Here is a 60948-nt window from a genome sequence, read left to right as displayed (position 1 = left end):
CCTGGGACCTTCCTCTCAACACTGTTGCATTGGGGATTAAGTTTCCAGCACATGAACCTTGGGGAACGCATTCGCACCGTAGTACAACGTTGGTCAGAGGTCAGCAGCAAATATATAAAATGGTGACCCTTGACTCTGGTGCTGGCCCTATCTGCTCAACTCTAGAAGCTGGAGGGCCAAGTGGTTTAAAGAATGGCCCCAGCAGGGTTTGTGGTCTGGGCAGCTTTTCCTTAAAGTGAATGTGAGTGAGGCAGAAACTACCATCACTAGGACCATGTGACTGGAGCTCAGGATTCCAGATTTCCTGTCCAGAACATTTCCCATGAAATTATTGTTTCTTTATTTATTCAGCAGACATGTTGTAATGCTGGTTAAATGTCATTTATCTTCTTCCTCCTCTTCTTCTTCCTTCTTGCTCCCAGAAACTTATGATATAATGAAGATAAAGGCAGAAAAATAATTAGAATACATGAGCACTTCAGAAGTATAAACAATAACCACTTAATGTAAGTGGTAGCTATTGTTATTGTTTATGCATCTTCTAAAGTGCTTATGTATTCTAATTATTTTCCTGTCTTTATTATATCATGTTTCTGATTGGTATATGTATCAGTCACTACTGTTCACTTCACATACATTTTCTCATTTAATCTTTACAATTCCCCTGTGATGCCAGCACCACATTTCAGGCATGTGGAAGGAAACAGGCTCAGAGAGTGATTCACAGATAATAAACAGCACAGCAGGGCTCTGATGCTAAAGCCTGCTCTGTTAACCACCGTGCAGTCTTCACCATTCTGTTAGCGCACAGGGCGCCATCTTGGCCTAGGGAGAAGGGCAGAGATGACTGGAGAAAGCAGTAGACTTCCAGGAGGAGGCGACATTTTTGCTCAGCAGGAGCAAACTTTCCTCAGTCAAGTGTTGGCAAAGCTCACCGTAAACAGAGGAAGCCATATGTGGGAATAGCAAGATGCCAGCAGAGTACAGGGGAAAGCTGGAGTTGGGGTGTGAGTGGGAAGAGGGCCAGGAGCACATTGCATGACCCATAAGTGACTGTCTCCCTACTTCTGTGTCCTCGGTGCCTTTTCTCTGACCCTATTCCCAGCCCTGGCAGAGAACATGAAGATGAGGCCAGAGGGAACATTGAGAAGAAGGATCTCAGAGAAGAAGGAAAATTCAACAGAACCTAGGAAATGCAACTGCTATTGCCTGGGCCTTTGTGCCTGGAATGGACCCTGAGGGTGCAATGGTAAAGTCTAAAGTAAAAAATTCAAGAAGAAGGAGCTTTCTTTTACATGACTTTCAGGTTTTTTTTTTTTTGTTTTTTTTTTTTTGAGACGGAGTCTTGCTCTGTCACCAGGTGCAGTGGCGTGATCTTGGCTTACTGCAACCTCCACCTCCCAGATTCAAGCGATTCTTCTGCCTCAGCCTCCCGAGTAGCCGGGACTACAGGTGTGCGCCACCACACCCAGCTAATTTTTGTATTTTTAGTAGAGATGGGGTTTCACCATGTTGGCCAGGATGGTCTCGATCTCTTGACCTGTGATCCGCCTGCCTCAGCCTCCCAAAGTGCTAGGATTACAGGTGTGAGCCACCGCACCCGACCTGAGGTTTTATCTTAGTTCTTAGTTGTTACATCCTTTAAGAAACATTCCTTGGTCTACCACGCCTGAGACCCTGAGATGGTTTTTTTGTTTTGTTTTGTTTTGGTTGAGACAAAGTCTCACTCTGTCGCCAGGCTGGAGTGCAGTGGTGTGATTTTGGCTCACTGCAACCTCTGCCTCCCAGTTTCAAGTGGTTCTCCTGCCTCATCCCCCTGAGTAGCTGGGATTACAGGCACCTCTCACCACACCTGGCTAATTTTTGTATTTTTAATAGAGACAGAATTTCACCATGTTGGTCAGGTTGGTCATGAACTTCTGACCTCAAGCAATCCATCTGTCTTGTCCTCCCGAAGTGCTGGGATTACAGACATAATCACCGCCTGTAATCTACCATGCCTGGGCTTTTCTTTTTTTTCAGAGATGGGGCCTTACCCCATCACCTAGGCTGGAGTGCAGTGACACAATCAGATCACTGCAGCCTTGAACTCCTGGACTCAAGCAATCCTCTGTCTCAGCCTCCTGAGTAGCTGAAATTACAGATGTGTGCCACTACACTGGTTTGGGGGATAGGTCTTGTTTACCCTACCACCCCTAATACAGCATGTGGCTCAGAGTAGCTGCTCAGTAAAAGACAGATGAATGAATAACAAATTGCCTCCAAGGAACTTCTGCCAAGTCTTTCAGAACACATAGATTTCTCTCTCTGTCTCTGGAGTCCTACTGACCTCAACACTTGGAATCCTATGCATGTTTGAACCAGAAGGAACCTTAAAAATCATCTAGCTGTCTCCTATCCCTACCATTTCACAGATGGGATGATTGAGGTGATCACTTATTTGCCAGCTGTATTAGTCCATTCTTGCATTGCTATAAGGAAATACCTGAGACTGGATAATTTATAAAGAAAAGGTAGGCCAGGCTTGGTGGCTCATGCCTGTAATCCCATCACTTTGGGAAGATGAGGTGGGCAGATCACTGGAGATCAAGAGTTCAAGACCAGCCTGGGCAACATAATGAAACCCTGTCTCTATCAAAAATACAAAATTAGCCAGGTATAGTGGTGCATGTCTGTAGTCCCAGCTCCTTGGGAGGCTGGGACAGGAGAATAGCTTGAATCCGGGAGGTGGAAGTGGCAGTGAGCCAAGATCCCACCACTGCACTCCAGCCTAGGTGACAGAATGAGACTCCATCTCAAAAAAAAAAGAAAAGAAAAAGAAAAGAAAAGGGGTTTAATTTGCTCACAGTTCCACAGGCTGTACAGGAAGCATGATACTGGCATCTGCTCGTCTCTTGGGAGGCCTCAGGAAGCTTCCGATCATGGCTGAAGGCAAAGGGGGAGCCAGCACTTCTTACATGGTAGGAGCAGGAGCAAGACAGAGTGGCGGGGGCGTGCCACACACTTTTAAACAACCGGATCTCATGAGAACTCACTCACTATAACAAGAACAGCAACAAGGGGATGGTGCTAAACCATTCGTGAGAAACCACCCCTAGTATAATCACCTCCCACCAGGCCCTACCTCCAATACTGGGATTACAGTTTGACATTTGACGTGAGATTTTGGTGGGAATACAGATCCAAACCATTTCACCAACAATCTTAGTTTTGTATCTCCAGCCACAATTTCTCCTCTGAACTCCACAATGAATCAGCTGCCTATGCAGCCCTCATCTGGGGGGTCACAATATCTGCATCTAAACACATCCAGAATCAGCATCTCCCCCCAGGCCTGGGCATCCTCCAGGCTTCCCTGCCTTGGTGAAGAACATCTTCACCAACCTGTTGTAGGGACCACCTGCCTTCTACAGCCTCCCACAGCACAGTAGTGTCTACTACCTAAACCACAAAGTCTCTCCAATTTCTCTCTGCCTCCCTACCCCAAATGCCCATAGCTCTCAGTGGACCCCAAAAAAGTCTCCTCATTAGTTTCCCCAAATCTGCTCTTTCTTTTTACTAATCCATGCTCCTCATTGCAGCTGGAGTGACATTTTTAAAATGCTACTTTCTCATTTAACTCCTTTGCTGAAAGATTTCCAATATCTCTCCATTTTAAAAAAATATATTAAGTTATTGGCCAGACACAGTGGCTCACTCCTGTAATCCCAGCACTTTGGGAGGCTGAGGCAGGTGGATCAGGATTCAGGACTAGCCTGACCAACATGGTGAAACCCCATCTCTACAAAAAATACAAAAATTAGCCAGGTGTAGAGACACATGCCTGTAATCCCAGTTACCCAGGAGGCTGAGGTGGAAGAATGACTTGATCCCGGGAGGCAGAGGTTTCAGTGAGCTGAGATCATGCCACTGCCTCCAGCCTGGGTGACAGTGAGATTCCATCTCAAAAACAGAAAAAAAAAAACATTGTTATTATTCTAGCTAACACTTTTGGAAAACTTATGTCCTAAGTCCTGTTCTAAGAACTTTACACATATTAACTCATTTAATCTTCACAACTCTAAATATTCCCATTACACAGACAGGGAAACAGAAACTCAGAGAAGCAACTTCAGGGCCTTTGCGTAAGCTCTAACACATCCTTGGCTTGTTGACCTGGCTGACTGCTATTCAAACTTCAGATGGGATGCCTTGGGGAGCATTCGAAGATCTCCCTTGCTAGGTCAGGCCCTCCCATAGCATCTAGCCCAGTTTTCATTACACAATTATTTAGGGGGCCATTTGGTTCATGTCTGTCACCCCCATAGGCTTTAAATTCATGTTTGGCTCATAATTATATCTTGAATACTCAACATATAATAAGATTTGGGTGGCGATGTTCTTCACCAAGACAGGGAAGCCTGGAGGGGAGATGCTTATTCTGGATGTGTTTAGATGCAGATGCTGTGGGACATGCCAGATGAGGGCTGCATATCAATATAATAAATACTTGACATTTATTGAATGAATCAATGAAAAGCATTTTCAGTAGGAGAGGGGATTTGGTCACATTTGTTTTAGAAGGATTTCTCTTGTGTAAAAGTTTGAAAGTGGTGACACCAAGTCACTGACAGCAGCTGAATTCAGGAGTGACAGAAAGTCAGGCTGGACTAGAGGAGAGGCAAGAGGGATGGAGAGAAGTGGGTGAACCCAGGAAGTATTGGGGAAGCAGATTGGACGACCCTGACAATTAAGTGGATCGAAGTGAGGAAGAGGAGGGAGTCAAGAGGGACTCCAAGCTTCTGAGAGCACCTTGAACTGGGGCGGGGAGGCGTCTGCAAAAGAGGCAGGTTGGGTTGTCAGAGCATGCTGGCTGTCCCTAGACCCAACCAAGTGAAACATGGTAAACTTCTCAAAAAATCTTTGCACCTAAACTCCGTAGCTTTGTCCTGGTGTACTTTATTCAGCTCCATCTGTGGCCTACCCCCAAACTCAGAGTGCATAGATCACTGCTCTTCCCCCAAGCCCCACCGGATCCCTCCCCACTGCCTCCACCCCTTCTCGGGGTGAATGAGTCCTCTGTAGCTATCAGGATTTGCTGTATCAGGAGTGTTTCTCTGCTGTCACCTCTGATGACTATCTTCCTCAATTCGGAATCCCCAGCACCTGCAAAAGACCTGGATCAAGGTAAACCTCAAAAAAGTTTGTTTTATTGAATTTTCCCAAAGTATGGCTTTGTACATTAAGGAGTTGAGGCCAGGAATGGGGCATTAAATCCTGGTGCCACCACTTAGACAAGTCACTTTTTTTCAAGCCTCAGTTTGCTCCCATCAAACGGAGATGAGAATACTGTGGACCTACCTCGAAGAGTTGTTTTGAGGGGAAAATGAAACATGCTAGCTTAGGTGTTTAGCACAATGCCTGGGACATGGTTAGTTACCTCAAAAAATTAGTTGTTATTTATTTATTTATTTTTAAATTCTCGCCTTTATACTCAGAAGGGGCATGAGCAGGAACAGAGGGTTGAAGTACCCAGGATGGCCACGCGAGGGAAGTGGTGAGCAGCCTCCAGACGGACTTTGGCTCCGCTGTGCCAAGGCACCTGCTGAGGACCCAGATGGCCCGCCTGGGGTTTCCGGGGCTTCCCGGCCCCTGAACATGTGGGCACTGGCCAGAGCGCCACGGGAGAAGCCTCTGCCAGGTGCTCGGTCTCGACTCTCACAGCCCCAGCCGTCCCTCCTGCTCATCCCCATCTAAGCTTGGAGGGGCTGGCAGGCAGGAGGGGGAAGAGTGGAGGACAACCAAGATTGATCCCCTCCGTTTTGTCATTTATCTTTCAGATTGGCTTATGGCCGTTTTTTCTGTATAGAAGTCTTGTAGTCAAACATTTCCATGTTTTCTCTTATGGCTTCTAGGTTTCATTATGCTTAGAAAGTCTTTTCTATCTCCAAGATTATTAAAACATTCACTCATGTTTTTTTTTCTGATACATTATGGTGTTAAATATGTGCTTCACCTGAAATTTATTTCTGTGTAGCATAAGGGCACAGCTTTTTGTAATTTTCCCAAAAGGCTTGCTGGTTATTCCACCCATTTGTTGAAAGGCTTATCTCCCCTCCCCACTCCCTGTCAGACTCCCTCCCCATTTGCCTTAAGTGCTGTCTTTTATTCATTCATTCATTCATTTAGAGACAAGAGTCTTGCTCTGCTGCTCAGGCTGGAGTGCAGTGGCATGATCACAGTTCACTGAAGCCTTGACCTCCCAGGCTTAGGTAATCCTTCCACTTCAGTCTCCCTGGTAGCTGGGACTACAGGTATGTGCAACCATGCCCAGCTAAATTTTTGTGTTATTTTTTGAGACAAGGTTTTGCCATGTTGCCCAGGCTAGTCTCAAGTGATCCACCCACCTTGACCTCCTAAAGTGTTTGGATTACTGGCATGAGCCACTGTGCTGGGCTATAAAGTGCTATCTTTATCATAGATTGAATTCCTTTGTGGGGCTGGATCCATTTCTGTACTCCATTTTGTTCCACAGATCAGTCTAGTCCTGCTTCAATACCATACTGTTTTAAATACATTGACTTTATAGTATGTTTTAGTATCGGCTAAAACAAATCCCTTTTCATTACTTTTCTTCCTGAATTTTTTTTTTTTTGACATGGAGTCTTGCTCTGTTGCCCAGGTTGGAGTGCAAGTGGCATGATCTCGGCTCATTACAACCTCTGCCTCCTGGGTTCAAGTGATTCTCCTGCCTCAGCCTCCAGAGTAGCTGAGATTACAGGTGTGAGCCACCACACCTGACTAATTTTTTGTATTTTTAATAGAGATGGGGTTTCACCATGTTGGCCAGGCTGGTCTTGAACTCCTGATCTGCCCACCTTGGCCTCCCAAAGTGCTGGTATTACAGATGTGAGCCACGGCACCCGGCCTCTTCCTGGACTTTTTATTCATGTATGTTTATTCTATATACACTTAAGAATCACCCCCTCCCCCCCACCTCCCATCTAATCCTTCTGGTGGCCAGTATAGAACTTTGGAGTTACTGAAATTATAAGCAAACTGTACGTTGCACATTTCTCCAGAGAGAGTGCAAAGTTTTCATCAGATGTACAAAGGGAGCCCCTGGTTTATGTGTCTCTGTGAAAGGTGCCAGTGAGGAGCACAGGGGAAGCCTGATTCCTCTTTGCACTCCCACCCTTCACCTCCACCCTTGCTCCAGGTCCTGCCCTGGCCTCTATCCTGCCTCCCCTAATCTAGTCCCCCTTGCTGCTCCAGAGCAATCATTCCACCACCCAGGCCCTAGTTCCAGGCCTAGGCCTGAAGTAGAATAGAGGATGACAAAGCTTTAATTAATACATAAATAAAATCAGAAGTCCCAGCTCCACCTCTGACCAGCTATGAGACCCACTTTGAGGCTTTTCACATTGTAGGGCCTCAGTTTATGCTTCTCACAGACCAGGTGAGAAGGGAAGGCATAGGATGACTATGCCTCCTAGCTATCCTCAGAAGGAGGCCTTAATTCCAATAATTTTCCGTTTTCTCCCCACCTTCCAACTCCCCATTTACTTTTTTTTTTTTTTTTTTTTTGAGACAGAGTCACTCTGTTACTCAGGCTGTAGTGCAGTGGTGAGACCTCAGCTCACTGCAACCTCTGCCTCCTGGGTTCAAGTTATTCTTGTACCTCAGCCTCCTGAGTGGCCGAGACTACAGGTGCCAGACACCACGCCTGACTAATTTTTGTATTTTTAGTAGAGACATGGTTTCACCATGTTGGCCAGGCTGGTCTCGAACTCCTGGCCTCAAGTGATCCACCCACCTTGGCCTCCCAAAGCATTGGTATTACAAGCCTCAGTCACTGCGCCAGACCCCCATTTACATTTTCATTCATGCCCTCAGCAGGGAGACTACTGGTTTTACATGCCTTCAGCAAATATTAATTATTCTGTCCTCTCTGTCAATGAGTGGAATTCAAAACCACGGAGCCCAAGAGTGGAACTGACCAGTCCTAAGCAAGGTGAAACAGACAAGTTGGGGCAGGCATGACCCTAGGAAAGACTTTATACAGTATCCTCCCGGACTGCAGAAGAACTCAGGCCTCCAGGAGTCCATTTGGAGGTTTATTTAGGCAGATTCCAAGCCCTAGAACAGAGTTTCTCAGCCTCAGAAACCTGCTGACATTTTGGGCCTGACAATTCTCTGGCGCGGGGGCTATCCTGTGCATGGCAGGCGTGTAGCAGCATTCCTGGTCTCTTCTCATGAAATGCCAGTAGCAACCTCCTCGTTGTGAAAGCCAAAAACGTCTCCAGACATGGTCGAATGTTCCCTGGGGGGCAAAATCGCCCTAAGTTGAAAACCATTGCTCTAGAGGAAGTAGAGAGTGCAGGGCAAGGAGGTTAACCTGGGCTTCCGGGCCGGCTTCTCTACAGATCCTTCTGTCTGAAAGGGACAGTATAGTCTTTCTCTTCATACCAGGCACTTGGGCAAGTCTTCTCTCCTCTCTGAGCTTCAGTTTTTCCATCTGTAAGATGGACTTGACGTTTGTAAGTCGTTTCTTCTCACCATCTGACGTTCCTGGAACTGGTCCAGGATAGGGCAGGGGGCACCGCGGTGCCTGTGAGGTCCTGGGAGGTGCCCCAAAGATAAGGAAGGATGAGAAAGAACAGATGGGGGTGGTGGTGGAGAGAGGAGGCCGGGCAGGTGGCAGGAGCGTCTTAGGGACTTGTAGAGGCCTGAGGCGTTCCCAAACACTGCTTCTTCGATGCCTCATTAATGTAGGTCTCCCCCAATCCGGCAAGCCAAACTCCCCGGATTCCCCTAGGCCCCGCCCACCACCGAGGCCCGGCCCGTTGACCCCGCCCATCCCTGCTGCCCCGCCCCCAGCATGCCCCGCCTCCCTTCTCCTCCCGCCAGCCGGAGCTTGGGCTTTGCACCCGGCGGCGACTGAGAACGGTGGCTGCTGCGGAGCCGGTAGCGCAGGCGGGCGGAGCGGAGCTGCCCCCCTGGTGGCGGGCGATGCCCCCGTGAGCCTCCCTCGCCGCCCCTCCCCGCCCCGCGTGCCTACCCACTCGGAGTCCGCGCCCGCCTGGGGCCGGGCCGCGCCTACTGCCGGGTCCGCGGGGCGGGGTCCCGGGGCAGCACCTGCCCCGCCTTGCGGAGCCGCCTAGGCCTGCGGAGCCCCCCTCCCTATCTGGACCCCGGCCCCACCTCCGGGTAAGTCAGCAGGCCTTGCTCGCCTGGGAGTGGACGTGGGGAGGGGGCTGCAGAGGTCTGGAGGACCATGGGGGGAGGGGTCTCTGGTCCTGAAGCGCAACGTAGGGATGTGTGTGTGCAGGGGCGGGGGTGGGGGGATGAGCACAGGGTGTGAGAGAGCTCTGGGGCGGGGGCTAAGGGATGAGAGAGGGACGTGGGGTGTTTGGGGACGCCTGGAAAATGGGGAAGGGGTCCCAGAGTCTTGAGTTCTTAGCCGCTGCTCAGAGCTCCTGGGACCCTCAACAGCGTTGCCTGGCATGACATTTTTGGAAAGTGCTTAAAATCCCTCCTGGAAAGGGAGCTGGAAGGCAGCCTGCCTTTCTCCCTCCTGCCTGTGCCCTGGTTGAGAAGCAGCCACTTTTTCCTCCCAACGTGACATCGTCGTGGTGGCCAGAGGACCGCCCCCCCCACTCCAGCCCCATAAAAGAAAAGGAGTGCTGCTCACTCCAGCCCTAGGGTGGGAAGAGGGGGCTTTGGGAAGCTGGAAAAGCAGTTGGTCAGCAAAATGGTGCAGAGCCCAGGGTCCAGGGAGGCTTGGCAAGACCCTTGATGGGCAACTTGGGCACGCTGTCATTCATGGGGGGGATTTCTTCCCTGACTGGCCGCCTGGGTACCTGGACCCCATCACCTCTGGACAACTCAGCCCTGAGGATTGGGTTTCTTCAGTGTCCTGGTCCTGAAAGCTCAGGAAGGATCCTGGAATGGGGTGGGCAACTGGCATACCAAGGCTAGAGAACAGGGGGCACTGACTGGCACTGCCACCTGGGGCCTGTTTGAATGTGGCCCTTCAGGGCTTGGACACCTGGGTGAATATCAGTGTCCAACCCTAGCCCCAGGGATGTTATCAGGATGTAGGGAAGCAAGCTGCTGCCCCTTTGGTCCTGTCCTCTATCCATAATGACTTCTTCAGTCTGGGTTCCTTGGGTTTTGGGGCCTGAAGTCATGGGAGGAGGATTGGGCCTGGTCACCAAGGGGTTAATGAGCCATCTCCCCGCCCCCCCCCACCCACCCCATAGTTGCTGCTAGCCATCAATTAGTCTGTAATCAGGCAGCTGCCAACTGTCCCCAGGGGCATGTGGTTAGCTTAATGGGTCATTCTTGGTTGAGGAGGAGGGGTGGGTGGGTTGGTCAGGAACGTGCTGAGGAGGTGGCCCATGCAACTTGTGCTTAAACCAGGCGCCATGCCCTTTAGTGTTTGTTTAGTGCTCATAGACCCCTTTCCTGCCTTCTGTGCCTGACTGCCTTGCTTAGGGACTTCAGCCCTGGGGTTCTACACTTACCCGACCCTTACAGGGTATGAAGCCCAGGGTTGGTTAAACTTGGCTTCAAACCCAAGCTCTGCCACTTTCTGGCTGTGTGATGTTGAGGAAATCACTTCCCTTCTCTGAGACTCTTTCGGTAAAACAAACCCAGCTGCTATGTGGGTAACAGGAAGGAGCGAGTGAAATGGTGGATTTGAGCTGCGCAGCACAGTGCCTGGCACTCAGGAGGGCTCAGCAGATCACTGCTGAACTCATAAGCAACCTCTGTGCCAAGTACTTGCTGGGGCCAGCGTGCAGGAGCCAGGTGCTGAGGACCCAGCAGGGACCACAGTCCTTCTCTCAGGGCAAGTGGCCTGTGTACACTGTCTTAACTAGTCTCTCTCCCTCCCTCCTTCCTCAGTGATGCTTCTGGTCTCTGGACTTTAATTGGATTTTACTGCGAGGAGCCCAGGCCTAAAGCTGCTACTCTCTGGGCTTCCCAACTTCCTGCCCAGATGCTGAGCTCTGTGGGGTCTGTCAGGGGTCTGGGTGATGTCTGCAGCTGCAATAGCAGCTGGCCCTTTAAGGAGGGAAGAAAACAATTATCTGGCCTGGGCATTGCATCAGCTGGAGCCTATAGGGTCCCTGGGGAGGGGGGAGCAGGCTGGTGGTTGATTTCATTAGTGCCATGTGAGAACTCTCACCTGACTCTGCCCCACTCCCCAGCCACAACCTTTCCCAGGCAACAGCTGCCTCTGTGCCTCCTCTCACTCCAGGGGCACCACCTTGGAGAGCTCTCTGTGTGTACCCCCCAGTCCATGTCATGGGCTCCAGCAGAGGAGGGAAGTGTCTCTCACACTGGCCCTTTGCTGACTGTGGCACTGTCTCTCCTGCTAGCAATCTGCTGACTTGGGGTGCGGGATGCGTCTCCTGTACTGGCATTTTGCTGATGATGGGGGTGTTTCTCCCACACTGGCATTTTGTTGACCCAAGGGAGGAGTGATTTCTACACTGGCCTCTCACTGACAGTGGGGCTGTCTCCTACACTGGTATATCGCTGACCTGATGGAAGAGCTTTATCAGCTGGGGTGTGTATGAATTGAAGGCGGGGGTTAGAAACAAGAGCTCTGGTTGGAGGTGAGCTTGCTGGGAATGGTGAGTCACAGGGGTTGTGTGGTTTGGGGCAGAGAAGAGACCAGGCACTTGGGCATCAGACAGACAGGATTAAAATCTAATGCCTTCCGCTTCCAAACTGTTATCACTTCAGGCAGGTGGCCTCAACTCCTAAGTCTCAGTCTCCTCTGGAAAAGAAGAATAATTTCTACCCATACTGCCCCACCCCATCTGGAATGTGGGTAGGGAATTAAATGTAGTAACCAGATGTACTGTACCTAGTCCAGGGTTGGCAGGGGGAGGGTACATCCTGTATGATGGTTCTCTTCCCTTTGCAAGTTTGAGCTCTTCATAGCTTGAGCTCAAGAAGCCTAGACAAGAAAAGGAGGGTCTGGAAGGAATGAAGAAAAAACGAGAAAGAATGCCCAGCCCTCTTGCCTCTGTGGCAGGAGGATGCATTCAGTCCACCAGGTATCTCTGATATATCAGGCTCTATGTGCCAGGTGACCCCTGCCCTCACGGAGCTGACATTCTAGCCGGGGCAAGACCCAGATCAAGTAATTACATGTGTGACATGTGTAGAAAGGAGGTACTCAGGGGAGCTCTGGAACCTGTCTCTGAAATTGCTCTCCTGCCCTCTGTAGTCTGGGAAAGATTCCTGGAGGTGGACGTCTCAGCTGAGTCATGAAGGGTGCCAAGGAGTTGTAGAGGCAAAGAAGAAGGGATGAGGGAGGGGAACAGTGTGTCTGAGGTCCTGGTGATGGTGAGAACAGGCTTGGAGTGGTGGAGGGAGGGCAGTGTAGGCAGGCCCAGGACAGCCCAGCCGGATTTCCTAGTCTAGCAGGATACTAAAGCCTCGGGAATTTATCCTGGGGCCAATGTCAATCCCTAAAGGGTTTGAAGCAGAAAAGGCAAGATTTGCTTTCCCCAGAATGTTAGGGTCTGTGGCCCTCAGGCAGAGCCTTCTTGAAAGTGACTTTTTGCCCTCTCCTACCCCTTTCCCAGTGCCTCAGCCTCAGTCCCAGGGAACCCGTTGTTTATGTGGCTGGCCCCAGGAGGAAGGGGGGCCAGTCCCAGTCCCTCCAGCTCCCTCTCTCCAGTCTAAGTTGCATCACAGCCTTGTTGACGAGGCTCAGCCCTTGGGGCCAGGTTCTTCCAACCTCCCTGGGGAGCCAGAGGGCAAGACGCAGGGCTTTGGCACCAGGCTGATCTGCGCTCACATCCCAGCTCTGCAGTTCCTGAGCTGGGTGATCTCTGGGAAGGCATACCCATCTCTGAACTTCAGTGTCCTCAACTATAAAATGGAGTTAATGTTATATCTAGGAAAAGGATAAAGTACAGTTCCACGTGGAAATCATAAAAGCCCTGTTTCAATGTCAGTTGGCATTTTTACTCTGTTGTGTGGGGGCTGACATCAACTCTGGGCCAGGCCCAGGGCTGGCTGGGGGTGGGAGCAGGGCTGGTTTCAAGAGTCTATGGTCACGCGGGGCCCTGTGCCTAGAAGGACCCCACACTTAGTTTAATGTTCTGCGGACATCATCTTAAAATTCTTAGTAACTTTGCACAAGGGGTCCTGCGTTTTCATTTAGCACTGGGCTCTGCGTATTATATAGCCCTACAAATCGGGTAGGGCAGGAAGAGGCAAGGTAAGACACAGACTTGCAAAGAGTTCCCAAGTATGAGGTAGAGGGCATGACTAACCATCCCAGGGTAGGTGGGATGTTAATAAGACTAACACTTAGTGAATACTGTGTGCTAGTTCTCTGCCCGTCACTTTACACACTCATCTTCAAATAGCCCTATGAGGTAGGTACTATCATCATCTCCGTGGTATAGATGAGGAAACTGAGGTTATCTGTCCAAAGTCACACAGCTATCAAGTGGTAGAGCTGAGATTCAAAACCAGGTTGTCCAACTGCAGAGCAATGCATACACCAGGGAAGTCTCCACCTAGGAGGAGCAGCCACCTGCACTGGGTTTAAAGGATAACTTAGAGTTTGCCCAAAGGGAAGAAGTGCAGTGGGGAAGGGAGGGCTGTGGCAGCCGGGAAGAATCCAGGCTAAGGGCATGATGCTTGGCCAGGAGAAGGGGAGCCAGAGCCTGGTGCCTTCTGGGGTTGAGAGAAGGTAACCTCTGCATTTCATGGTCCTGATTTGCCAAGCTCAGAGCCCCTTGTCACTGTGCCCCAGGTCCTGCTACTACCATGGCTCCTCAAGTTGCCCCAATCCCTCTTCCCACTGTTTTGCCCCCTCCCTTCCTACCTTCCAGGTAATCTCATTTAATCTCTTGACTTTAATGATCTCTTCTGGGTTCAAGATCTGCAGGTCTGGCTGGATGCGGTGGCTCACACCTCCTCAAAGTTCTGGGAGGCTGAGGCAGGTGGATCACTTGAGCCCAGGAGTTCAAGACCAGCTTGGGCAATGTGGCAAAACCCTATCTCTACAAAAAAAATACAAAAATTAGCTGGGCATGGTAGCACGTGCCTGTAGTCCCAGCTACTTAGGGGGCTGAAGTGGGAGGATCGCTTGAGCCTGGGAGGTTGAAGCTGTAGTGAGCTGTGTTTGTGCCACTGCACTCCAGCTTGTGTGACAAAGTGAGACCCTGTCTCAAAAAAAAGCCCCAACAATCTGCAGGTGCAACTGCTTCCTGGACTACACTTAGATGTCTCACAATCAGCTTCAGGTCAGGTCCAGACCCGGCTCTGGACTCTCCTACCTGCACCTGCTCTGTCTTTAGGCTCCCCGGTTCATCTCTGGCACCCCATCTACCCACCTGGTCAAGCTGGAAAGCTGGAAGTTCCCCTGGATACTTCCCTCTCCCCGTCCCACGCCCCCATAGCCAGTCCTCAGCAAGTCCTGTTAGTCCTCCTGAATTTCTGCCTTGAGTCCATGGACCCTCTCGCTGCCCCCCACCCCCTCCGGGCCACCGTTGGCTCTCACCTGGGCCACTGTGACAGCCTCCTACCTGGTCTCCTGACATTTGTTCTTGCCCCGCTTTCTTTCATGATCTTCTTAGGATAAACGTTGGATTGTGTCATTTCCCTGCTTAGGACCCTTCCAAGCCTTCTTGGAATGAAAGCCAGATGCACTGACGCAGTCTCCGAGGCCCTGTGGGATCTGGTTCTTGCCTACCTTTTTGTGTCTTCTTCCGCCACTCTCCCGCTCCCTCAGCTGCAGGACTTCCACACGTGTTGTCCCCAATCCTGGAATGCACGCCCCCTCTCGGGGCCCTGCTAACTCCTACTTATCCTTCAGATAGATACCAGCTCGAACGTCATTTCCGCAGGGAAGCCTAAAAACTAGACAGTAAACAGCACCCCGCTCCAGAGGACCTTGTACTTCTTCATAACGTTCAGCACACTCGAATCACTTTTCCGTCGTGTCTCTTTCATGCTAGACTGTGGACTCTGTGGGCTCAGGAATCCTGTTTTGCCTCACCCCAGCACATAGTAGGTACACAGGGAGCTGTTGGGTGAATGAAGGGACTGGATGAGGAGTGCTGCAGCCTCCTAACTGGTCCCTGCCTCCAGGCCTGCCTTTTCCAGCCCTTTCTCCAGGCAGCCCCAGACCAATCTTTCTAAAACACAGAACTGACCCTGTCACCCCCTGCTACTTAAAATACTTCAATAGCTCCCCATCACTGACAGGAAAAGGCCTCGGCTTCTTATCATGGTATTCAAAGCCCTTTGTGATGTGCGCCCAACTGCCTGTCTCCCCTGCTTCCCCGCCACACTTTGAACTCCTGGCGGTCCCTCTAACGCACCAAGCTGTTTTGAGTCTCTGTGCATCTGCACTTGCTGTTCCCTTTGCTTGTAATGCCTCCCCACCCCTACTTTGTCTCCATGGAGAACGTCCTTAATTCTTCAAAATCAGCTCAGTTGCTACCTTTGCTGTGAAACCTGCGGAGCCCTTCCGCCCCTCCCCGGGCAGAGTTAGCCCGCCCCCCTCTGCCACATCTGTGCGAAGTCTACATCTCTTACTCGCTGTCTCCCACTGAACTGGGCTCCTCCGACGCAGGCACAGTGATTATTTTTTCAGGATTGTTCATCTGCGTACCTCCGGCTCCCAGCTTCTCTCTTGTCTTAATTAGGTCTTTGCTTATATACAGAAACCCACTCAAACCAGCTTCAGTAATAAAGAAGGGTTTATTATGAGGATACAAGGGATTCCCGGGAACTAAGGGGAAGGAAAAGCATTAGCTTCAGGAAGGCGGGACCTGGAGGCCAAGAGAACTTGAAGCATCCATTCTCTGCACCCTGTTGGCCGTCTTTGCCTTTCTGTCTCCACAAACTGAACATCTCTGCCTTTTCAGGCACCAAGCCACCTATAGTTCCAGTATTGTGTCTCTCGGTTTCAGCCACATGGAGAGAGACAACATGGGGCTTGGCAGATCCAATCCCAAACTCCCAGGAGAGGATCTGATTGGCTCAGAATGGGGCAGGTGCCCATCCTGGTCCAATCATCTGTAGCTACTGGGAAGGATCAAAGAGACATGCAAACATGGCTCTCAGTGCCCCCTTCAGCGAAGGGGTGTCTTTGTTAGCTGGGCAAGGACTTCCAAAGACATCTGGAATTCTTAGAGTGCCAACGTGGGTGCAGGCAGTTGGGCCTGAGTCCCAGCCTTCCATCTGGACAGCAGCTGGAGAAAAAAGGCCTGGAATTGTGACTTAAAGGGGAGACTTTTCTTGGGCAGGAGTGCCCATAACAGGATCTGAAAAACCTGTCAAATGTCATTTAGAGGCCTGAGGAGAGGGAGGGAGAGGAAAGCCTGAATTTTCTCACCTTTCTTTGGAGTGAGGAGAGAGGGAAGAGGAAGACAGGAGCAGTCAGAAGACTCTTTCCCCACCAAAATCTTCATTCTCCAAGACATACTCATTCTTTTCCTCAGTGAAAAATCAAACTATGTCTACCCCACCTTCCCCCTAGTGACTCATTCTTGACTTGTACTGATTCTGTTCTTTGTACTTCCCTGGTAATAAACATTTTTTTAGCCCTTACTCTATGCCAGATATTGTGTTCACACATTTCATTTAATCTTCACTCCCTATAAGATGGGTACCATTATTGTTCCCATTTTATTTTGTTTTTTTTTTTAGAGACAGGGTCTCATTTTGTTGCCCAGGCTGGAGCGTAGTGGCTCGAACATGGCTCACTGCAGTCTCAACTTCTTAGGCTCAAATGATCCTCCCAATAGCTGGGACTACAGGTGCACACCACCATGCCTGGCTAATTTTTTTTTGAGACAGGGTCACATTTTGTCACTCACACTTTAAACTCCTAGGCTCAAGTAATCCTCCCACCTCAACCTCCTTGGTAACTAGATATGGAGTCATGCCACCATAGCCAGCTCATTTTTATATTTTTTTGTAGAGACAGGGTTTCACCATGCTGCCCAGATTGGTCTCCAATTCCTGGGTTCAAGCAATCCTCCCATCTTGGCCTCTGGAAGTGCTGGGATTACAGGTGTGAGCCACCACACCCAGCCTGTCAACTCCTTTTACAGATAAGGAAACTGCAGTTCAGGCATTTACAGGCTAGATTTTAAAGCTCTTCACCTCTCTTAATCGCTGCGATTTGCTGACTTGCCTCCTTGCTGTTTGGGATTGTGAGGGTCTCATGGGCAGATAGCACATTACCATCCTTTCTCTTTCCCCACTGCCCAGCAAGGGCTGCCAACTGTAGGATAGATGGATGCAGGTAGAGTAGAAAAGGCGTCTGGGTGGGTGTCAAGTCTCTGACTTGTGGATCTGCCCTGTGGAGCTGGCTCTGTGACTATGGACACGTCTCTTATCCTTTCTGAGCCTCACTTTTCTCATTCAGAAATGGGGATGATAATTCCTCTTCTGAGACTCATATTAGATGGTGGCCATTATGACAATTTGTGAATAGAAAAGGACCAAGCAATCTCTAAAGGGTTGTTATTACCAGAATGGGCTGCAGCAACAGGGCACTAGCTGGCCACTGTGCTCTAACTCCTGCAAGAGGTGGACAAGCCTAGAGCTTCCCAGTGTGTGGAGTGGGACCCGGGATGACTTTCAGTGCCATTGCATAACCCTGGCTCACATAGTGAGAAAGTTGGTTCCCTTTCAACACTACCAAATCCAAGATTGTCCAAGGGAGAAAGTGTCAGTGAAATTTCTAGTGTGTCTTTAACAACTTTCCAACACTGGCTGCCCTCCCTTTTTAACAGAGAGCTCTGAGGCTAGGCTCAGAACATTGGCTGGCAACTCCATGTAGCTAAAACATAATAACATAATTTTGTTTTTACTGTATTTGTTTTATCATCATTTTCTATTTATTAAAAGTGATATTGGCTTTCCATTTATAGTAATAACATGGTTTCTGTTGAAAATAGTTGCATTTAAGTTAAAAGTGTCAATTTATTTATTTTTATCTGTTTATTTTTTTATCGAGACTGGATCTCACTCTGTCGCCCAGGCTGGAGTGTAGAGGCCTGAGCTTGGCTCACCTCAGCCTTGACCTCCTGGACTCAAGTGATCCTCCTACCTCAGCCTCTCGAATAGCTGGGACTACAGATGTGAGCCACCATTGTCCCTGGCCAAAGTGTCAATTTAAAGAAAATAAGTGCCGGGCGTGGTGGCTCATACCTGTAATCCCACCACTTTGGAAGGCCGAGGCAGGAGGATCACAAGGTCAGGAGTTCAAGACCAGCCTGACCAATATGGTGAAACCCCGTCTCTACTAAAAATACGAAAATTAGCCAGGCATGGTGGTGTGTGCCTGTAGTGTCAGTTACTCAGGAGGCTGAGGCAGGAAAATCGCTTGAACCTGGGAGGCGGAGGTTGCAGTGAGCCAAGATCTTGCCACTGCACTCCAGCCTGGGTGACAGAGTGAGACTCCATCTCCAAAAAGAAAAAGAAAATAAATAACAAACAATACAGGAGTCTGTAGGTTTTTTGTTTTTTTTTTGTTTTTTTTTGAGACAAAGTCTCACTCTGTCATCAGGCTGGAATGCAGTGGCATGATCTTGGCTCTCTGCAACCTCTGACTTCCGGGTTCAAGCGATTCTCCTGCCTCAGCCTCCCCAGTAGCTGGGATTACAGGTGCATACCACCATGCCTGGCTGATTTTTGTATTTTTAGTAGAGACGAGATTTCACCATGTTGGCCAGGATGGTCTCGATCTCCTGACCTTGTGATCCACCCACTTCTGACTCCCAAAGTGCTGGGATTACAGGCGTGAGCCACTGCACCCAGACTAGGAGCCTGTAGATTTGGCAAAAATAATGAGGTGGCACACAGTGTTATGCACTTAATGCAAAATTGGGAAATGGTATGGGGATGTCCGACATATTCACAGTTGGCCTAGATAATTTTGAAGATCCCTTCCACCTGCCGGACAAATCTAGAGGTCTCCCCCTGCTGTACTGGCCTGCTCTCCTCTGCTCACTTTGAACCCTGGCTTGGGTTTCTTTTGGAGGATCCTGCCATGATTTCCATGTAGACAGGGTCCCCAGGGTGGGCAGGAGAATTTGTGCCATCATTTTCACAACCTGCTTGGGATGGGGGCTCACGGAGATGGGGTGTCTGAATGTGGTAGGATGCTACCTCATCTCTGAGGCCAGGATTTGAGACCTCCTTGGGGGAGTAGAGACTGCATACCCCACAGTTCTCCTGCTTCCCATGTGTGACACAGGCCTCAGGGAGGCCTAGGGAGCAGTGAGGCTTTGGGAGCCACAGGTAAGGGCAAAGCTGCCCCTGGGGCTTCATGTCCCAGAGCTTGGGGCTCAGGGACAGTGAAGCAGGAGGCTTCGGAGTCTCATAGGTCCCTCGTCTCCTACTCCCCACTTTGCCCACCGCTTTGTGCCAACTGCCTGTCCCTGGGAACTCACAGCAGATCCCAGGGGGCCTCAGAGGACACAGTGGATTCATCCTCAGGGCTTACGAGCAGGGCCAAAGTAGAGAAGGCAGATGGGAAGGAGGGAGGGAAGTCCTGTCTGCCCCTTCCCTAGTCCCATGTTCACAGTGAGAAGGGTGGCCTGGGCACCAGGAGGATGGAGCGCCTGGGTAAAATGTGGGATGTGTGCTTGTGTATCCATGGTGAATGTTTGAGGGTCTCTGTGAAGGCATAATGTGTTTGTGTACATATGAGAGAGTTTGTGTGTGTGTGTGTGTGTGTGTGTGTGTGTGTATCCCTGGCGAATGTAACTCTGTAGCTCACAGATATGTCTGAGGGTCTCTGAGGGCATACTGTATGTGCACTGTGTGTGTGTCTGTGGTGAATGTATCTTCATGCGATATGTCTGCGGTTCTCTGTGAGGGAGTTTTTGTGCAGCGTGTGAGTTTGTGTGTGTGGTAAGGTGTGTCATGGGTCTGTGTGATGTGTGTGAGTCTGTGTAGCTGCATCTCCATGCCATGTGAGTCTGATGCACAAGGTGTGTTTTTATGTGCATGTGTGTGCTCGGTGTCTGAGTGTCTGTCTAGGTGGATTGCCTGCTGGGTGTGGTGTGTGCCTGTTGTTTTGTGTACGTCATCGTCTTTGTACAGCGTGCATCTTGCTCTGTGGTGCGTCTGAGCGGCCGACCGAAGGTGTATGGCGTGTGCGCGGGTCTTTGTGCCATGAAACGGTCCGGGGGATGGAGGGATTGCAGGGAATGCGTGCACATCTTTGGGCGGTATCTGTCTGGGCTGGGGCCGAGGCTGTGCTAGGTTTCTGAGGAGGGTCCCCAGGGTGGGCAGCGGGCGCGGGCGGCGCCTTCCGGCTTGGCGCGGGGCTGGTAACTGGAGCCCCTTCCCCCCATGAAATATTGATCGGGTCTCGTGGGCGGTTCGGGGGAGGGGCGGGAGTGGAGGGGAGGAGGACAGGGAGGCGGGAGGAAGGCGGGCCGCCGGCCGCTGTCCGTGGTGCTGCCGCGTCTCCCCCAGCAAGGGCGTTGGTGCTCAGACGAGAGTGGGCCTGGGTGAGGGAGAGTTTGTCCCATCCACCAACACCCTAAGGGGGGCCCCTGCCTCTCAGGATGAGCCTACATGTCTCTTCTGCTGTCCCCCACTCCGTCTAGGAAGGGAGAACAGGGGAACCAAATGTGTATCTTATTGGGATCCAGTATCCACCAGCTAGGGTGACCATATGGCTGGGTTTGCCTGGCACAGTCCTCATTTTCACCTACGGTCCAGGTATGATTGTGAGTATTGTCCCTGCTTATCCTCACAAGGGTCCCAGGTGGATGATAAATTATGTGCTCACCTGTAATAAAGCTTTGATCCAAAGACCTTTTCCCAGTCGCCTCTGCTCTGCCCTGGGAGTTCTCCAGCCATGTGGGCACGTAAGTGTGTGTGTTTGTGTGTGTGGTGGCATGTGTGGAAATTGTCCTTCCTGTGCTAGGACTGAGCTGGAATAAGTGCTTCAGAGCCCTGGGCTCTGACAGCACCCCAAATCCTCCCCAGTGCATCCAGCCCCCTTTTCTTTCAGTCCAAATTCTGCTTTCCATTCCAGCTGTGCTCCTTTCAGACCTGGGCTTCCCCTGTGCCTTAGGGAGTGAGTCAGAGTATCTCCCTAGCCTCCCTCCTGCATCCTGAGCTGGAAAGGCTCCTTTTTGGTCTCAGTATCAGGACGTTGTAGGGCTTCCAGCTTGGCCATCTGTATACTCACAGCATCTTCTGTGAGTTCCTCTCCTACTTTTCACCATGGACTCTCCCTCCTTCAGTTGATTCCCTCTTCCTCCTACCTCTAACTGTGAATATTACCTCTCAATCTTTCCTCACTCTATGCTCTTTTCTGGGCATTCTCCTTCCTTCCACACCCCATTTTTTTCTTTGGAGAATACACCCAAATCCTGCCCACTCACCTTGCTCTCTTGAGTGCTAGTGAATCAGCTTACCTGGTCAACACCTGAATGTGGGAGTTGCAGCATTATCTCAGACCTATCGTGACTAAAATGGGGATTCATCTTCTCCTTAAGCCAGGCTTTTTTCTCTAGGACCTCAAGCTTTGCTCATGGCACCTCTCACCCCCATCCTTCCTGTAAATAATCTTGGATTTCATTTTTCCCTCTCCCCTACTTTTCCACCTCACTCACTCTAGGCAATCCCCTAACCCCACCCATGACTCCTGGCCACGTTTCTTCTTCGCACCTCACTTTCTGAAGCAGTGCAGCCCTTCTTCCACCATGGATGTAACAGACTCCTGGCTGCTCTTCCTGCTGTCAGACTTCTTTCTGATTCTGCACTCAGTGTCAGATTGATCTCTGTAAAGCATTACATCTAAATCATGTCAGATTTCACTCCTACAGGATGAAAGCCAAGCTTCTTAGCCCCACATTTGGAGCCCTGCACTGGCTGCTCCCAGCCTCTTTCCAGCCCCCTGTTCCACAGTTGTACCTACCTCCTCTCCAACTGCACTGTTCTGTTCACCAGCCTCTGAACACAACGTTTTCTCCCTGGGCCTTCCTAGTAGTTACCACCTCTTTCCTTTAGAACCACCTTTGCCTTTCCAAACCTCACCTATCTTTTGAGGTGCAACTACTGGGATGATGCCTTCTCTGGCCTCCCCTTCCCTGAAGTGTTCACTCTTTCTGCAGAACAATTAGAGCAATGTCTCTTCATCCCTCAGTGCTTTGGGTGGTCCATGGATCAGCAGCATGGGCATCACTTGGAAGTTTCTTAGAAATGCAGAATCTCAGGCTCCACCTGTGACCCATGGATCAAAGCAAGCTCCCCAGGTGATTCACCTGCACATTTCGATTTGAGAAGCACTGAATGGTGTGGTCATTGAGGACAGGATCTTGCTTCTATTTGGGGGAGTCACCTTTGGCCAAGAGTAGTGGTATTCTCCAGTGTCAAGTTTCATAGCCCCTGTAAGGAGACAGGTACCACATCTGGCCAGATCTTACAAGCCAAGGGAGGGGGTGAATCGTGGAGATGGCTGAGAAGAATGTGTACCCTGGCTGGCTCCTTCCCACCCATAATCTATACCCTGCAAGGCCCTAGAGCTCATGCTCTGTGAATCTGACTCCGGAAAGCACTCTAGTGACACGAGGAGGAATCAATTAATCAATAAAAAGCAGTTATCAAGCAGATAGAAGAACTTTTCCTTCTTCACAAAACACACATTGGTGGAAATGCCTGTTACTTTAATGTATGTTTTGAAAGGAAAAATAACGTGGTTTTGGTTTTTTCTTTATTATAACATTAATACAGTTTTTAAAGTAGTAACTTAGGAAAACAAAATATGTCACATGGAGAAAATAAAAATGACTCACAATGCTATAAATACTGCTAATTTAATGTTTTAGGTTGCTATTCATTCATTCTACAAATATTTACTGAGCCCTGCTATATGCCAGACCTGTGCCAGGTACTAGGGATTCAGGGTGAAGAAGACGACAGGGTTCCTATTTTTAAACAGCTCACAGCCAGGGGGCGGGGTGTGGGAGACAAGCTCGGAACAAGTTAGGAACAGCAGTGTGTTCATTTCCTAGGCAAGCTGAAACAAAGTGCCCCAAACAGGATGACTTAAAACAACAGAAATGTAGGCTCTCACGGTTCTGAAGGCTACAAGTCTAAAATCAGGTGTTGGCAGAGTTTCTTCCTTCTGTGTTCTGTGAGGGAAAATCTGTTCCGTGCCTCTCCCCTGGTTTCTGGTGACAGGTGGCAATCCTTGGCGTTCCTTGGCGCGTTGACGCGTCACTCCCATTTCTGCCTCCATCAGCACATGGCACTCTCCCCGTGTCTGTCTTCACGTGGCCACCTGCCTATAAGGACAGTGGTTATATTGGATGAGGGACCCGCCCTTCTCCAGAATGACCTCATCTTAACTTGTCACATCTGCAACGACCGTGTTTCCAAACCAAGTCACATTCTGAGGGACTGGGGTTTGAGCCTCAACATTTTGCAGGGGGACACAATTCAACTCATAACAGACAGGAACAGTACAGAGGGAGATACGGGGACTAACCTCATCTGGGAAGACTTTCCTAGGAAATGACCTTTAAACTTGGATTGAGCCAAGAGTCGGGTTTGGCCCGGCAAAGGTGGCAGGACAGACAAGTATAAGGTCACCAGATCATGGGGGTGGGGGCAGAGAAGAGCATGTCAGGCAGACGGGAGACAAAGTGGCTCTCCTTTTTTTTTTTTTTTTTTTTTGAGATGGAGTCTCTGTCACCCAGGCTAGAATGCAGTGACACAATCTCAGCTCACTGCTACAACCTCCGCCTCCTGGGTTCAAGCGATTCTCCTGACTCAGCCTCCCAATTAGCTGGGACTACAGGCGTGCGCCACCATGCCCAGCTAATTTTTTGTAGTTTTTTAAGTAGAGATGGGGTTTCACCGTGTTAGCCAAGATGGTCTCGATCTCTTGACCTTGTGGTCTGCCCGCTTTGGCCTCCCAAAGTACTGGGATTACAGACATGAGCCACCACACCTGGCTCAAGGTGGTACTTTTGAGGACTGAAAAGAAGTAAATGTGGCTGGAATACAGAGTAGGGGCAAGAGGCATGGGACGGGCCGGGAGACTGGAGAAGAAGACAGTCCCCAGGTTATATGGGCTGTGGGCCTTGGCGAGGGTCTTCTCCTTTGTTCTGCAGGAAATGGGAGGCTATGAGAGGTTGGCAAGCAGGAGAGATTCATTCTGTTTTGTAGGCTAGCTCCTCCCAAAACTGACTCAGGCTGTGTTGTTCTTCTAAGTCCCTGGTTCTGAGGAAGGACACACAGCCCTGTCCTCAGGAGCCCTCAACTGAGTGAAGGCCCATGGCGACCCTGTCCTGGGAAGGAGGCATGTCTGTAACCCCAGCAACCCCTAGTAGATACTTCAGGAACCTGGTTTTGAATGGGAGACAGGGCTCACCCAGCCCTGGGTCTGCCTTACCCCTGTGTGTTCTGAGTCCTTATAATTTGGATTTGAGTCTGACCACCCATCCCCTGCACTGCCATGAGGACTGTGACTGAGAATGTATCTAGGGCCCATATGGCATCCTGAGGCCCCGGGGGGACATCAGGGGCTCAGTCTTCTAGGTCTTGCAGGAACCGTGCCTTCAGCACCCTACTCCCCTCAAGGAATGTCTGGAGTCTGTATTGCCTTCCTACACAGTATCCAGCCTCTCTGGGGTGCTCAACCCATCCCTTACCACGCCCTCAGAGGGCCACACTTTCCTGTGTGTGATGGGAGAGGGCCTACCCTGCCTAAAGCTGCCTGTCCCTGCCTTGCCTGGGCTGGGTGGGCCAGGCTGGGTGGAGGAGAAGTGGGTCAGCCTGGTAGCCATGGTGACAGCAGCTGCTCCCTGCCAGCCTTCTCCTCTCCTCACCACAAACCTCACCAATGAGCTCCTTTGTCCAGTCTGGTGGGGATGGGGGCCAGGCGAGTGAGATTGGGGGCTGTGGTGTCTATGAGTGTGCATGTGGGTTCAAGCTCGCACACACCTGCTCAGAGGTGGGGTGTGTGCCTTAGCCAAGGGAGCCCACTGTTCAGGCTAAGACACTTCCTGCTTCCCTGCCCATGGAGCCATGGGGCTCTTCCTGCCTTTCTAGACTGGGCAGGGGCCAAATGGGGGGAGTGTGTGTGGGTATGTACACATGTGAGTCTGTGAATGCCTATGGCTGTCATTGTGGTTGCCTCTGTGTGTCTCTGGATAAGTGTCTTGGTGGAGGTGTGTGTGCATCTGTGTGCACATGTGATTGTGTCTTTAAGTATTATTGATGCAGGTCTTTGTGATCACACATTTGGAATTCTGTGCCCCATGTCTCTTCCTGTGTGTATGTGTGTGTGTGCACATGTGTGTGTGCACGGTGTATGCCAGCCCGGCTTGGGAAAGATGAAGGTCTGCACAACTAGGAGAGGAGCAGTCTCCATGTGCTGCCCACACTGGCTGGGTGTGCTTCCTTGGCACAGACTGCCTTCCCCACCACAGCCACCTACCAACCCATCCCCATGCCCACCTCTCCCTGAGTGGGGACAGGAAAGGCTAGAGCTGCGGGAGCCCCTCCACCCTTTCTGTGAATGCAGGCACTAGCCTGTGACAAGGGCACAGACTGGCACAGGAGATGTGGTGGGCTGTCCTGGCACTGGATGAGGTTTGGGCCAGGGATCTCAGATGCCAGACCCAGCATCCAGCAGGGGTCAGGAGCTGAGATACTGGCACAGCTTCATGGGTCACCTCTCATCTCAACTGTAAAGTGCAGGACCCTGACCGCAGACGTCGGGAGCACTCAGGGCTGCAGTGGGAGGCAATTCTCTTAGTCTCTGGGCCTTCCCCTGATGTGGTTGCACCTGGCGTGGACTCCAGACCAATAAGAACTAACACCTGGACAATTCTTTACAATCTATAAAGGAACCTTATTAGTAATAATAATGTAACTGCCCAACTGATGATCATTTAGCATGTCCCAATTCTTGTTTTGTAATATTTTGTATAAGAATCCTAAAGCAGACATTATCATCCCCACTTTCGAGATGAGGAGCATTAGGCTCAGGGGATTTGTTAAGGAAGCCCTGTATCATACAGCTTGTAAGTGGCAGATCTAGGTTTTGCACCTGTCTGTCTGCCTCCAGAGCATGTGTTTCATTCACCCTGCCTTTCTGCTCCTCTTTGTCTCATCTGACCCCCAGTCTAGCCGAGAGAGTTGGGGAGGGCCCAGGTGGCGATCAGACTCATTTTGTAGAGGAGGGAATGGAGGGAATGGTACAGAGAAGCTGAAGGACCTGCTCAGGATCACATAGCTGGGGGTGGAGCCAGGAGTGTGTTCCCTAACTGCTGGGCATGTCATAGAGTGTCTGGGGAGGAAGAAAGACCCCATTAATCAGAGGGAGGTTGGAGGAAGCAAGGATAGGGTCTAGAGCTCCTTAGCAGTTGGTCCTGGATGAGTCTTTCCTGTGTTAAAAATCTCCAAGTTGTGGGTCTTCAGCAGCTTGGCATCCAAGTGCCTAAAGGAACATTAGGGAACTTGGGAGTTCTGACAATTTGATAGAAGAGGAAATGGAGAACTGAAGAGTTTAAATGATTTGCTCAAGGTCACACAGCTTCTTCAAAGTCTGTCTTTTTATGCCACAATCTACCAGAAGCCCTTAAGGGTAGATGTCTCACCTAGCCCTTCCTCTAAGCTCCCCTCTTCCCTTTCAGACCTTTTTATCACATCACTTCCTCCTGGGAGCCTGCCCTGATTGCCTTCACCTCATTTCTTGAAAATTGGTGTTTTGGCAGAAGTCAATTGAAGCCTTGTGCAAATGCCCTAGGGGTGTGCTGTTGGGAGGGGCACAGCCCCCTGTGATGCGGGAACGCCAGGCTCACATTCATCAATTCGGTGAGTTGGGTTTTCTTCCAGGTGAAGGATGGGGAGGGAGCACGCGATAGGTGATGTGAGACCTGAGAGTTAAGGTACTTAGGGTTGAAGCTCTGATTCTGCTACCAATTTTTTGTGTTACCCTGGTGCGTCTTTTCCCCATTCTGGGCCTTGACTACCTGTTCTGCAAAATGAAAGGCTCAGTCTAGAATACAGTAAACAAGTCAGTTTTAGCTCATCAGCTGTTTCTCATCAGCTGGTGCTGGATCCCTGTGTTGAGAGGGACTCTGAGGCTAAGTTGACCTTGATGGGAAAGAGAGAGGTTAATTATATCCACTGTGCGTAGAGGATGGGGAGGGTGGTGGGAGCCTCAGTTATTTGCAGTCCCTTCCAGCCTAACACTCCATCACCCTGTGATGCATTCCTTGGTCTTTACTGTTGGAAACGTGGGTGGCTAGGTTCATCTTGAGCTTTTGGGTGGCCTCGAACTCTCAAAAAATTCTCATCTGGTTAGACATGTGGTTAAGGGGACTGAGGGGCCCAGGGTAGCCTGGCAGGGCCCTGAGACCTGCTGTTGTCAGGATTCGGGAGAGGGTTTGGAGGATGCTTATAGAATACTGAGACCCCAGGGTAGAGGCCAAGCATCCAAGGGCTAAAAAAGAAAACACAAAACTTATTCCTGGGGAATGGGGAAGGTCTCTTCTGGCATAGAGTTTTGGCAGGAGTTGGGGCAGTAGCTGTGTCCCTGGAGGATAATTGAAGTTTCTCTGCTGCTGTAGTAATAGCTGGGAGTCAGCAGGAAGAACTTCAGAGTGAGGTCGCTGTCACTCACTGAGATCATAGGACAGTTTTCTTCCTTGAGGTGCCATGACCTGGGCTGAGAAAGGGACAGTCTGCTCTGCTCAGAAGCAGGAGAATTGGTGAAGTGACTTGCATGGGAGGAGTATAGTTCATTTAGCAATTATTTGGAATCACCAACATGTTACATGGTATGTTCTGTGTCCTGCCCACTCCTCACCACTCTGCCTCAGTCTCCTCATCTTCCCTTTTCCATCCTTGTGGTCTGATGGCTCAGGGGTTGCTCTGCAGTGGATGTCCCTCCTTTTAGGTGCCTTGTCTAGAACTCTGGCATGTCCCTCCTGAGCTAGACTGGCTGCCAGAGAAGAAACTAGATCTCTAATTGTGAGCCCTTCACTGCAATGTGTGTTCATAGACTCAACTCTCCCAGTCAAAAGGACTTTTAGAGATTACTTAATCTGACCCCTTCATTTTACACCCAGATGAGACAGCCGAGGCTCAGAGGAGTTCACATAAGGAATCTGTTTGCATTCGAATCCCACATCCTAATTCCTAATCCTCCTAACCTGCCCTACCAGGACTTCTGGCCCACAGGGTCAGTCCTAGGGCCTTGGGCCCAGTGCTTTCGGTCTGGCTCCTCCTGCCTCCTCTGGGGAGTGGCCTGCAGGCTGGGCCCTCCCAAGCATCTTTCAGTTCTCCAGCCCCCCTGGTTGATCCCTAGATGGTTAAAGATGAGAAAATAGCTCTGGATAGTGCAGTGACCTTGATGCCAAACCAAATGCTTGTCAATTCCATTTATTATTCATGAGGAAACATGAGCCCCTGGGTTGGCAGGGTCAGGAATTTTGTCCTTTACCCCTTCCTGTTTCACCCCCAGGAGTGGTGCTCTCTTGGTCCCTGAGGCTGTGCTAGGGAAGCTCTTTGCTTCTCCAGCTATGGTCCAGTTAGGTTTTCTACTGCCCTATAGTCACTTTCCTTGTAGTTTTCTCAAAGGGCCCAGAGACCCAGAGCAGAGCCTGAGCTTAAGGGCTGGGCCTACTTTTTTGGTTGAAGGGACAGGGACTGCTAAGCATTCTCTCTTTTTGGAAACAGGAGACTTGGGTTCAAGTCCAGGCCTTGCCTCTTCTTAGCTGGGTTGGACAGACAAGTCCTTTACTTTTCTGAGACTCAGTTTTCTCATCTACAGTACAGAGATAACCACACACCTCCCAGAAATTCTGTAAGGAGTAAATTAGACCTGCACCATGGCAGAGTCACAGTATCACATAAGCCTTCTCCCACCTTCCACCAAAAGACCATGTAGATACCCAAAAAACACACAAACTGGCACTAGAATTGGAAACTCAAAAGAAGAGATCATCATAGGCCCCAGTCCAGGGGGACTTTCCATTCGCTGCAGGGTTGATGGGGATGGGGAAATACAATACAGGACTCTGCACACGTCACAGTGTGAATGAGACCGGTCCAGGCAGCCACAAAGAAGGCAAAATGAGGCTTTAACTCATCCTCGCTGTCAGCCGCACTTTGCCAGGCTGGCGGGAGACATGCTGACCAGGTGACCAGGTGACTGTTCTCAGCTGTCTGGGGACTGTCTTCCTTATCCACCAGAATGGTGCCTTTCCCCTTTCACCCATTCTCTCTCCCCTTTCTGTGTCCTTTTGAGAAGGTGGACTCCCTCAGCATACCAGGCCTGAAGGCAGAGGATCAAGCAAAGTGCCCTGAACCCTGGGATGGTCAGCTGCCCCAGGAAAACCACTGTGGGGTAGGACAGAGCCAGGAGGGTGCTAGGTGCAGGCCATGCTGGAGCTGCTGGCCTTCTTGGGTTCTGCCTGTGCAGAGGAGACTGACTGCAGCATAGGACTTTGCAGCCAAACTGTGGAGGCCAACAGCTGGAGATCCCACCTCTGTTCCAAACACAGCAACAGACTCCTGCAGCCCCTCCCTCAGAGTGAGAGAGGCCTCCCTCAGGGCCCTCTGTCCTCTTCCCTAGCACTTAGTGTGACCATCATTAAATATTTAATTGTAGAATTAGTTATTTACTGTCTGTCTCCCTCCTGGACTGGAAGCTTTGGGAGGGCAGGACCAAGTTGGCCTGGCTCACTGCTGTATCTTTGGCACTTATCATGGGCCTGGGAATTTTAGGGGCTTAAATATTTGTTGAATGCAGCTAATAGGGAGAGTAAATGTCTATATTTTAAAAAGGAATTTGACAATAGATTCCAAGAATCCAAAAGACATTTATGACCCTGGTATCAGGTAGGATGCTTTTGGAGGTGATAGAGAACTCTGATTCAAAGTGGTGTAAGCAATGGAAAATGTATTGTCTCACATAATTGGAAGACCAGTGCAGGGCAGGCCCTAGGTGTGGCCTGAGGTACTTTCTGTCTGGGTGCTGTCTGTTCACAGCAGCACTGGCTTCGGCTTAGGGCTGAGCCCACTCTAGGGAGTAGGAAAGAGAAGGACAGAGGGAGAAAGAGAGAGAGCCCCCTCCTCTTATAAGCATGGAATCCAAATCTTCCCCCCTTGGACAAATAAGAGTTGCCAAGGTGAATGTTATTCACAGATCTGCCTCTAAAACAAGGGGTGTGTGGTACCTGGACAAATCAGCCCTCTGTCAAAAAGCAGAAAGGGGGAATGGATTCTGGGGATGCTCCTAGCGGTTTCTGTATCCCCTGACCTAGTCGTTCCATTTTGAGGAATCAGTCCTAAAGAAATAAGCAGACAAAATCCATATAGAAAGATGTTTAGGCCAGACATGGTGACTCACGCCTGTAATCCCAGTACTTTGGGTGGCCAAGGTAGGTGGATCACTTGAGATTAGGAGTTTGAGACCAGCCTGGCCAACATGGTAAAACTCCATCTCTACTAAAAATACAAAAAAAATATAGCTGGGCATGGTGCACACCTATAATTCCAGCTACTTGGAAGGCTGAGGTACAAGATTCGCTTGAACCTGCGTGGCAGACATTGCAGCGAGTGGAGATTGTGCCACTCCACTCTAGCCTGGGTGACAGAGTGAGACTCCATCTCAAAAAAAAAAAAAAAAAAAAAAAGAGAGAGAGAAAGATGTTTATTGCTGTGTTTATTTAAAGGAGAAGAAAGAAGCCGGGTGGCTCACATCTGTAATCCCAGCACTTTGGGAGGCTGAGGCAGGTAGATCACCTGAGGTCAGGAGTTCGAAACCAGCCTGGCCAACATGGTGAAACCCCATCTCTTACTAAAAATACAAAACATTAGCTGGGCATGGTGGTGTGCGCCTGTAATCCCAGCTACTCTGGAGGCTGAGGCAGGAGAATTGCTTGAACCCAGGAGGTGAAGGTTGCAGCGAGCCGAGATTGTGCCACTGCACTTCAGCCTGGGTGACAGAGTGAGACTCCATCTCAATAAATAAATAAATAAAAATAAAAGGAGGAAAGAGAGAAAGAGGAGAGAAACTTGAGCCTAATCTAAGAGGTAGCTGTATTGAAATACTTAAGTCAGTTATGTTGCTTCTATACAATGGAATATCGTGGTAGCATACATAGTGTTAATGACATTGGGAAATGCTTATGATATAATTTTTTGTTTTTTTTGTTTTGTTTTGTTTTTTGTTTTTTCGAGATGGAGTCTTGCTCTGTCGCCCAGGCTGGAGTGCAATGGTGCAATCTCTGCTCACTGCAACCACTGCTTTGTGGGTTCAAGCAATTCTCCTGCCTCAGCCTCCTGAGTAGTTGGGATTACAGGCATGCACCATCATGCCCAGCTAATTTTTGTATTTTCAGTAGACAAGGGGTTTCACCATGTTGATCAGGCTGGTCTCAAACTCCTGACCTCAGGTGATCCACCCACCTTGACTTCCCAAAGTGCTGGGATTACAGGCATGAGCCACCTCACCTGGCCATGATATAATGTTAAATGAAAAAGTACCAGGATATAAAATGACATTTACAGTATGAGTTCAGTGATTTTAAAAAATGCATGGAAGGGTGGCTGGAAGGGAATAGGCTACAATGCCTCTCAGGAGTGCAGTAAGGGTGATTTTCTTGCTGCTTTGGGCTTTTCTGCACTATCCCCTTCACACAGAAGGACCCCACCGGAGTCTGCACAGGCTGCAGCCAGTTCTGTTCTCCCTGTTCTTATTATTTTCTATGAAAATAATAACCACTAATACTTACTGAATATTTACTCTAAGCCTGACAGACACTTCATATGCATTATTTAATTTGGTCCTTACAACAATCCTATGAGCTAAGTGCTTTTATTTCACATCTTGCTGAGGTGTTCACCGAAACCCCCAGAGGTTTGGTCACAAGGTCACACAGCTAGTGTGTAGAGGCCTTTGGAATTCAAGCCCAGGCCGTGTGACTCCACAGCCTCAGTCCTCTTTGTCAAACCAGGTCACCTTTGAGGTTCTACATAGCCATGTGCTAATAGGGATAGTCCCTTTTGTTGAGCCAGACCCTGTGCATGCCCTTGACATTTGTTTGTGCATTTAAACCTCACAGCCTCAGAGAGGTCAAGTGACTAGCCCAGGGTCATGCAGCTAGGAAGTGGTGGGGTTGCTGTAGAGTCATCCAGGTCTGACGTGGGATCCTTTTGTTTCCTGCCCACCTTCAGAGCTGCCTGAGGCCCTGCCGCCCCAGGGACCATGTTTAACGGGGAGCCAGGTCCTGCCTCATCTGGGGCCTCCAGGAATGTGGTGCGGAGCTCCAGCATTAGCGGTGAAATCTGCGGATCCCAGCAAGCTGGGGGCGGGACTGGGACCACCACCGCCAAGAAGCGGCGGAGCAGCCTGGGTGCCAAGATGGTGGCCATCGTGGGCCTGACTCAGTGGAGCAAGAGCACACTCCAGCTTCCGCAGCCTGGTGAGGGGGCATGGGACATGGTGGGAGAAGGGGATACTTTGCAAAGACAGAGTACCAGGGACTGCCCTGATAGGTCTGCACTCCCATGCCCACAAACACTTATACTGTGGCCCTTCCCATACACCAGGTGCTGTTCTAGGTCCAGTATGTGTATAGACTGATTAAATCTCCGTGGAGCTCTATGAGGCAGGTACCAAAGCACAGAGAAGGGAGGTCAGATGCTCCAAACTATACAGCTAGTAGGTGGTGGAGCCTGGATTCAGACTCTAGCAGTTGGGCTTCCTACTTGATGCTCTTAACCTTTACACTCCACTGCCTCCACACACAGACTTAGACATTAACCAGTTATTATTTATTAAACAGCCTTGTGTTCCTGGCACTGTGTAAGTGACACCACAATTTTACAGACACATACAGCCTCAAGATTTAGTCTCAGGTGCCAGGTGCAGGACTCACACCTATAACCCCAGCACTTTGAAAGGCAGAAGAGGGAGGATCACTTGAGCCCAGGAGTTTGAGACCAGCCTGGGCACCATAGCGAGACCCCTGGCTTAAAAAACAAAAAAAGATTCAGTCTCACCTGTAACCTCCCAGTCTCCTAAATACAAATAGCCAGGCACATGCAGTTCTGTACTCCCATGTATATGTTACAAAGCACAAGGGAGACACACACAAAGATATGCAACTTGTTCAGTTACATAAATAGAGCGCTCAGTTGCTCTGGTAAGCTGCCCACATTTCCAGGGAAGCACAATAGAGTAATTCACACTGTGCATGGTCACAAATAAAACCAGTCATGCAAACCACACAGTCACGGCCCTCTGATTACAGATGCACGACCCAGATCGCAGAAACATGTCACTCATGTGTGCAAGTGTACATCACAAAGCCACATTCACACACACCTGAACAGCTCCATCCTCATCAATTCAGTATCCTTTTTCAGACACCTAGCTGCAGAATCTCAGTTATGTTCAGCCTGGTGGGTGACCACTTGTGACATACCTAGACCCCACATCACAGAGGAGCCAGCTCTACCCACCAAGACCTCTTCACTTTGTGGCATCAGCCCAGACACCAGCTGGTTTTGTTTTAAAATCTCTTCCTGCTTATTTTGTTCAGAGTAACAACTTCCCCAGAAACCTTCAAATAGGCAGCTGGATGGGATGGTGAGGGGGCGGGGGCTCTGGAGGATCCAGGGAGAATGCTCATCAAGGCTCCCAGTTGGGGCTGGGGGTGGGGGACTTTTCCAGGCCTTAAAATAGATTTTTATAAAGCCCTTGACAGGACCACATTGGCTGGTCTTTTCCAGTAATCAAGCTGTGATGTGGTTTCTGGTGGGGGAAAGCTATTATAGATGGGGAAGGGGCTTGAGGTTATCAGGGCCCTAGAGTGGGCGTGGCCTCTGTGAATATGCAGTTTAGGCCTGGTACTAGAGAGATGGGGATTTGGGGATCTAGCAGTTGGGCTGGGACAAGGAGGGGGCTGGGACAGGACCAAGGAGTGAGATTACGATTAGGAGGTTGTAGAGGTGTTAGACTTCAGGAGTCTGGCTTCGAGGGACAGGATTCAGCCCAGGAATCCAGCTGATTCAGCTTCAGACCCAAAGCCTTCTTCATACCCAAAGTGATTTGGAGAGTTAGTCTTCCAAGGCCAGGATAGGGGCCTGAGTCACTGGGAGAACCTTCCAGTGATCTGCCTTGACTTTACAGGCTGCAGGCAGGAATTGGAGCAGATACCAGGAAGACCTTTCATCTTGAGAAGAGATGAATGATAATGGGGCTTCTGAATCTCTGTCTCCTTGGTATGCAAGGGCATGGCTGAAGGACTGGAGCTAGGGGAACTGCCCAGATGCCCTTCTAACTGAAGATCTCTGTGCATCAGCTAATTGCTGAATGTCAGAGCGGGGAGAATCCCTTGAGATCATCTAGTGCGCCATACTTACTTTATTGATGAGGCATCCAGAGCCTGGGGAGAAAGCATGTTCCTGGAGAATGACCTCATGTTCAGAGCCACCCCCTGTCATTTACTAGCCAGGTGACTAAGGCAAGTTACTGCACCTCTCTGAGCCTACTGCCTTGTTTGTAGAATGAGGACAATGATACATGCCTTGCGTAGTTGTCCAGGGAATTAAATGAGATAGAGTATGCAAAAGCACCCAGCTTCATCTCTGGCACATAGTGTAGGCACTCAGCAAAGTGTCTATGCTATTATTATTTCCTGCTATTGTACCATAAAGCCAAAAGAGAAGTGAGTTCTCAGCCTCCACACCTCTGCTCCTTCCCTGTAGCACACTCCTCTCCATTTAGAATTCCTTCTCCATTTTTTGCCCCCATGCCTTGAGGATACCAGTGTCCCAGCTCAGACCCTCCCTGTGGGTTGGAGTGTCTGGTGCCAGAGGAAAGACTCTGGCATTGGCTCTGGAAACTGTTCTGGGAAAGACCCTAGAAGGGTGCCCCCATTCCCGACAGATGGGATGGCTTCATTCCCTGCAGGGTGGGCTGTGTGAAAGGGGGAAGAATTCCTCTCCTGGACTTGGTCTTCTGGGCTCAGGTCTGCCCTTCACAGGGCCTCCGTCCTCCTAGTGTGTCTGTACTGTGAATTGGCTAGAGCCCTGCCCATCCTTCTTTGTTTCAAAGCCTTTGCCCTAGTGCAGGACCCATAATGTCTAGCCTGGACGATTGCACCAGCCTCCTCTCTTGTTCTGCCTCCTGCCTGCCTTCTTCCAGTTTATTCCTCATGTGGCCCTAGAGCAGACTTACAAAAACTCACTTTAGAGGGCTAGTCCTGGCTCTGTAACTCACCATGGGACCTCAGGAAATTTACTTTCCCACTGGGCCTGTTTCCTCTTTTGTAAAATGGAGCTAAAATGCTCTCTCTCAGTTTCCTTCTGGATCTAACATTCACTAAGTTGTGGGAGCAGCGAGGAGGGTAGAGTCAGAGCTTTGGGTCCAGGAAACAGATGGGTTCTGGTCTGGCAACTGGCTGGATCTATAGACGACCATCCTGGGCTGTCCCAGCCCCTGAGCAAACGGAGCTAGTATTTTTCAGTACCAGGGACAGCGGCTTTCCCCTTCTGGACTCTGAGATCTGGGTCAGGGTAGAGAAAGGGCTCAAGACCATTCCAGAAGATTCCATAGGGAGTGGTGGTACAGGCTGTGACTGCCTCTCCTTTGTTTGTAATGGGACAGATGGGATGGTTCCTGGAGTTTTTGGTCTCTGGAGCCCATAGAATTATTGCAAGCAACTTGGCTTCTTTCTCTAGGGAGAGAGAGATTATATAGTTATTCCTCAGATCAGCAGGGGTTGAGACTGGACATGTATGAAGCCAGTAGAGGGATCATCTCTGAGATTGCAGGAGCTTTCTCCTCCCTCTGAAGTCATGGAACTTAATCTCTGCTGAATCACCTCTCAACTAGATGGGGGATTGGGAGGGGAGTGAGAACATGACAGCAGACTGGGAGTATGTGGGGCTGATCTAGTCCCAGCTCTCTCAGCACCTGGACCTCAAGCTCCCCAGTTGTGAAATGTGGAGGAAGGGGTAGCCAAAGTATCTCTAACATTTCAGGATTCTGTGACTCCTCGACTCAGGGTCTCACATTGGGTTTGGACAAGTCTTAATCTAAGAAGGCAAATTTGCTCCCAAATGGTCCAAAGCTTCCCCAAACTCTGAAAGAGGAGGGTTGAGGTCTTGAGGGAGTGAGCCTCAGGCTGTGTGTTGTGGGGCAGAGATATGGAGACAAGGGACCCCCCCCCACCACCACCACCACAGACCCATCTGTCTCCTAACTGGGTTAACGAGAAGATGTAGAGTTAGGAGCCAGGGACAGGGAGAGGACCCCCACACCAGCCCTATTACCTAGGCCTCTGTGTGTGAGGTGGGTCAGACACCATTTGTGGGTTTTCATCAACATATGTGATTGAATGGGAGGGTTCAGTTCTAAGTCTTACATGTGAACATCATATGTCCGTGACTTGACTGAAGGCGGCAGAGTACATCATGTGTACATGTGACCAAGACCTGGTAGGACCATTTGTGACTGTGTGTGTGAAAAAAGTATGTATGAGCTAATGCGACTGTGTGTGTGTGTGTATGTGTGTGTGTGTGTGTGTGTATGAGAGAGACAGACATGTTGATGATGTCATGGATTCCTGACTGTGCTATTCTAGTATCCCAGAAGCTGGGATGATTTCAGAGAAGACATTCCTCCTCACCCTGCACTCTGTTCTCAGCCTGTCCCGCTGCCCACCCTCCCATCCACTAGTGATCCTAGCACTCTCAGCCTGCCCTCCTCCAGTGGGGACTTTATGAAAGATAAGCAGATGAAGCAGGAGGAATAAAGTCTCCCTTTTCCCAGGCTGGGGTCTCCCCAGCCCACCATTGGGTGCAGAGGAAGAGAACTGCCAAAGTAACCAGCTCTCTGCTCCCCGCTGCTTTCAGGGGCTGTGCTGCCTGTCCTGCCCTGGGCTCTCCCCCTCCCTGTAGGAAACTCCACCTTAATTCGCTTGGCCTCTAACCAGTGACAGCAAGTGGTTCTTTTGGTGCAGTTTCTATCTGAGGGCCACTTTCCTCCCCATCAAGCTCCTCCAGCAGCCAAGCTTCAGCGGGGGAAGTCCCTGCAAGCCCTCAGCCCGTCTCCCCCATCCGCCCACCCAGGAGGAGAGGGTGTCTAGAGGGACCACACTGCAATGCTGAGGAGGTTGCCATGGAAACCCAGGCAGGATGGTGTGCTGCTGGGTGAGGGAAAGCGCCCCATGTTCCCTGCAAGGCTGAGCGGGAGGCTGGGATATGGGGGTCGAGGGCCTCTGAACAGGAGGCACAGAGACACAGGGGTGAGCTCTCACAGGCCAGCTTTGGGGGTTCTTCTGCAGACCTTTTCTCAAGGCCAAAGGCAATTCGGGTCAACCCAACAGTCCCTCTCTGTCTTGTTTCCCTAATGGCCAGCTCCCCACACATGTCCTCTCCATGTTCAGCCCTGCCTAGAGAAGGCGGGTTTGTTTGGGAGTGGCCAGGCTTCCCATGGGGGCTTTCCTGTAGAGCCTGTAGAGGTATCAGAGGTGAGTTGTGGGGTCTGGGTGTGATGGGGTCTGCAAGGGTGCCTGGAAGAAGTAAAGTCAGTCTGCGAATCCCAGAGAAGATAAACTTTCCAGAAGACAGTGGGAGGAGGCACACTTAACCTTTGGGGCAAGGGCTGAAATCAAGGGGGAAAGGTGCAAGTCAGGGGAGCCTGATGAGGGTGAAGTGAGGGCCCCAGCTGCGGATCTGTGGCTCTGCTCGGTGGTGCCATCATGACTCTGCCTGCAGCCATCTTTCTAGTCTGCTCTGTCAGCATCACTGCCCTGAGCAGGGCCAGGTGTCAGGCTGCAGACCAGCTCTGAGGTCAGCTCAGCCATGCCCCTGCCTCCAGTGAGAGCCCTGCTCATCCTCCCCGTCAACCCCCCACACCAAGAGAGTGACTTCGGCAGGACTCTCAGAGAAGCCCCATTTATAATCTGACCTTGTTCCCTCTCTGTGCTTGGGGTGGGGGGGTCACAGAAGGGGCCACCAAGAAGCTGCGCAGCAACATCCGCCGGAGCACAGAGACGGGCATTGCGGTAGAGATGCGGAGCCGGGTCACGCGCCAGGGCAGCCGGGAGTCCACCGACGGGAGCACCAACAGCAACAGCTCCGACGGCACGTGCGTGCAGCCCCGCGCTGTGGTCCCCTCCCTCCTCCTCGGTCCTCCAGTCACAGAACCACTGGGCAGGGTGGGAAAGCCTCCCTGTTTTGTTTCCAGCTAAAACGTCTGGGTCCTCTGTGTCTCTGCCTTCCTTCATACCCCTCCCCTCAACACTCCGTGGTTGGACCCCAGGTCTTCCTGTTGTTCCCATTGAAATATCCAGATACCCAGGAGCTATCAATTCCTTTTGTATGTTTCATGAAGGGACCCTTACCTCCCACCTCCCACTCACACACTGCCCTGCTCTAGAGGAGAGGGTGGAAAGGAAAATGTCCTAAAATCCATTTAAATCTAAAACCACTGTTGTGGCCCAGATGAGTGGCATTCTCTCAAGCAGCCTTGCTTAGAGCTTAGGGAAGGAGATTGGACTAGATCAATGTTTTTCAGACCATGGATGGTGACTCATAGACAGGAAGTAAAATAGGTTTAGTAGGTCAAAACCAGCATTAGAGAAAGAAATAGGCATATGTCATGAAGTAAGAATAAATTGCCTTGTGAACTTTTGTTTCCATTGTTTATATACAGATGCATACAGGTCTGTCCTGGGTCATGATGTTAAATCTCCTTTCTTACATGTAGGTTGCATTAAAAAATCTGAAAGTCACTGGGTTAGATATTCCCCCAGATCTAAGCCTATGAAATTATAGTTGTATGACTAAGATTTTCTGCTTCTGCTTCAAGCCCAGTGACTGCCAGGCTCAGGATTCTGTGGCTCCATTGATTGAGATTCAGTGATCGTGTGTCTCACTGCTGCACTACTTCAATGAATGCGAGTCCTCTCAAGCATTTATTACATCTTCCCATGTGCAGAGCATGCCTGGGCATCTCAGATCAGTGATTCTTACACTGGGATCTACCGGCTGTGATCAGACCAGGAACAATGACCATTTAACACTTAAAACAACCCTGACGGTTGTGGGTACTACCATTATCTCCCTTTGACAAGTGGAGAAACAGGGAGAGGAAGAGGGTGGGGCACCTTACCCAAGGTTACAGCTATTAAGTGGTGATGGAGTCAGAACTGGAATTAAGGCCATTCGATTCCATGACCTTTGTTCACAATCTCCACACTCTATATCTAGCTCCTAAAATTCTGTGACCTTGAGAGTCTCAGATTTCATTGTCCTAAGAATGTGATATTAGGCTGTTGTTGACCATGACCAATAAATGTGGAGCCTTGAAGCCCCTCTCTGGGGGATGGAGGCTGGGCCTAGTTGGGGAGAGACACAGGTTCTCTCTGATAAGCATACACAGCCTGCTTTTTTCCCCCTGCCTGCCACTAGCCAAGGGGGACTCAAGGCCAAACTGCCTAGTAGGAGATTTTTCCTTGGACAGGCTTTTATCTCTGTAGCCTGGGCCTTTCTAGGAGATCTTAGAATTTTGTTCAGTCATAGCCCCTGAGCAGACCAGGGCCAACCCTCCCTCATCTGTCCTTTCTCAGCTGGCCACACCCAGAACATCTAGGCTGGAGCGCAAGAGAAGAGTAGCACTTTTCCCTTGATGATAACAACAGCAGCAACCAGAACTATCATTCAATGTTTCCTGTTTGTCTGGAACTTTTCATCTGCCCTAATCCTCAACATATAAAGCCCCGTGAGTTGGGCATCGTCTCTGTTTTGCAGGCAAGGCAATCTTACCTTTGGGAGCCTCTGTTTTCTCATCTGTAAGATTGGGTAATAGCTCCTACCACACAGAGTGGTTGTAAGGATTAAATGATATAACACATACAGAACTTTTAATGCACCATTGGCACCTGGCAAGCTGTCAATCACTGTCAGTTTTTCTTGTTACTGTTTCTAGACACCCACACAGTCATGGAACAACCACAAACCGCCATCACTTGCAATTCACCTCAACCCTATAATTGTGTTATTTTGGTCTTAGTTGCTGTTCTGGGCACCACCTCATGTTTGACTTGGATTTCAAACTTACGGTCAACTCAAACCTCAGTCCTTGTAACTTGTTCCACGCATTGAAATTTCCAACCTATGTCTCTGGTTCTTGGCATTGACATGCCCTGGTGAGGACACAGGTGTCCATCAAGCCCTGCCTTGTAAGGGTCACTTTAGAAGTCCCTGGAGCTTAAGGATTAAACAGCATCATTATGTTATTGTTATTAGTTTGTTTTCTCAAATGACATCAAAGTATTTTTCTTCAGTGTGCAGAGATGAACAGTTCTGTTTGTCCTTACTCAGAGTAGTGCAGTCATACTGTGTAGAGGAGAAACTGAGGCACAGAGAGAAGTGCCCAGGACCCTAGGGGCAGAGCATGGCAGTCTGCCAGCCACACTCTCATCCTCAGGTTGCCCTGACACCCTCACGCACCCCTCTGCCTCCTCCTGCAGGTTCATCTTCCCCACCACCCGGCTGGGGGCTGAAAGCCAGTTCAGTGATTTCCTGGATGGGCTGGGACCAGCTCAGATTGTGGGGCGACAGACGCTGGCAACACCACCCATGGGTGAGTCTTATTGAGGGCAGATTGAGTGGGGTGACGGGACCACGTGGCAGAAGGGTGAACTCAGTGGGGGCTCTGCATCAGCCATCATAGAGTTTATTCTACCACCAGTTCTGTGTGATCTTAAGCAAGTCAATTCCCTTCTTTGAGCCTTAGTCTCTTCATCTTTAAAATGGGAATAATAATACCCACTTGAGTTCCACAGTCTAACAATTTACTTTACTGAGCTCCTGTTAGATGCTCTGCATGAAGTATTTCAACTGAGTGCTTAGGAACTGTGGCTTATTTGACTGTTACACCCAACAGTGCCTGGCACCTAGAGGCCCTTTAGTAATTTTCTTTTCTTTTTTCTTTTTCTTTTTTTTAAGACAGAGTTTTGCTCTTGTTGCCCAGGCTAGAATGCAATGACACGATCTCGGCTCACCGCAACCTCTGCCTCCTAGGTTCAAGCTATTCTGCCTCAGCCTGCTGAGTAGCTGAGATTATAGGCATGCTGCCACACCCAGCTAATTTTTGTATTTTTAGTAGAGAAAGGGTTTCACTGTGTTGGCCAGGCTGGTCTTGAACTCCTGATCTCAAGTGATCTACCGCCTTGACCTCCCAAAGTACTGGGATTACAGGCATGAGCCATCGTGGCTGGCTGCCACTTTATATTAGAGACTGGAGCATCCAAGGATTTTGGTATCCCGGGGTTGGGGCGGGGTAGGGTTCTGGAACCAATGGATACTAAGAGATGACAGTACGTCCTGAAGCCTACACTTCATCCTGTTAGCTTCAGTCTGTTTCATGAGCTCTCAGACAGAGCCTCCCTACCTTCTCCCTCCCTTAGGTGTTGGCTGTGTTGGCTTCCAACAGCTTCTCCCCAGGATAGCTCCTCCAGAGGTGCCTCCTCACCTCCACCCCTTTCCCATCCGTCTGACCTGAGCAGTGCCTGACCCAGCACTGACCCATCAGGATAGTGCTCGACCTTTGTCCCTGCCAGCAAATGAGGAAGCTGAGCGCAGTGTCCTGCAGCGAGTCATGCAGTGGAGCTGGGGTTCCATTCCAGGCCAGGACTCCTTCCACTCCATTGCCCTCAAAATCTCCCGCCCAGGAGCTCCTGCCGTCTAGAACAGGAGTCCATGGGGACCCTCAGAGGGTCCGGGTCAGCTGAAAGCAAGGGCTGGGAATTAGCCAAATCCAATTCCAGGGCCGCCCTTGAATTGGATTTGGCTAATTCCCAGCCCTTGCTTTTCAGGCTCTTAAGGGTCTGGGGAGCCTGCTTTTCGCAGCCCTAGACCCAGCCAAAGGCTGGGCAGCAGTGAGAAGAGCCAGCCACTTCCATGAGGCTAATGCGCCATGGCAGCCAGGACCATTTGTGTGTGGTACCCCCTGGTGCCAGACCAGGGAAGGACAGGTTTGCCTTGTCCACCTTGTTAGTGATGTTACAGTGAGACCTGGAGATTAATTCCCAAGACCTTCCCTTCCCATTTCCCCACAAGGAGGTCAGGAACAGCTGGATGGAGGTGGATGAATTCCAGGATGTCTCTTGAAATTGGTAAATCCCCATCTTCCCTAGTACACAAATACAAACAATTGCATGATGGCTCAGCGAATCTAAAAATGGGTGACCGAACCCAAAGTCTGGCCCATTTGATTCTTCTGGACCAGGCTTTGATTCTGCACCCCTGTAAAGGACTTTACTTTGTTCCAAGTGACTGACTACTAAATAATTCCAAATTTTGCCAACCAGTGTTAAACAAAGCTAATAGTTCCCAGAAGTCAGGTAACTGACATAACTCCACACACAGAAATTGCCCTTGGCTGGATAATCTATTCTGTGGGAGTACAGTGAAGATTTCTTCACAGCCGTCCACACTCAGGAAGTCTGCTGGCCTTTCCTTCCTCCGTTGGTAATGCACTAGCAGGCCCTCATTGTCAGGTAGGGCCTCGTGTCCCGGGCAGGCTTTTAACTCAGTGCATCTTCAAATGGATGCTGTTTCAATACAGATGTCAAAGGAGGTGAAGAACAGCCACTGAGCCCACAGCCTCCCCTGTCTTCCTGACACAGGAAGCTCTGTTGCCCAAATTTGCTATTCTGCTCAGTAAAACAGAAGCCTCTCAGCTAGCCAGACACAAATGGGGACTTGGCAACCATCTTTTGTTACCCAATCATGCCCTTGAAGGTCATGTCCCCACTCCACCCCAAGGGACCTATCAAGGGATCCCTCAGTTGCTTTAAAGTGGTCTCCTGAAAGCAGTTCTGACCCATGTGGTTGGTGCCATCTTTTTCCCTTTCTAGTGTTAATGTAGCCTCCTCTGCAGACTGGCATTCATTACAGTAGCTGGCTGGCCTGCCCCTTGGTCTGGCCCTGCCTGGACTCACCCTCTTCTTCCTTTCAGGAGACGTGCACATTGCCATCATGGACCGGAGCGGCCAGCTGGAGGTGGAAGTGATTGAAGCTCGGGGCCTGACCCCCAAACCAGGCTCCAAATCCCTCCCAGGTGAGGGATTTTGGAAATGGGGTCCTGACAGGGAGGGACATAGAGCCATGCTCTGGGTCTAGCAGGTCTTCAGCTCCCTTTGGTCTGAATCAGGATTCTTGACAGTGGAGTCACAGCTTGCCTGGAAGGCCAGTGACTAGGGCGGGGAGTAAGGGAGGATGGAGGAACCAGTACTCGAGTCACCTCTTCTGCCTTCTGTCCACTGGCTGGCTCATTCCATGCACGCTGCGCACCTCCAGGATCACCTGGCAGTTAGGGGATGGGCAGGCCACAGCTATCTCTCCTGGATCCCTTTCTGTCATATGTTCTCTCCTCCCTTAGCCACCTATATCAAGGTTTACCTGCTGGAGAATGGGGCCTGCTTGGCTAAGAAGAAGACAAAGATGACCAAGAAGACCTGTGATCCCCTGTACCAGCAGGCTCTGCTCTTTGATGAGGGACCCCAGGGCAAGGTGCTGCAGGTGGGTGGCACAGGGCCAGTAGGACAGGGTAGACTCTTAAAGACTGCAAGTTGTCATTCAAAGTTTTTCATTTATGATTTATCCTGTGCCAAGTGCCATGCTAAGTGCAATAATTTGCATTACTCATTTATTTTCACAACCCTGTGAGGTATTATTGTCCCCACTTGATTCATAAGGGAACCAAGGTTTTGGGAGTAACCAAATTGCTCCCCAGGTTGCACAGCTGGTAGGTAGAACCAGGACATGTGTGACCACTGCCTCCCCCTTCCCCTGGTGCTGACGTCCATTGCACATCAGTTTAGTGCCAAGCCTTGTGTTAGGTGCTTTCCAAACATGACCTTATTTCATCTTGCAGATGATTTTGTGAAGTAGGTGTGATTCTCTCCACTTGATGGAAACAGAGTCTCTTACAGATGAAGTCACTTGCTTGGGGTGAGCCCAGGCTGGGTGACTCTCATCCCAATTACTTGAGAACAACAAAGGCCTTCTGCACACTTGGTATTGTTAGCCCTTCTTAATCCTGGGAGGGAGGGATCTTCATGTTCATTTTGTAGATGAAGAACCTTAGGGATAAAGCACGGTGGTGGATCAGTCTCTGAGCTCAGTCCTAGGTTCAGATTCCAGTTCCGCACTCATTAGCCATGGGTAGAATGTCGTGAAGATTAAACAGAGGATTGCATATAGATTGCCTGACAGATAAACAGCTACTCAGTGAGTATTAACAGTCATGGTGGTGGCTGCTGATCTTGCCTGAGGCCATGAAGGTAACAGAGAAGAGGCTAGAGCTAGGGGCTGTCTGGGCCATCCAGCTTCTCATCTAGGGCTGCTCCTCTGAGCTGAGATGGTTCTGTGGCAAGGGGCCTTAGAGTTGCAAATTTAAAGAACTGCAGAGCCAGACACAGTGGCCCACACCCATAATCCCAGAGACTCGGGAAGCTGAGGCAGGAGGATCACTTAAGCCCAAGAGTTTAAGAGCAGCCTGGCAACATAGCAAGATCCCATCTCTAAAAACGTGAAAAAAAACTAGCTGGTCATGGTAGCATGTGCCATAATCCCAACTACTCAAGGTGACGAGGCAGGAGGATTGCTTGAGCCCAGGAGGTCAAGGCTGCAGTGAGCTATGATTATGCTACTGTACCTCAGCCTGGGTGACAGAGTGAGACCCTGTCTCTTAAAAATTAAAAATAGGCCGGGCGCAGTGGCTCACGCTTGTAATCCCAGCACTTTGGGAGGCCGAGGCGGGTGGATCACCTGAGGTGAGGAGTTCGTGACTAGCCTGGCCAACATGGTGAAACCCTGTCTCTATTAAAAGTATGAAAAACTGGCCAGGTGTGGTGGCTTACGACTGTAATCCCAGCACTTTGGGAGGCTGAGGCGGGTGGACCACGAGGTCAAGGAGATCGAGACCATCCTGGCCAACATGGTAAAAGCCCATCTCTACTAAAAATACGAAAAATTAGCCAGGCATGGTGGCTTGAGCCTGTAGTCCCAGCTACTTGGAAGACTGAGGCAGGGGAATCACTTGAACCTGGGAGGCGAGGTTGCAGTGAGCCAAGATTGCACCACTGCACTACAGCCTGGCGACAGAATGAGACTCCATCTCAAAAAAAAAATAAAAAATAGCCAGATGTGGTGGCAGATGCCTGTAATCCCGGCAATTCAATGTGCTGAGGCTGGAGGATCACTTGAGCCCCGGATGTCAAGGCTGCAGTGACCTATTGTACTCCAGCCTGGGTGACAGGGAAACCCTGTCTCTTGAAAAGAAAAAAGAACTCTAGAACCCTAGGCTCTGGGGAGTGGAAGCATAATCTTTGGTGTCTGCTTAGGAAAGGATTCACCAGTGAAAACATAAGTTTGAAAATCACTGAGTGAATCCATTCCTCTCTCCCAGCGTGTGGCTGGAAACAGTGAGGGCATGGGGCTTACACAAGTCCCACGGCAAGCCGGCAGCGCAGCCAGAGCTATGGCCAGGTCCTCAACTCTGTCTGCCCCTTCCTGGGGAAGGCTGTTGTCTGTAATGCTGGGAGACTCTGGAGTCACACACCCGGGTCCTAATCCCAGCTCTGCCACAAGTTACTGTGCAACTTTAGGTTAGCCAATTCACCTTTCTGAGCTATAGTTTCCTCTGTGGAAATAATGATGCAGAGCACCCGTACCTACATGGCTTGTTATAACAGTTAAAAGAATCTAGGTGAAATCCATAGGATCACATCTAACACACCTCAAGTGCTCAGTAAATTATTGTGTGAAATCAGTCTGAGTTCTGGCTCCCTCTGTCCCATCTGTGCCCGGCTGAAACTTGTAGGTTCCTGGGCCTACTGCACAGTCCTGGAGTCAGAGAGGTGGCTCAGTCCCTCCCTCTCTTCTTCCTGGCAGGTGATCGTCTGGGGAGACTATGGCCGCATGGACCACAAGTGCTTCATGGGCATGGCCCAGATCATGCTGGACGAGCTGGACCTGAGCGCCGCAGTCACCGGCTGGTACAAACTCTTCCCCACCTCCTCAGTGGCAGACTCCACACTCGGATCCCTCACCAGGCGCCTGTCCCAGTCCTCCCTGGAGAGTGCCACCAGCCCCTCATGCTCTTAAGGATGTCAGGAAGAGAGGCCAGGATGGTGGTGTGGGGAGGGGTGCCTGCTGGCCCCACGTCTCCCCTGTACATAGTCTTCGTGTCTTTCTGGACCCCTTGTCCTGCTGCATGCCTGTTGGCTACTGGGCTCATCCCAGCTGGTAGTGGAGACTGTAGTGTGTGCGTGCGTGTGTGCGTGTGTGTGTGTACGTGACCACGTTCTATCTGTTCATTTGTCTGGGTATAGTCACTCCTGGTGACGACATGGGCTGAAATGTCTCCACGTCTCTTTGTATCTTGTTGAAAAGAAACCCAAAGGAGTGTTGTGTGGATGCGACTCACCCTGAGGAGTCTCCAGGGGTGGAAGTGGGGCACGCGGCCACTGGTCGGTGCTGCCTGGCCCTGGGCCCGGGGCAGAGCCTGTGTGTTCTCCACCTGTGCCTGCTCCTGGTGGTCTCCGCTTCGTTTTCTGTCTTGTCTTTTGTTCCACTCTTGACTCTCCCGGCTCTGCCGCTGTTTTCTGAGGAATGTAGCTCCCGCTGCAGCTGGCCACACTGAGGGTCCTCTGGGAACCCCACCCCACCAGAGCCACTCTGGCAGCTCTTCCTGCCACTGAATGCGTTCTGCAGCATGTAGCATGCCCACCTAGCTCCCTGGCCAGGGCCCCGGGGAGGCAGAGGGTACCCGGGGGGCTGAGGGCTTAGAAATGACTTTCTCTGTGGGGCTGGGACTGTCTCCTTCCTGCAGTGAAGCACGAGGTCTCGGTTCCAGGGTTCCTGGCCAGGTGCCCCCTTAGCATTTGTTCTTCATCTTCTGTCTCTTCAAGCCTCCCCACTCCGCCACGCCGAAGGAGCTCTGCCAGCGGGCCTGGGCAGGCAGCCGCAGAGGGCATGTTATCTGCTAAAGCAGACAGTCCTCCTGAGGCCCTGAGGGTGGCCCTGACCTCTTGGGGGCTCATTCCTGGCGGGCATGACTCGGTAAGGAGGTGCTGTGGGTAGGGCTGTTTGCCGGAATAAGGAGGGCTGAGGCTGATTGTTCCCAGCCACTGCCGAGGATCCCGTCTGACATTTGGGGATTCCCTGCATGAAGTTGTTCATTTGGGGCTCTAGTTGCTGTGCATTTCCAGACCAGGTCCCTGTCTGGGAGCTCAGACTCGGCTGGGCTCCAGCAGCCTGGATCCGGACTCTCGTCTGCCATCATCACCAGCTCTGTCTAAGCAATACTTCCCCCTGGGCCTCCCTGCTCTCCTGTGCCGCACCGCTGCCCTCTGCAGAGCTGTCTGCCCCAGGCACTCACCTGCCTCTGCTTGCTTCCTCACCCGTGTCTGGTTGGAGCATCTCACAGCCACTCAAACCCTGACTTGATTTGGCAACTGGGCCCTGTTGGCGGGGACCAGTGCCTGGACTGGACCCTGTGAAATCTGTCCCCTGGGAATCCTGAAGTCTGGCTCAGGAAGGCCCAGATCTGTCCCTGTCCCTCCTCACCTCTAGGGTGAAAGGTGAGAGGTTGCTCAGGAGATGGATGGAGCAGCCCTTGGGTTTGTGTCTAGTAGAGAAGAAAGCAGCAGGGCAGTGGAGGTGTGGGGAAGGCGCTCTTTCCACCTCTCCCCAGGCATTATTCCCAGGTGCTGAAATGGCTGTGGCCCCAGCGCCTAAGGCAGAGGTGCGCTACCTGGGGTAGCAGTGGAAAGGTCTTGGGGCCTCCATTCATAACCAAAGTTGGAAGGGCATGGAGGCGGTGGCTCTTTGTGATAGGTCATCTCAGCCCAAAGGGTCTCCTTAGCTAGCATGGCTCTGTGTTGGGGTGAAGTCAGAGTCCCGTAACTTCTCCCAAGAAAGATAGGGGAAGAAGCCAGGACCCCACCTGGCCTGCCCACAGGATAAGAAGGGGGTAAGGGCAGGAAGGAAATGAACAGAGTTAGCTCCCAGGCTCCTGTTTCTGCCTGAGCCTCTATTCTTGTCTTATTAGAGAAGGGGACCATTGGGTGCATAGAGGGAGGAGGCCGCTGGGCTGAGTCTTCTCTTTAGGCAAAAATGCTCTTCCCAGGCCCATTATGTTTATCAAGTTCTTAGAAATGGGCAAAGGGCTCTGTCCTCCTAGACCCTAATGGGGGATCAAGAAGGAAACTCCTTTGCAAAAGGGTATTTTAATCTCCTGATTATGAACTGTTCACCTCTAGAGCAATCAGTCAGGGTGGTGTGAAAATACTCTACGCCTTGGGATGACAGGGTTGTTAGTGACCCACAGGACAGTATAGATGTTTGTTGATATAGCACTGAGTGTTGATACCTAGATCAGCAGTCACCCCAGGAAATGGGGGCTACCCATACCCTCATTCTTCTAGTGGGAAGCTGCCTGCAGAGAGGCCTGCCACTGGGGGGCTCCAGGCCACAGTGCCCCTTGCCTCTGGAGAAGGGTTAGCACAGGGGAGGTTCTAGCTGGAGGAGGGGCCTAATGTGCTGGTCATGTGGGCTGACCTACCCACAATCCCCAGCTGCCATAACTGCCCAGCAGTTGGGGATTGTAGGTAGGTCAGCCCACCTACAATCCCACTCCACTATTCTGCCTCTCCAAAAGAAGGTCATTTCCTCCCCAAATTGACCTTGGGGAATTATTCTTTTAACCCTTTGCACCAAATAAGTCACTCATTCCCACCTGGATTTTACCCCAAGAGGGTAAAGTGGTGTGAGGCTGACATGTGTGTGATGCAGTGTGGCATCAGGGTCTGTTTCTCAGCATCCTGGATGCAGGGGCTTTTCTGAAAAGCCACTCTGGAGCTAGCCTGTCCCAGAAAAGGAGGATGCACAAGTGTGACTCCTGGTGTTTGCTGGGGTGAGGGGCATCTGCTGTGTGAGGAGGGGTGGTGGGGAAGGAAGGGACATGGTCTCTCCAGAAGTCTCCCACCCTGGGGCCAACTCAGTGCCAGGTTCAGTGTCCTGGCTTCAAATGCCCCCATCACCCAGGTGAAACCCTGCTGTGGTTACAGGATGGGGCTGTTTGTCATTCCACCTCCTCTGGTCAGGCGAAGTTCATTGTGCATATAGCAGAGACAGGAGTGGCCCTGCAGTGATGTTGGGTTGTGGGCAGGGACAGTGATGGATGACTCAGAGCGTCTGTCTTTGTATTTCTGCTCTGTTCGTTCTGTCCCACTTTCTTCATAGACTCCTTTTCTCTGCAGTGGGCCTTTGGTATGAAAAAGGCTCCAGTAAATGGAGCCAAGTCTTGGTTTGACAAACGGAACTTGATCCTTCAGGGAAGAACCATCTCCAGAATGACTCCCCATTTGGTTTCTTCTACCACCCAATTCTACTAGGAAAGGAGCACTTAGGAGGTTCTTGGGATGCAGCAAGTCCCCAGCAATGCCAGCATTTCATGGGGCTGAGGCAAAACCCAGGAGCTCCAGGAAAGGACACCCATAGAGCAAATGCCTCGTGGAATCACTGCCGGTTAGAACACTGAGGTCAAGCCAGTCCTCCCATGGTCATGCCATCCACCAGGGAAGCATGCCTGATCTCTTCTTTACTGCCAGCCTTGAGGAGAGCAGAAGCCTCCATTTTTAAAGACAATAAAGACCTCCAAGGGTACTTCTTTGGAAATGAAATGTAGCACAATCTTAGCCTATGTTACCAGGAGCCCTGACATGCAACCAGGGTCCCTCTTCCATGCCCTGCTGCCCGGGAGATGCTGAGCTCCTCTTCCCCCGGAGTTCCAGCCCTCCTAATACCTCATATTCCCCATCTTCCTCAGCCCAGAAAGCAATAGGGCTTTAGTGATGCTCCTCTTTTGTGTCTCTCTGATTGCCTCTAGCACTGTGCAAACTCTGTGCAAGAAATTGCTGCCTTTGCTTGATGTTGTAGACGCGTTGCTCTCCACCTGGCTGGAGAGATGGCACATCATTCAGGGCCGGAATGTTGTCCAGCAGTGTTTCTGCAGTGGCTGCAGGGAGATGGAAAAGAAGAGGCCTGCTTCCCTGCCTCCTCCTACCTTTCTCTTCCACTCCCCAGAGTTTTCTTCTCCAGTATCCTGACACGTAAAGAGATTCTTTAAAATGCTGCTTCTTCTACCGGACTGTCTTTCACTGAGTGGTCAGGGAGGAGATGAAAATGTGGACCCATCCCCCCTGCCTTCTCCCTAAACCTTTTCACTCAGGTCAGAAGAGGTTGGGGCGAAACAAAACAAGCATGACTGAAGAGCAGGGGAAGCCCGCACAATCAGGTGAGGCCTGATGGGGGCTGGACTGGCCTGGTCTGGCTGGGAAAGGGTTCTTTTGAAAGCGTGCCTGAGCATCTCAGAGCAATGTCAGTGATGCCAAAGAGAGCAACTTGGCCTCCTTGGGCACCAACTCTGCTGGCTGAGTTGCACAAACGTGGCTCAGATGTTGGCATGCCCAATGGTGGGGTCTTGTTCTCTGATAAAGGGCTTAATCTTTCCATGTAGCAAAGCAACTCTCCCTCCCTCCCCTCCCCCAAACCCTGAGCTTGGGCTTGTGTGGGCCCAGCATGGCTGTGCCTGTGAGGGAAGCCACGTCAGTGAGAGAAAGTTGCATTCTCTCAGGGGCCTAGACTGGCTTGGGGCAGGTGCTTGCCGAAAAGCATGAGTGTTTCTGCTTTGAGAAACTCTTCCAGGCTCTGGCTGGAAACTTGGCCAATAAGGACAGGGCCTTGGGCCTCCCAAGGAGTTCACACTGATGCTAGGAAGGGTCCCTGAGCCTGGGTTCCAGTCAGCTTGGCTAACAGAATGGGGCCTGGGAATTCCAGGGGCAACCAAGCATCCACCCCATTAGCCAGTGGCCTGGACAGAGACAGCTGGCTAGAGGGAATCAAAGGCTGTTCTGTACAGTTTTGCCAGAAACTGTGACCTTGGGCAAGGCTCCTCACTTTTCTGGGCCTCAGCTTCCTCATCTGCAAAATCAGAGCATTAGCTGCTCTCTCCATGGTTCCCTCCCGGTTTTAACTGGAAGTCTCTGATCCAGAGTACATGAGGGTTGCGAGCCTGGTGCACCTGGTTCCTGTCTCCATGGGCTGGTTTCCTCCAGCCCCTGATGCCCAGGCTGGGTGCAGGCCCTCAGCTGGTCTACGTCCAGATGCTGCCTCAGACAAGAACTCTGGGAATCCTAACAGACTCTGCTTTCCTCTCTTCGTGGTTTGTCCTCCCTCTTATTCTTGTGTGATGATGAGACATAATTAAGGGTCGTCTACAATGGACAGTTTTCAAGGTGCTGATGTGATGTCACAATCTCAGCTACATCCTGAGTAGGTCAGTGTCCCCACCAGCAGATGAGGCTGGGTCTGTCCTCATTTCTGCTTCTGGGATGACATCACCGGGAGAGTTGAAGATCTGAGAATTCTAAAGGAAATGCTCTCCAATGGGAGGAGAGAGGGAACCAATTTCCCTTCAAAGTATTTTGCTTCTTAAGACCACTCCTCTCTCCAGAGCGTCTTTAACCAGACATCATCTCAGAAGGCAGGGCGGCTGCTTCCTTAGGGAGAGTGGGCCTGATAGCTCAACCAACTCCTTTAGCATGTAAACTCACAGAAGGCGAGAACCCCTTTTTTTAGACTTTCCAAATGCATCCTGCAAAGAGAGAGATAGCTGATAGGGACTGACAAGCACACTGTTTAGATAAGAAGCAATTAGCCTTTTATATCTGTGCTCTATACATTTTCTATGTGCGGCATCTTTCCTAACTTGTTGTGGTTCCCGGGTGGCAGGTGTACAGCTGGGAGGGACTGCCAGCTGTTTCGTACAACATTCTTGCCAATTCCCTTGAGGAGAAAATTCTTCACATGGCTTCTGCATGTACAGTATTTGGGCAGCAAAACATGATTAAAGTCAGTTTGAAAATGGTTTCATGTGTTGCTTTCTATAGACGGTTCTTCATTCTAGGAGGAAGAAAACAAGGTTCCAGGTGGCTAAAAAGAAGAGGAGGGGGACGCCTTGGTCTGGAGGCAGGAAAGAGCAGTACATTTCAGAAAAAAGCATGAAAGATATGGCCTGGGCCTCTGACTCCTGTTTGGGAACTTTATGGTCACAGCAATGTTTCTGGGCCATGAAATCTGACTGGTCCAGGCAGCTTCCTGGCTCTGTCTCCTAGGCCCCCAGCTTCCAAGCCTTCAAAGGCTTCTATTTCCAGAGACTCCACAAGGGATGTCCAAAGACAGGGGAAGGTACGATGGAGCTAAGGCTACAGCTTTCAACCCACTATTCCTTTCTTTCTGAGTTCTTGGGTCCAGCAGCTCTGCTCAGGCATGTGGCTTGCTAATTGCAGCCACACCTGATAGCAGTAGTAAACACAGCAGTTGACTGCTATGTGCTGCAGCCTACATCAGTCACTGATGCCTGGAGCACCCATTCCCTTCCTTGTCTCGTGGGGGAGCAGAACAGTATGTTAATATTTAGTCATTTGGGGGCATATCCACTGTCCTAGGGCTGGGTTTGGGGGGTACAGAAGATAGATAAAGGAAGCGTAGCATTGTCATGGCATGTGCTTGCTGGCACAAGGCTGGCACCCTCCTCCCAAGAGCCCTCAGGGAACCTTCACTGCGCTGGCTCTGGCCCTAGGCCTTGCAGTTCCTATGAGCACCATCTCTTGAAGGAAGGCTCATAAGATCAATATGTGAGCTCCGCGGCACCCCAGGAGTCTGTTTTTTACTTCTTTTCCACTGCTGCTCTCTCCCTGAGACACGGCATATACTCTCATGAGTTTAAGAACTTCTATACTTCTATCCAGCAATTCCTTCCAATGACAACTGCACCCTCCCCTCTCCACCCCCTAAAAAACAAAAAGCAGACAACAAAAACTGAGATCCAAAGAAATTCTAAAGGATGTTCTTTAGATAGAAGAAATATATCTCAGAACAGTGCCTAGAACACAATCCTACATGTTCGCTATTAAGAGAAATGATCCTGGATGGAAGGGCTGAAATGCAAGAAGGAAAAGTGAGCAAAGTAATAGGTTTTAAAATATTAGTAAAATATAGGCCAACTACTGTGGCTTTTGTCTGTAATCCTAGCACTTTGGGAGGCTGAGGCAAAAGGATCACTTGAGGCCAGTAGTTCAAAACTGGCCAGGGCAACATAGTGAGACCCATCTCTACCATAAATTTAAAAATTAGCCACATGGTGGCACATGCCAGTAGTTCTAGCTACTTGGGAGGCTGAGCCAGGAGGATTGCTTGAGCCTAGGAGTTCAAGGGTGCAGTGAGCTATCATTGTGCCACTGCACTCCAGCCTGGGTGACAGAGTGAGATGTTTCTTTTAAAAATTTGGTAAAGCGTCCTGCCTCACAATGACTTTCCTATTGTCTTTCATGTGTCATTCCTCCTTTTCTAGTCCACACCACAGTACCTTGCAAAAACACATGAATAAAGCAACATCTGATTGTTAAGCTACCAAAAAAAACCCAGTATTAATTATTAGAACTAATAAGAGCATTCAGCAAGGTTGCTGGATACAAGATAAACCTACAAAAATAAATTGCATTTTTCTGTAACAGCCAAAAGCAATGAAAAGTATGAGTTATTATCCGCAATAGCAATAAAAGTCATGAAACATCTAGGGATTATTTAAGAATATGTAATGCCTCTGTTAAGATAACTTTCAAATTCTAATAAAAGAGTTAGATAATCTGAATAAATGGAATTCCCTGTTCTTCAGTGAGATAGTTTAAAGATAGTAGCTCTCCACAAATTAATCCATAAATTCTCTATATATTATTTATTTATTTATTATTATTATTATTTTTTGAGACAGAGTCTCGCTCTTTCACCAGGCGCGATGCTGGAGTGCAGTGGCATGATCTTGGCTCACTGCAACCTCTTCCTCCCAGCTTCAAGCAATTCTCCTGCCTCAGCCTCCCGAGTAGCTGGGACTAGAGGTGCATGCCACCGTGGCCAGCTAACTTTTGTATTTTAGTAGAGATGGGGTTTGGCCCATCTCTGTGTTAGCCAGGATGGTTTCGATCTCTTGACTTTGTGATCCGCCCACCTCGGCCTCCCAAAGTGCTGGGATTACAGGCGTGAGCCACCGCACCTGGCCATTTATTATTTTTTTTTTAGGAGATGGGGTTTCATTGTGTCACCGGCATAGAGTGCAGAGGAACAGTTATTGTTCACTGCAGCTTTGAACTCCTACGCTCAAGTGATCCTCCCACCTCAGCCTTTCCAGTAGCTGGAATTACAGGCAAGAGCTACTGCACCCAGCTCATTCAATGTAATCTGAATCAAAATTTCAGTTGTTATTTTAAGAGATAAACTTACTCTGTATGCGCAGTAATACAAGTCCGTGAATGGCTAGATGATTAACTTCTGTGTAAAAAAGAGAGTGCCCAAAGATTGAAATATGAATATCTGGAAAATTAATATATGATAAAGGAAGAACCTTAAAACAACAGGGGGAAATGGATTGTTTAAATATGTTAGGAAAATTTGGCTGGACACACTGGCTGACACCTGTAATCCCAGCACTTTGGGAGGCTGAGGCAAAAGGATCCTTTGAGACCAGTAGTTCCAGATCAGTTTGGGCAACATAGCAAGATCCCCTATCTACAACTGAAAAAGAGCTGGTTCACTATCTGGACAAAGAAAGTATCCCTATCTAAACCAAGATATAAACATAAGCCCTAGATGGCTTGATAGATTCAAAATTGAAAGGTAAAAGGTAAAGTTGATTAAAAAAAAGGATAAGTAATTTTGTGAATTAAGGACAAGGAAGAACTTCTAATATTATGTATTAATATGCAAATTAAAGCAATAATGAGACCAATTTATACCTAGAAGAGACTGGCAAAAATGAGAAAGCTGGATAATATCAAATGACAGCAAGGACATGAAGATACAGGAACTTCAGATTCTAATGTTGAGAATGTAGACTGGGTGTAGCCATTTTGGGGAACAATCTGACACTACCTGGTCTAATTATTATGCAGACCTTGTAAGCAGTACATTAGTATATATATCTATTAAAGGGATACATATAAGAATTTGCATTGAAGCATTATCTGTGGTAGTGATGGTATGGTAGGCAGAATAATGGCCCTTTGAAGATACATTATAATCCTTAAATCTGTGATGATGTTAATTGACATGGCAAAAGAGATTTTGCAGATATGAGTATTTTAAGGACTCAGAGATAGGGAGATTATCCTGGATCATCTAAAATAATTATCTGGGCCCAGTCTAATCACATGGGTCCTTAGAAGTGGGAAGTCTGGGTCAGGCATGGTCACTCATACCTGTAATCCCAATACTTTGGGAGGCCAAGGTAGGAGGATCGCTTGAGGCCAAGAGCTTGAGACCAGCCTGGGCAACATAGCAAGACCCTATCTCTAAAAAAATTAAAGAATTAGCTGGGTGTGCTGGAGAGGGCCTGTAATGCCAGCTGCTCAGGAGGCTGAGGTGGTTCTCTGGAACCCAGGAGTTTGAGGCTGCTGTGGGCTATGATCATGTCACTGCACTACCACCTGGATGACAGAGTGAGACTCTGTCTCGAATTTTTTTTTTTTAAACAAATCTTTCTTGTCTCTGGTCAGAGGGAGTCAGACCATTCTAACTGCACATGGTCAGAGAGATGTGGTGTTATGGGTTTTGAAGATGGATGAAGGGGAGAGAATGAGCCAAAGAATGTGAGCAGACATCAGAAGGTGGAAGTCAAAGAAATAGATTCCCACTCATTGCCTCCGTAAAGAACTCTTACATCTCAATCATAAATACACAAAAAAATTAAAAATGGGCAAAGGATCTGCATTGACATTTTTCCAGTGAAGATATATATACATATGGAAAATAAGCACATGGAAAGCTATTCATCGTTGCACTTGAAATGCAAATCAAAACCATAGTGAGATATTACTTCACATTCAGTAGGGTGGCTAAGATTAAAAAAAAAAAGACAGATAAAAACAAGTGGTGGTGAGGATGTGGAGAAACTGGAAACTTTTGAAAATGTAGAATGATGCAGCCACTATGGAAACCAGTTTGACAGGTCCTCCAAAGGTTAAACATACAGTTGCCATAAGACCTAGCAATTCTTCTCCTAACTATATACAAAAGATAATTGAAAACATATGTCCACACAAAAACTTGTACATGAATGATCCTAGTAGTATTATTCATTATAGCCAAAAAGTGGAAATAACCAAAATGTGTATCACCTGTTGAATGGCTAAATACACAGTGTGTCCACACAATGTAATATTATTTAGCAATAAAAAGGAAAGAAGTACTGACACATGCTACAACATGGATTGCCTTGAAAACATTTTGCTAAGCAAAAAAAGACAGTCACAAAAAAATCATATATTGTATGATTCCATCTATAGGAAATGTCCATAAAAGGCAAATCTGTAGACACAAAAAGTAGATTAGTGATTTCTTGGGGCTAGGGATGCGTTGAGATAATTTGTTGCTATAATTTTTCACTTCAAAGCATATTAAAGCAAATTATTCAGGCTGAAGGAAAATGATAACAAGTAAAATTCAGATCTATACAAAATAATGAAGAGCACCAGAAATACACGTGTAAATATAAAATACTTTTTGTTTACTTGCTTAGAAGATAATTGCTTTGAGCGAAAAACAAACAAAAGTCTCAACTATTTATTTTGGCATGAATAACTTATGTGGATAAAAACTGTATGGTAACAATAACATAAGGAATGGGATGGGAAAAATGGAAGTATACTATGTTTTTACATTGTATTTGAAGTTATATAATATTGAAAGGTAGACCGTGGTTAAAGTTGCATAAACACTAGAAATAAAAAGAAAGAAAAATGAAACAATTAGTCAATAAACAGTGGAGATAAGGTGCAATACTAAAAATCCACAATCTAAGAGTAGGTAGGAAAAGCAGAAAAAAGGAACAAAGAATGATAGGACAAATAGAAAACAAGGAGAAAAGCAGGTGATCATCCCAATAGATGCATAAAAAAATTTGACCAAATTCAATACTCATTTATAATGAAAAAAAAACCTCTTGACAAATTAGAAATAGAAAAAAGTTCCTTAACCCCCAAAAGGACATTTATGAAGAACTTAGAGCTAACCTGATACATAATAATGAAAACTGGACACTTTCCTCCTAAGATCAGGAATAAGAAAAGAATGTCTGCTTTTACTACTTCTATTCAACATTGCACTGGCAGTCCTAGTCAATAAGGTAATGGGGTATGACAGATAAATAAAAGGTATATAGATTCACATGGAAGAAGTAAAGTTGCCTTTATTAACAGATGGCATGATTGTGTACACAGAAATGTCTAAGGGGAAAAAAAAACAATAAATTTGTTAAAGACTCAGGAAATGAGGCCAATAAGCAAATATCAATGTTATTTCTATACACTATTATAAAAACTTTAGAAAATGAACATTTAAAAACAATACTTTTTACACTAGCATTTAAAAACAGGAAAAACTTAGAGATAAATTTAACAAAATATAAGAAATATGCTGTAAAATAATAAGTACTGCTGAGGGAAATTAAAGATCTAAAGAGTTAACTTTATGGAGAGTCATACCATGTTCATGGACTTAAAAAAATAATATTGTTAAGCTGTCAGTTCTACCCAAATTGATCCCTAGATACAATGCACTTTCTATAAAAATCTCAGCAGGTTTTTATAGAATATTTTATAGAATTTTAAATAAAACGTATTTGGAAATGTAAAAGACCTTTAATAGTTAAAGCAGTTTTGAAAAAGAAGAACCAAGTTGAAAGACTTATACTACGTGATGAAGACTTAATATAAAGTAACAATGGTATTGGCCTAAGAATAGACATATATAGGTCTGATGTGGTGGCTCACGCCTGTAAGCCCAGCACTTGGGAGGCTGAGGCAGGAGGATTACGAGGTCAGGAGTTCAAGACCAACCTAACCAACATGGTGAAACCCTGTCTCTACTAAAAATACAAAAATTAGCCAGGCATGGTGGCACGCACCTGTAATTCTAGCTATTCAGGAGGCTGAGGCAAGGGAATCACTTGAACCTGGGAGGTGGAGGTTGCAGTGCGCCAAGATCATGCCACTGCACTCCAGCCTGGGTGACAGAGTGAGACTCCATCTAAAGAAAAAAAAAAAAAAGAATAGACATATATATCAATAGAACAGAACAGAGATTGCCGAAATCAATTAATAGATCAACTGATTTTTGACAAGGTGCCAAAGTAATTCATTTTTTTTGAGACAGGGTCTTGCTCTGTCACCCAGGCTAGAGTGCAGTAGTGTGATCTCAGCTCACTACAACCTCTGCCTTCCAGGTTCAAGCAATTCTCATGCCTCAGCCTTCAGAGTAGCAGGACTACAGGCATGCAATACCACACTCAGGTAATTTTTGTATTTTTAGTAGCAATGGGGTTTCCCTATGTTGACCAGGCTGGTCTCAAACTCCTGACCTGAGGCAATCTGTCCACCTCAGCCTCCCAAAGTGCTGAGATTACAGGTGTGAGCCACCATGCCCGGCCCAATAATCTTTTCATCAAATGGTGCTGCAACAGGATATTTAGATGGAAAAATACAGACCTTGATCCTACTTTATGCACAAAAATGAATCCCATATGGATCATAGACCTAAACATAAAAGCTAAAATTAGAAAACTCCTAGAAGAAAATATAGGAAAATTTTTCACAACTTTATGACAGAATAATTTCTTAGAATATAAAAAGCACTGACCCTACAATAAAAATTAAAAGAGATACTGGATATCACAAATATTAATTTTATTCTGTTTTTGAAATATACCATTTAAGACTCATAACCAGATGACAACTGAATAATAAGATAACTCAAGTAAAAAGATTTGAACAGACAATCACAAGAGGAGATATACATAAGCACATAAAACGATACTCATCATCATTAGCCATCAGGGAATTGCATATCCGTGGAATGCCTAAAATTAATGACTGACAATATCAAGTGTTGGTGAGTATATGGAGCAGCAATTTTGAAGGGAATATAAAGTTGTGCAACCGTTTTGGAAAAGGATCGGCAATTTCTTCTAAAAGAAAATGTACTTATCACATGACGCAGAATTTCCACTCCTAGGTGTTAATCAGGAAAAATGAAAACATATTTTTGCCCAAAGACAAGAATGTTATGGCAGCTTCTTTATAAATCATATAGTCAAGATTTATAAAGAAGTCGTACAATTCAATAGCAAGAAAACATATAACCCTTCATTCACAATAGCCCCAGATTGGAAACAATGCAAATGTCTAATGTATCTGTTAGAGTTCAATCAAAATATAGAAACCACACAATAATTTGAAGAAAATTTTAATATAAGTTATTAATGGGATTTTCACAAGCAATACCATGAAATTAGACCCTTATCTTATAGCAGGCACAAAATTCAACTCGAAATGAGTAAAAGCCCTAAATGTAAGATCTGAATCCATAAAACTCCTAGAAGAAAACACAAGAGAAAGCCTCCTTGACATTAGTCTTGGCAGTGATTTCTTGGAGGTTACATCAAAAGCTCAGGATACAAAAGCAAAAACAAATAAATGGGGCTATTTAAAACTAAAAACCTTCTGCACAGCAAAGGAAACAATCAACAAAAGGAAATGACAACCTACAGATTGAGAAAAGTATTTGGAAACCACATATCAGATAAAGGGTTAATATCCAAGATTTATAAAGAACTCATACAACTCAAGCCAATCATAGTGGATCATGCCTGTAGTCTCAGCATCTTGGGAGGACAAGGCAGGTGGATCACCTTAGATCAGGAGTTCAACACCAGCCGGGCCAACACCGTGAAACTCTGTCTCTATTGAAAATACAAAAATTAGGCCAGGTGCGGTGTCTCACACCTGTAATCCTAGCACTTTGGGAGGCGGAGGCAGGTGAATCACGAGGTTAGGAGTTCGAGACCAGCCTGGCCAATATGGCGAAATCTGGTCTCTACTAAAAATGTAAAAATTAGCCGGGCATGGTGGCACACACCTGTAGTCCCAGCTACTCAGGAGACTGAGGCAGGAGAATTGCTTGAACACGGGAGGTGGAGGTTGCAGTGAGCCGAGATCATGCCATCGCACTCCAGCCTGGGTGACAGAGCAAGACTCCATCTCAAAACAAAACAAAAATTAGCTGGGCATGGTGGCATGTGCCTGTAATCCCAGCTATTCAGAAGGCTGAGGCAGGAGGATCGCTTGAACCCAGGAGGCAGAGGCAGAGGCTACAGTGAGCCAAGATTGGCCCACTGCACTGCAGCTTGGGTGCCAGAGTGAGACTCTGTCTCAAAAAATAAAACACATAAAAAAGAACTTACACAACTCAATGGCAAGAAAACATATAACCTGCTTTAAAAATGGGCAGAAAACCTGAATAGCCATTTCTCCAAAGATGACATAGTAATGGCCACCAAGTGCATGAAAAGGTGCTGAGATAGCACCTCACGTGTTTTAGGATAGCTATTAACAGAAAGACAAGAGATAACAAGTGCTGGCAAGACTATGGATAAAAGGGAACCGTCATACACAGTTGGTTGAATGTAGACTGGTGCAGCCATTATGGAAAACAGTAAGGAGCTTCCTAAAGAAATTAAAATATAACCATATGAACCCAATTAAAATATACCACATGACCCAGCAATCCCTCTTCTGCACATAAACCCAAACAATGTAAAATCACCACCTCATAAAGATATCTGCCCTCCCATGTTTATTGCAGCATTATTCACATTGTCTTACCTATAACATAATGATCTATAAGATAATGTTCCAAGGCCAGGCATGGTGGATCACACTTGTAATCTCAGCACTTTGGGAGGCCAAGACAGGCAGATTACCTGAGGTTGGGAGTTCC

The 60948-nt window shown here is 48.9% G+C and overlaps 1 protein-coding gene across 2 annotated transcripts; it reads left to right on the top strand.

Annotated features, from left to right (window-relative positions):
- Nucleotides 1–9126: 9126 nt before the first annotated feature.
- On the top strand, nucleotides 9127–51988 carry RIMS3 (regulating synaptic membrane exocytosis 3). Of its 2 annotated transcripts, XR_001105228.3 has the most exons (9): nucleotides 9127–9189; nucleotides 26652–26832; nucleotides 32206–32453; nucleotides 37990–38131; nucleotides 40518–40630; nucleotides 43010–43111; nucleotides 43433–43572; nucleotides 45949–48603; nucleotides 48673–51988. XR_001105228.3 is itself a non-coding variant. In XM_012439164.3 (8 exons), exons 3-8 carry the CDS (start codon nucleotides 32237–32239, stop codon nucleotides 46159–46161), a joined length of 927 nt encoding a protein of 308 aa, XP_012294587.2. In that variant the 5' UTR covers nucleotides 9127–9189; nucleotides 26652–26832; nucleotides 32206–32236; the 3' UTR covers nucleotides 46162–51988. The 2 variants fall into 2 exon arrangements, 1 of the variants encoding a protein (XP_012294587.2); XM_012439164.3 differs by having other exon boundaries at nucleotides 45949–51988.
- Nucleotides 51989–60948: the final 8960 nt, after the last annotated feature.

This window comes from Aotus nancymaae, unplaced genomic scaffold (genome assembly GCF_030222135.1).
Source record: "Aotus nancymaae isolate 86718 unplaced genomic scaffold, 86718_ANA_hifiasm-v0.15.2.pri h1tg000007l, whole genome shotgun sequence".
NCBI classification, from domain to species: Eukaryota; Metazoa; Chordata; class Mammalia; order Primates; family Aotidae; genus Aotus; species Aotus nancymaae.
Note: the sequence above shows the minus strand (reverse complement) of the source record. Positions and strands in the feature narration are given on the sequence as shown.

Excerpts from the sequence above, each read along its gene's own strand:
- RIMS3 (XM_012439164.3), top strand. The coding sequence starts at position 32,237 with ATGTTTAACGGGGAGCCAGGTCCTGCCTCATCTGGGGCCTCCAGGAAT. Across the intron at positions 32,454-37,989 it reads ACTCCAGCTTCCGCAGCCTG|AAGGGGCCACCAAGAAGCTG; the intron begins GTGAGGGGGCAT and ends GGGGGGTCACAG. Across the intron at positions 43,112-43,432 it reads AGGCTCCAAATCCCTCCCAG|CCACCTATATCAAGGTTTAC; the intron begins GTGAGGGATTTT and ends CTCCTCCCTTAG.